Source organism: Lactuca serriola, chromosome 9, assembly GCF_051521515.1.
Source record: "Lactuca serriola cultivar US96UC23 chromosome 9, Lser_US96UC23_V15, whole genome shotgun sequence".
NCBI lineage: Eukaryota > Viridiplantae > Streptophyta > Magnoliopsida > Asterales > Asteraceae > Lactuca > Lactuca serriola.
This window is the reverse complement of record NC_136416.1, coordinates 64,065,736-64,137,824: the sequence shown is the minus strand read 5'-3', so window position 1 is coordinate 64,137,824 and position 72,089 is coordinate 64,065,736. Positions and strand designations below refer to the sequence as shown.

The following is a 72,089-nucleotide window of genomic DNA, read 5'->3' as shown; positions in this document are numbered from 1 at the left end:
TTGAGAAACTTGAGGTTCAGAGGTTTCTTGTGGTGCTGGACTTTCAGGCGTTGAAGCGCCTTCGGTTGGAGAAGCACCTTCGGTTGCAGTTGTAGAACTTGGCTCCCCCTCGACATGTGAACTTGGCTCCCCCTCAACATGTGAGCTTGGCTCCCCCTCAACTGAAGCATCTTTGGATGGAGGTTCATTAGAAGTCGATCTTCCTTCATTCATTCTCCTTGCAGCTTCTTCGACAATCTGCTTCATGTGGTCAACCTTGTTGTCTGCTGCACCTGCTTCTGAGAGAGAAGCTTTCTCTGGTTCATCAAAGAGCTCCAGAAATTTCTCGTATAGATTAGCGATCGAGACTGTGACTTGGCCAGTTTGAGGAAAGATTTCCCCAACGGTGTCTTCTGTGGCCTGTAGCTTTTTGACATAGCTATCGTCAAAGGTCACATAGTATGTCTCTTCAATTTTTCTCGAACGCTTGTTTAGGACCCTGTACGCCTTGGATGTGAGAGAGTAGCCCAGAAAGATTCCCTCGTCGGCTTTGACATCGAACTTGTTGCGGTGTTCTTTAGAGTTAAAGATGAAACACCGTGAGCCGAACACATGGAAAAATTTCACATTGGGCTTTCTGTTGTTTAGTATCTCATAAGGTGTGAACGTGAATCGCTTGTTGAGATAAGACCTGTTCTGTGTAAAACAAGCAGCAGAAATAGCATCAGCCCAAAAATAAAGAGGTAAGGAAGCGAAACTTAGCATAGTTCTGGCAGCTTCACACAAAGATCGGTTTCGTCTTTCGACTATTCCGTTCTGTTGAGGTGTGTAGGGAGCTGAGAAGTTGTGTCTTATTCCCTTTTCTGCTAGAAACTCTTCAAATTCCCTGTTTTTGAATTCCAAACCATTGTCGCTCCTAATGTTGCGAACGACCTTCTTGAGCTGTACTTCAATCTGCTTGATGAACATTTTCAGCTTATGAGTCGCTTCAGATTTGAGCTTTAAAAAGAACACCCATGTAAATCGTGAAAAGTCATCAACAATAACAAGAATATACTTGCTACCACCGATGCTTTCGATAGATGAAGGACCACACAAATCGATATGAAGTAATTCGAGTGGTTCAACAACTTTTGTGTTAATTACAGATGGATGACGTTGACGACTCTGCTTCTCCATTTCGCATGCAGCACACAAATGATCTCTGTCGAACTTGAGCAATGGAAGACCTCTAACATGACCTCTAGTGACAAGTCGGTTGATATCTTTAAAATTGAGATGAGAGAGTCTTCGGTGCCACAACCAGCTTTCTTCAGATTGAGCTTTTGATAACAGGCATATAGCTGGGTTTCCTTTGATGGGTTTAAGGTTTAAAGGAAACATTTCACCCTTTCGCTCCGACTTGAGAATTACCTTCTTTGACTTTTTCTCAATAATTTCAGAACCTTCATCATCGAATGAGACTTTGAGACCTGTACCTCCAACAAGCTGAGATACACTGATGAGGTTGTGTTGGAGTCCTTCCACATAAGCCACCTTCCTTATAGTAAAGTCACCATTTGTTATCATCCCGTATCCCTTTATGGTGCCGAAAGAATTATTTCCAAACTTGACATTGCCACCATTTGCAAGTGATATGTATTCCCTGAGCTCCTCTTTCCTCCCTGTCATGTGACGTGAGCAGCCACTATCGATGTACCATTCTTCGTCGAACTGCTCGTCACTTATAACCTGCAAAAATTAAGCAGATTTAGGAACCCAAAGTTTCTTGGGTCCACGTGAGCTTTTCATGGGAACAGGAACAGTAAAAGAGATGTCAACTAGATATGTTCGTTTTATAAGTGTTGTTTCATCCTTCTTTTTAATGGTAAAAACTTTTATCTTATTAGGATTGGGTGTGTTCGGTTTGGACTCTGGTTTGGATTCATTGACCTTCTGTTTGCCCTTTTGTTCAGCTGACGAATGAGGTTTTTGAGAACAAACAGAATTAGCTTTAGAGCAAGTTGGAGATGAATTGGTGGAAGTAGAAGAATTAGAAGAACTGGAAGAAGTAGGTTTAGATTGAGGTGACTTCTTGGCTGGAGACTCTAGGTGACCCTTTTGCTTTTGATCATTGGAGGGACTTACCTTAGAGTTTTGATATCTTTTGACTTCAGAACCGAACCTTTGCTTTCGGTTGGAATCGTCTTGTGAACCGAACCTTGGCTTTCGGTTGAAGTCTTTCTCCGAACCAAACCTTTGCTTTCGGTTGGTATTTTCTTGTGAACCGAACCTTGGCTTTCGGTTATTGTGACTCTCAGGTTTTCCGACAGGATTGTTTTCATACTTCAGATTCTTGTCTTGATGTGAGAAGTATGCATTCTGGGATTGCCAGAATTGTCTCCTTTCAGAGAGATTCTTCCTATATCTTTGGTTCCTTTCTCTCTTCTTATTCCTCATCTGCTTTGGTTGATGATGAACATTAGCTTTCGTTTTCGGTTTCTCCTTGGCTGGTTCCTTTTGAACTGAAGGAGTTTCACTTTGAGCTGAGGGAGTAGAGGGAATGTCTTCTTTTGCCGAACTTTCATTCTCCTGAGGAATGTCTTTCGTACCACTGGTGCTTGGCTCATCGAAATTATCTGGCTTATTCAAGGGTTCAGGAATATATCTTCCTTTACTCATCCAGGAGGTCCTTTCAGATAAGCCAACCGTTTCATTTGCATTATCTATTGGGGCTGACCAGAAGTACTCATCACAGCCATCAGCATTGTCTTCGTTTACAATAGCTGTGAGTTCAGCCGTCTGATGTTCGGTTACTCCAGTGACCTTGTATACTTGATTCGGAGTGGTCCTGACCTTTTGATACACAACTGCTTTCTCTGCTAAGATCGGGGACTTTTGTTGGGACAATCGAGCGAACTCCATTGAATTTTCAGAAATTAGATTCTTGTGGTTTTCAGGTTCGCTTTTAACAAATTCTGAGCAGTCAACCGTGTCCTCTACAGATATTTCACTCAAGTTGTCGTCCTCGTTAAGCTCAGATGCATTTTCAACATCAATTTTGTTTTCTGAGCTTACGTTGGCGTTTAAAGAGTCAAATTTTTGTATGGTTTCGGTTCTCAGTTTAAGTCTATCATTTTCATCCAAAAGATTTTTTAGCATGTTCTTGTGGTCCTTGGATTTAATGAAGGACTCAATTTTGCCCAGTCCATACATGTAGGTCGGATTGACATCATCAGACGATATCACACTCTCACAATTATAGGCTTCGGCATCGATTTCATCCTCCTTAAACTCAAGGAAGGGCAAAATCATGCGATGGATCTTTTGGCCTATTTCACAGTCCAAGTGAAGCTGAGTAATATTAGAATATAGACGTTTTGCAATTAAACAAAAAACATTCCGCTGTTTTAACAATTTTAAATTATCTCTTTGCAAATAAATGTTTTCGTCTTTAATTTTAACTAATTCAGACTCCTTCAACTCGATCCACATGCACCGCTCCTCACTCTTCGACACCACCCTGCTTAATTGATCAGTTAGGTTAGAATTGGTGACTCGAGTTTAAGTTAAGCTACTATCTAGATGAGAAATTCTTGTATTAACATTTTTTAGTTCTTTCTCATATGAGGATTGTGGTACTTTAAATGAAATGAAAACTAATTATTATCAGTTCATCAAGTTCATTGAACTGCTGGCTGAGTGGTTTGGCCCTAAAGCACATGTCCTCCTGCCCCTTCGGTTCATCGCTTCCACCATCAGTGTTGTATCCCCTCATCTGAGATACATCAGACACCATGAAGCATCTTCCTCCACTGCTCTCCTCCTTTGCCACATAATCCTTTCCATGTGTAGGCTTCCTCACTTCATCGTCTTCTGAGTCGGTAGACCAAACTTCCGTGCTACCGAACTCGTCATCAGCAACCGAACCCTGTACAATAAGAGCATTCATAGAAGGGTTAGCGGTAGACTTCTTCTTTCTCAACTCATCCAGCCTTTTCTGCAACACAGCTTCCTCATCCTTTTCATCACCCTTTTCAGCCATCTTCTTAAGGACACAATCTTTAGCATAGTGGTTTTTCCCACCACAGTAGTAACAGCTTACTCCAGAATCGCCATCCACCTTCGGTTCCTTCGTGGGCTCTTCAACCTTCGGTTCATTGTTAACTTTTTCTGAATTGTAACTCCCCTGCCAGTTTCGGTTTTTATTGCTGGGGAATCTCTTCTTTATGAACCTCTTGGGGTTAAACACCATCATAGCATAATCCTCAGACGTGAGGTCATACTCCTCCAAGTTAAGGTCTTCATCCTCCATCACAGCTTTACTTTTTGACAGGAGGGCCAACGAACCAAGGCTTGAAACAACGTTCTTCTCCTGCAGTACAATCTTCTCCTGGGACTTGAGAATACCCACCAGTTTTGCCAAAGAATATGATTTAAACTGCTCATGGGCTTTGACTGTAGACACCACTGCTCTCCATTCAGACCTCAGACCATTTAAGAAAGTAACCTTCTGCTCGATAAGCTTCCTTTCAATGTCATGTTTGATCATCTTGCTGAGAAGATGATTGAAGCGATCGAACGTCTGGGTCACCGTTTCTTCGGCTCCTTGCCTGAATTCTCCAAACTCAGATAAGAGCAAGGTTTGGATAGAATGTTCAAGATCCTCATCTGTAGAGTACAGTTCGCGAAGTCTATCCCAAACTTCCTTTGCCGTCGAGCATGAGCTGACCAACCTAAAGGTGTCGGACTAAAGGGCGAATCTGATTAACCTTAACGCCTTGATATTGCACTGGAATTTGTCCTTTTCATCTTGTGCAATATCTTTAACATCCTTCAGTAGATCATTGTACTCCTTTTGAGTTTTAATAATCCTGGACGTTGCAGAATGAGAAAAAGGTCCATTAATGATAGCTTCCCATATGAGGTATCCATTATCCTCAGATCCTATCATGTAATCTTCGAAGTGATGCGCCCAGACTTCATAGTCATGGGTATATAGGATTGGAATCTTTGTCGTCGAACCGGTGTTGTTGGAAATATTAATAGGATTTGATTGTGACTCGTCCATTATGATCGAAAAAACCTGTTAAAAGATCAGACTAGTAATAACTCAGATTAGGGCAAAACAATAAATATCAAGATACGTCAATGATGAGATGACGGCTCAATAAATATCAGTAATTGCGGAAAAACCCTAATTTAAACCTTTTCACAGAAAAGATGTGTATCGATTACACAGTCTCCTGCTCTGATACCAATTGATGAGATTAAAACTTTAATCTATGAAGATCGATTAGATCTTAAACAGGTAAGTAAATATAAAACTGTAAGAACACGAAAATAAGAACGAGACAAGAATGAATCAAACGTGTCGAATGATTAAACAAAATCCTCAGAAGAGCTCGATTAAGAACATCAGCTGTAGAGGATTGGTAGGTTACAAGAACGATTAAACAAATCTGTAAAACTATCGTTATGCTCTGATCTATCGTTAAAATCGTTTTCAATCGTTAACCTAATATGCATGCAAGCATATACTTATATATTAAACATAATGGGCTCTCGGTTGGACAGGCCCAAACCGGAATACAAATAAAATAAATAAACATTCGAGCCCAACGACGCAACACTTGAGCAATTCTTCAACTCAACACATGTAATCCTAAGTAAGTGTACTCATGTATCATGTAAGGTATTGGTATAGACTCATGAATGAACTGACTCTCGTGTGATTCTTTGTAATAGGAATAAATGTTTGTTTCTTCTAACTATCCCTATGATAACTAACTAGAAAGTAATTGGTTGTTCAAGTAGATTTATGCACCCTTGCTACCCAAGAGTATTGGAAACTAAATGAAGGGTGAAAACTATAATCTCTAACATATAAATGAACATATGCGCATAAGTATAGTTTGATTCAAGAAGGTAAAATAATGGTTTTGCAAGATATCTAGGAGTTTTGAACAATAATTAAGAGTGACTTGATGTCATTTTAATAAACATTTCAAAACTAATACTTTTTTTTATAAAGGTATTTTAAGATAGAAAACCATTTCATGTGACACCTTTTGAAAAATGTGAAATCTACTGGGTGAAAACACAGTTATAAAATACATAAGATTGATTTAATAACATACTGTTTTCTACTTGTATCCCCCCCCCATTAAAGCATTTAAAATCATTTAAAACATTGATTAAGGGGTATGAACTCACCTATTGTGGGTGATACGGATGAACTGAAGAGGTAGGACTGCTAGGTGTCAAGTGAAGTCTTGAACACACTTACGATCCTAGTTAACATATAATTTCACATATATGTAACAAATTAGTCTATAAACAACTAATAAACAAGTCACGACACCCTAGGACATGCTAAACACCTTTATCAAGTGTTATTAGTCTCTAGGATTGCATCTAAGTGTTTGTAGGGGAAGCTATTGTGTGTAGGGCTCAAGGAAAACTCCACCATGAAGTTCACGGCCCTAAAACACTACCAAATGAGTTTACAGTCGTAAAATCATGAGTTTACGGCCGTGAACTCACACCTATGTGTTTTTTTGAAGTTTGATGCTCTATAAGGCCCTAATAAGCATTTCTACTTAATGGCTTAGTCTATGGAAGAGTTTAGGGCATAATATAACTCCATTTAGGAGTTTACGGCCCTGGGACCATATTTCCTTGGAGTTTACAGCCGTAAACTCCCTTGGAATGATGTTTTTGATGCTTTCAAGTCCCATACTCACATAGGATATGTTCTAGGCAATTGTTCAAGGATTTAGGAGGAATTATGGCACCATTTGGCACCATTTATTGGAGTTCATGGCCCTAGAACCTTTTGGGCCGTGAACTCTCTTTCTCCCTTGAATATTAATTGATTTGGTGGTCTAAACATGTAATGTAGGCTTCTAGTTTTAGATCCGAGGCTTTGAGGGACTTTGGGACACCTTTAGCCCTTAAAATGGAGTTTACTCCCCAAGTGTTCTTGGGCGGTAAACTCCCGAATCTTTGGGTTTTGTTTGTTTTCTAGTCTCAAACACACTTATATACAAGCCTAAGGTAGTTACCTAACATGGGGAAAAGACTAGGTAGCATTTAAGCCACATATAGGAGTTTACCCTCCAAGAACGTTCTTGGGCAGTAAACTTCCGAATCTCACAGATTTGATATGTAATCTAAGTTATTAAGCACATAATAAGCATTATAAGACAACTAGAGAAGTGTACTCACGATTTGGGATAAAAACCCGAAGATCCGTGAGAGAGAAAATGGCTTTTCTCTAGTTGGAAATGCGAATAATGACATAATTTGGTTTAGAATTCTATTTATAGTCCTGAGATATTTTTTGCAGAAAATATTTTTATTCCCGAAATGATTTCTAATATAACCGAGTGTTGGAATAACAGTGTTGCACAAAACCCTAGTGCAACCACTCTCCTGATATCTCCTTAAGTGTAAATCCTGAAAAACTGCCAAACTTATACCCAAAGTTTGGAATTTTGCTGAAACTATTTTAACTTCTATTGGCTTGATATGGTTTGTTCAGAATGGAAATTTCGGGTTGTCACATTGCCCCCTAACCCCAAACATCACTAGGCCCAATGACTAATTGAGACCCCAAAGCTCAAAGGCCCAAAACAAATCCAAGTCCATCTGTTGTGTGTACGCTTAGCATACCACCGTGGTACGCACAGCGTACTGAGTCCCTGGGTCGTACGTGCTGCGTACGATAGGTTATGCCCAGCGTACTAACAGATTAAGCACTTTCTCCATTAAGTGATTAATACTCGCTTTTCTCATGTCCAATAGTAAGATCTAAGCTTATTAAGATGACCTAAGGCATAAAGTTGGCAACTTTATGGCTTTGCATGTCTCATATGTTCCTAACAATCCCATTAAGACCTTTTCAAGGGTCTTAATCCATGTATGAGGTCAAAACACCCATCAAGACTTCATTTTTATGTTATGAATGGAACAAAGGACCTCAGATCTAACATTTCCAGCCTCTGGAGATGCTCAAATCACAAGAGGAGATCCAAAACCAACAAAAGGGACAAAACTAGAAAACCCTAGCTATATCTAATGAATAAGATGGAATGATCAAAGCTTTATACCTCCAGAAACTCTTCAAGGTGAACTAGATGCACATTCTTGAAGCCTAATGCCACTCCAAGCTTGCTTGACAACTTCTTCTTCTTGAATGGCCACTAAAATGGCCACAAATGCACCCATTAACCTCAAAACACAATCTCAAATGGTATTATGGTTTTTAGGGATGTTTGAAGGTGAAAAGCTTGATTAGGGTGAGGCTCAAATGAGATAAGGATGCTTATAAAGGCCTCATGTCCGGAAATTAGGGTTTGGACATCCGTCACGTACGCCCAGTGTACTTTTGGTACGCCCAGCGTACGTGTTGTCCCTCTTCGATCAATCATAGATAGTATGCTAAGCGTACCCATGAGTACGCCCATCGTACTTAAGGGACTTATTATGCAATTTTTAAAATCTTCAAGGGCTTTAAGGAAATACCTGATTTGGAGTGTTACATAAACTAACAAATTTACTAATGTTCGGTTCGAGTTAAATTATACTTATAATGGATTGATCAATTTTGTTCATTAAATCAATTCAATATATGATTGGTCTTCATATATTAGCTCCTACAATTACTTACCCACTTTTCTATTTAACCCTAGGTTTTGGTCAAAACACTAGTCCTACAATTTTGCAATTAACAAAGATCATAAGATTCAAGTTCAATCAAGAGTGATAGTCATGAAAACTTAATTAAACTCATAAATAAACATAAAAGTAGTTCTCATAAGCATAGAGAGGTTCTTTAATAAGCTAAAGTAACAAATAACTAACTATTCATAATCCAAATCATAAATCAAACCATAAAAAGTCAAACATCTAATCTAAACGAAGGTAATAGGTTTTTAGCCTATGATTTCAACAGGTAAACACATAAAAACGAAGTTCAACTTAACATTCATGATTAAACACAAGAAGGAAAACGTAATGGGAAGTTGCTTTGCCTCAATTATATCAAATCCAAGCTATAATTGATCTTATGCAACTCCAAGCTTCAAAGTGTGTTCTTGGACTTTAAAAGAAGATAATAGCTCCAACAAAATTTGGGTTTTCTTAGGATTAGGTCGTCTATTTACAGTTTTCTCGAAGTCGGTCCACCACGACATGGTCTTCAGGTTTATCACGTAATTCACAAGTCTTCGAGATTCGACGGGAAACTTCAAAACACCACGTCATGGGAATGGGTCTTCTCTTTATTTTAGCCTTGATCCAAGTTCCTAGCTTCCGGAGTCCATCTTCCTGCTTCCATTTTACTATGAGCATGTCTTTTACACTACAACACAACATACAATAGATTAAGTATCTTTTTATCTATATTGGTCATAAAAATGGCTAAAAATATTAAGAAATTATGTAAAATATATGTATAGATATGCACATATCAAAATACCCCACACTTAATCTTTGTTTTCCCCCAAGCAAACTAACTTTATCTTACCAATATTTCATAAAACAATCCATTTAGAACCCAACCATTATGCCAAGACCTTAATGCATGTTATTTTGTCTATGATTCCTAAAAACTTTCCATTCCTAAATACTCACAATGCTTATAAACCTTCACCCCTTAGCTTATACGACATTCATTTTTGCAACCCTACGAATCCATCCCCAAAAATCTTTCTTAACCTCAAGGTATTTTTGGTTAAACTACGAAGCATACATAAATTCTAGAAATAATTACAACTTTGATACCACAATAGAGCTCTTTGGAATTCATCTCTTCTTTGATATTTTCTTTTCAATTTCTTTGAATTCACCACCTTCTTGTTTGATTTTTTGTATCTTCAACTTAGGGATGTCAACGGGGGAAAACGGGACGGGGAGTGCATCCCCCACCCCCGCCCCCGAAATTTCCTTGTTCCCTCGTCCCCGCCCCCGCCCCCGAAATGTTCAGCCTTCCTACCCCCGCCCCCGCCCCCGATTGATTTTGGGTTGTATTTTTTTTTTTTTGGCTAAAAGAGGTTGTTATTTACGCTAAAAAAAACTATTTTTTAGGTAACAAATAATTATGTATAGTAGAATTTTACATGTTAAAAATAAAAAAAGTTATGGCATCTTAAAAACATTATACTAACAATTTAAAAACATGTTTTTTGATGAATTTTGAAAGCTCAAAATCATGTTATAGTTTATTATATTTATATATTTAATATATGTAAATACATGTGTAATTTATTAACGGGGTCCCCATGGGGGTTTCGGGACGGGATTGTCTATCCCCGCCCCCGTCCCTGCCCCCGAAATTAACGGGGGTTAACCTTGCCCCCGCCACCGTCCCCGCCCCCGATTTTTTAAAAAAATTTCCCCCAAACGGGACGGGGCCCCCACGGGAACGGGGTCCCACGAGACTTTTTGACATCCATACTTCAACTTTTGATTCTTCAGAATTTTTGATCTTTTCATTTTCATACTTTGATAGTTCCAAAATTCTTTCAATTTGTTTTGTAATTTCTCTTTTTTTTATCTCACTTTATTTTTTTGACTCAAATCCTACATGCTTAAGCAAGGAGCTTAACTTTAACCTTTATTGGTTAGAGGTATTAGTCTAAGTGCAATGACTACATAAGCTCTCCAGGATGGATTTCAGGTACACACTGCAAAACTTATCACATCATATAAATTATCAGATTATCTTTCATATCTCATGACTTTTCACTAATAATGGGAAGCCAAAAAAATACACAATAACATGTGTTGGCTTAGGTAAACATTTGGGTTCTCATCGGATCATCCCACACAATACTAGATTTTTTTTAATTAGCTATATTTTCCTAAATTAAACTTTTATTTCAAGTTCATATGAATGCATATTGTAAAAACTAGCAATTTTATGATAATGCAAATTTTTTCAAAAATCAAATGCTTTTTTTCTAATGCAATAAACCCCATACCCACACTTATTAATTTGATGCAATGCCCTCATTGCATGCTATGCAAAGCATAAAAGTAAAGAGGGAGAAAAAAGTACAAACTCTCCTGTGATAGAAATCACAAGGCAATCGTGTTGCGTGTGTGTAGGATCGCATGCCAATATGTGGAAATATGGAAGTGGTTGACTGCAATGGAACTCATCCTGAAGACTTAGACATTTTGTACTCATAAGGTGTAACATCCCGATGATGAGGTACTTTTAAATTTGACCCTATGATTTATTTATATATCAATATGGACCTTAAGTATAGGAAAGAGCGCAATAAGTTCCCTTGTCTCATTTTCGTAATTTTTGGTTCTGAAGGAGTACGCCATGCGTACGTGTGTACGTTGAGCGTATGTAACGCCCTTAGATCCGGGCTAGTGAATTTAGAGACGATAAGCATCAAAAGTGACTTTTTAATAGAAGATTATTTAGAATAAATAATCTTAACTAAGTTTTAGTATATGTCACAAGGTTTTCGTACATATAAGGAACGCTGAAATCCGAGTTATAACGAAGAAAGTTATGACCTATCGAAGTTTTGCGACAGAACCGGCACGACACAGCGCGACGTAAATAGTGAATTTATGATAGAGCAATATGTAGCCTTAGCAATCTAAACGAAAGTTATAGAATATGTTAAACCGAGAGCATGCATAAAATGAACGTCTAACTCTGACTTCGTATGAGGAAGTTATGATTTTTCGAAGTTTCGACTTAGCGGTATGCAGCCCAAAGTTCGAATATAAGATCGAGTGGTTTCTAGCCGAAACAATCTAAATGATAATCAAATATCTCGTTGATAGTAGTGCAACGGTGAAAAGACAGTCGAAAACGGACGTCAGATAAAGGAGTTATGAATTTCTAACAGAGTTTTCCTGTCCCGACCTACTAAAAATAATATATTAATAATATATTAAAAATAAAGTCAAAATTAGCCGACAAAGTCTAAACGATAGTTGTAGAGCATAATCTCAACTACACATGGATATAAAGAACGTCGAAAACGGAGTTCGTATGCGAAAGTTATGAATTTCTGAAGTTCGGGGCGCGAAACCCCAAAACTGTCAAAGACCACAATGTGAAAACAGTGTTCATGATGTGAACTCAGTGAACGACGCGTTTCGAGCCTAGAAGACACACGGAAAGCCTAGGGGATGATCAGGATCAAAAGTCACGACATGAACAAGCCTGTTTCACGACGTGAATGTCGAATTTGCACCCTATAAATAGATGTCGTGGGCTGCCGAGTTTTAGTGCTCAAATTCTTCTCTCTCACTCGTTATTGCCTCGTTTTGCGTGCAACTTATACCCCGAAACCCCGGTATCAAATATGACACCAGAAGCAAGTCCTGAAGCCCCGAAGATCCTGAGAAGTAAAGTTTCCGAGCCGAAACTCTGCCCGCGAGAGGCCCGATTTTCAAGGAAGCATCCCGGTTTCACCGAAGAATTATACATTTAGAGCCGTAGTATTGTCCAATCATCGTCTTATCAAGTGAGTGTGTAGTTACTTTCTTCTAACACATAAATATGAAGTATTTGCTATGAAATATGTGTTATATGTTTATATATTGTTGTTTATTTGAGATGAGTGTGGAATGGATGTTTTATATAGTTTTTAAATGAATTAAATTGTATATGTATTTTATATCTACAAATATGTTGGGTAGAACATGGGTAGATGGAATAGTTGGCGTGTGATGAGAGATGGTATGAGTAAACTCTGGTGACTATGGAGTTAGCGCTTGTTAAGTGAACCTTGGTGACTATGGAGTTAGCGCCTGTTAAGTGAACCTTGGTGACTATGGAGTTAGCACCTGATAGCTATGGATTTAGTACATGATAGATAAACTTTAGCAGCAATGGACTTCGTGCCAATTCCTTAGGTAAATCCTTAGGAATGAATGAATGAAGGATAGTTGATTCTTAGGGTAAAACCTTAAGAGTAAAGAAGATAATGGGGATGGGTAATTGGGTTGTTTATTTGATGATTAAATATAATAAATATAATATTGTGGGATGAAAACCCTATATGCTCACCAGGCTCCCAAGCCTGACCCACTCAGTTTTCATTATATCACAGGTATCAATACGAACACATATTTCACTGAGGGATTATTGGAGATGTAAATCATTAGTGTAAATAAATGTAAGTTCTGTTTATGCTTGTGTCTGTATCAAAACATGACATCCCGAGATTTTGTTATATAATCAAAATGCATTTCTTTAAGAAATGCATTGATAAATTCTTATCATATTTTGTTTTAGGAACAAATTCCGCAACATTTTTCTTTAAACGATTACTCTGATTTTAAAAACAAAGCATAAACAAATCGGTCTTTTTCTGGTCGTGAAATTGGGGATGTCACAGTTGGTATCAGAGCATTAGTTTAAGCGAACTAGGAATTTGTAGGATATCTAGACTTAAACTTAGGGGTGAGCAAACCCGAACCAAGAAACCGAAAAACCGAAAAAAACCGACGAAACCGAAACCGAAAAAACCGAAACCGAATCAAAACCGACGGTTAGGGTTTTAAATTTTTAAAAACCGACTTTTCGGGTTCGGTTTCGGTTTTTACCCAGAAACCGACCCAATAAACCCGAGAAACCGACCCTCTTTAAAAACCGAGAAACCGACCCATAAACCCGCAAAACCGATGGTTTTTACTGCCCATTTTATTTTATATATATATATATATATATATATATATATATATATATTATATTATATTAAAAAAATAAAGATCGAATAAAATCAGCCCTTCGTCATTTCCGACTTTCCTCATTTACATTTTGCCCTACCTCGCTACTCGGCCACTCGCAATCGGCGCTCAATCGATCCCCCCATTCGGCCATTCCCGCAAACGGCGCATCTCCGAGAGACCAAGACTCCATTGAAGTGAAGAAGCTCGTCACTCCTCAGGCGCTCAATCGATCGCACACTACCCTCGAACGATCGGCAGTCGCACACAGACGAGACCTGTAACGGAGCCCCAAACCTCCGGCGCCATCAACGAGACCTGCAACTCCTCTGTATCGTCAAATACGGTAAATGCTTTTTCTAAATTCATGTTCAATTGGCAATTGCTGCTTGCTACCATCGGCAACAACCCAAACCCCAAAAACCTTACGACCCAAAATACATAGCAGATTAGCAGTAGCAGTAGGCAGTAGCACCAAAGAGTTTCTTTTTCTTTTTTTAATTTTATAATTGTTTAAGTTCTTCCTAATTTTTCTGATTTTATATAGAATCTTCAATCTTGTGTTTAACTGTTTATGTTGTGAATTTCAATTGTGTGTTGTTGTCCGGTTCATATTTTGCCTGATATGTGTTTGGATTTTATATAGAATCTTCAATCTTGTGTTTAATTTTTCTGATTTTATCAGTTTTCCTGATTTGAGTGATTTCTGATATGTGTTGCTGTGAAATGTTCATATGAGTTTCCTTTTGTTATTATTATTATTATTATTATTATTATTATTATTATTATTATTATTATTATTATTATTATTATTATTATTATTATTCAGTTTATTGCTGTGAAATGTTGATATCAAAATAATCAATTTGATGCATTGTATTCTGAAAGATATGAACCTTATTGTTTGCATATAGAGTGTTGAATTGAAGCTTTTTATTTCCTGAAATTTTTTGGTTTACATATGGATTGGTGATTGTTTCCTTTTACACAAGTTTATTGCTCAATAATCATTAATCAATACTAATGTTTTTTGGTTTGTAGATGAATGAGGAAGTCGTGAAGAGATTTACATGGATATGGATTGAAGATTCGTGTTTGCGTGTTTTGGACTTTTGGTTGTAATCGACTATTTAACTATTTCGGACTTTGTGTTTTAGTGATTGTGTGTTAATGTGTTTGGTTGTAATCGTCTAATTGACAATTTCGGACTTTTGTGCTTTAGTTTGATTGTATGTTTGGTTGTAATAGACAATTTGGTTGTAAAACTCATGTTTTTTGAAGTATTCAACTTCAATTAAGTGTTTTTTGAATTATTTAACTTATTGCTCCATTTCTGGAAAATGGGTTTAAACCCAAAACCCATGGGTTTAAACCCAGAAACCGTAAGTGTATGGGTTGAACCCAAGAAACCGAGAAACCGCCCAAACCGATAATAGAACCCGAGAAACCGAACCGACCAGAAACCGATGCCATTGGGTTCTGAAAACCAGAAACCGATCATTTACGGGTTGGGTTGGGTTGGGGTCCAAAACCGACCCAAACCGACTCATGCACAGCCCTACTTAAACTTACATGCTAAGTAATGATCGCGAGGAGTGTGTCTAAAATATGTTAGGTAGTACACCTAAATTGATACAAGCACTATTATATTTTAGGAATGATGCCTAAAATGCTTTTATGTGCTAAATGTTATATGTTTGCCATATATATGATGCTATTTGTTCGAATCTATGGTCTGTTGCCGACCAGATCTGGAAACCGTATGTGTTTAGGATTCTAAGCGTATGACTACGAAGTTAGAACTAGCATGTGAACGTTTCGGAGTGATAAGGAGATTTATATGTCTATCGTAAATGAAGCTTTCTTATCTTAAATTCTCGCCGGTACACCGAACGTCTGCTTGGATGTACAAAAGGTCATGGTGAAGACTCGTAGAGAATTGAGTAAATGAAGGAAATGAAAAAGGCTTATGACAGTGATTGACACTTATCGGAAGATATCGTAAGAGTGGTATCTTGCCTTTAGAATATGTTTTATAAAATAACTGTACGTTTAGAGGAGTATGGTACGTCTGAAGTACACCTTCGATTGGCAGTGTGATGGAACGATTGGTGTAATTCTTGAAGTTGTCCCATCATCTGGTATCCATCACCAATCGAGTTGAAGTAGAATTGATGATTGAAGATACACAACGAAGAAGTCCTAGTAGAGTATAGGGAAATTTTTATGATTATTTGGACACATTCGTATATGTTAAATTGGTTTGTGATTTTAGGACTTGGGGATTGCAAGACAATACTTGGAACGATTATGAGTAGGTGTGAAAGGTAGTAGATACATATACTACCGAAAGCACAGAACTCACACTTGGACCGGGGAAAGTCACAAGGTTACCAAGAAACTAGTAATTGATTTCGTTTTATTCAAGTATGTCATTACCCTTGTTTCGGTAATGACTAGTAAGATGGTTGTTATACCGACCCTAGTGGTCATATCAAATTGAGTCCGACTACGATGAGTTTGTTACATGGTTCAGAGGACCAAGTTCGATGTAGCATTTAACTGAAGTTAGAAGATTGAAATCAATGCAGTCATTGGTAACGCGCTCATTATTAAGAAGTTAGTAGCTAGAAATGCTACATGCTAAAAGGTGATTATATCATATTAGAATATGAAGGAAGGTTTATTCCATTCTGGAATTTAACTCTAAAAGACCTGAGTCTAAGCGTTGAGTCATATGATGAGAGGTCATTAGAGCAAAACCCATCGGTCTGTTGCAATAGATAAAGGAAAGTATTTATCCTAAGAAGAAGGAGTCCTCAATAAGGATTTATTTTGTAACTCATAGGTTACGATTGAAAGTCCAACATAGTACGAAGAGCAGGTGCAAGATTGAGCATCGCCTGCGGTCAAGAAGTCCAATAGTTAGATACTCATTCGAAGAAAAATAGAAGTTACGATGAAAAGATATAACGTATGGAATCGTTATACAAGTCATATTTTCGTTGATGATTTCGGGACGTAATCATTCTAAGTGGGAGATAATTGTAACCCCCGTAGATCCGGGCTAGTCAATTTAGAGACGATAAACGTCAAAAATGACTTTTTATAGAAGATTATTTAGAATAAATAATCTTAACTAAGTTGTAGTATATGTCACAAGGTTTCCGTACATATAAAGAACGCTGAAATCCGAGTTATAACGAAGAAGTTATGACCTATCGAAGTTTCGCGACAGAACCGGCACGACACAGTGCGACGTAAATAGTGAATTTACGATAGAGCGATATGTAACCTTAGCAATCTAAACGAAATTCATAGAATACGTTAAACCAAGAGCATGCATCAAAAGAACGTCTAAATCTGACTTCGTATGAGGAAGTTATGATTTTTCGAAGTTTTGACTTAGCGGTATGCAACCCAAAGTTCGAATATAAGATCGAGTGGTTTCTAGCCGAAACAATCTAAACAAGAATCGAATATCTCGTTGATAGTAGTGAAACAGTGAAAAGATAGTCGAAAATGGACATCAGATGAAGGAGTTATGAATTTCTAACAGAGTTTTCCTGTCCCAACCTACTAAAAATAATATATTAATAATATATTAAAAATAAAGTCAAAATGAGCCGACGAAGTCTAAACGATAGTTGTATAGCATAATCTCGACTACGCGTGGATATAAAGAATGTCGAAAATGGAGTTCGTATACGAAAGTTATGATTTTCTGAAGTTCGGGGCGCGAAACCCTAAAACTGTCAGAGACCACAACGTGAAAACAGTGTTTATGACGTGAACTCAGTGAACGACGCGTTTCGAGCCTAGAAGACACACGGCAAGCCTAGGGGATGATCAGGATAAAAATTCACGACGTGAACAAGCCTGTTTCACGACGTGAATGTCGAATTTGCACCCTATAAATAGATGTCGTGGGCTGCCGAGTTTTAGTGCTCAAATTCTTCTCTTTCACTCGTTATTGCCTCTTTTTCATGCAACTTATACCCCGAAGCCCCGGTATCAAATCCGACACCCGAAGCAAGTCCCGAAGCCCCGAAGATCCTGAGAAGTAAAGTTTCCGAGCTGAAACTCTGCCCGTGAGAGGCCCGGTTTCAAGGAAGCATCCCGGTTTCTCTGAAGAATTATACATTTAGAGCCGTTGTGTTGTCCGATCATCGTCTTATCAAGTGAGTGTGTAGTTACTTTCTTCTAACACATAAATATGAAGTATTTGCTATGAAATACGTGCTATGTGTTTATATATTGTTGTTTATTTGAGATGAGTGTGGAATGGATGTTTTATATAGCTTTTAAATGAGTTAAACTGTATATGTATTTTATATCTACAAATTGTTGGGTAGAACATGGGTAGATGGAATAGTTGGTGTGTGATGAGAGATGGTATGAGTAAACTCTGGTGACTATGGAGTTAGCGCATGTTAAGTGAACCTTGGTGACTATGGAGTTAGCGCATGTTAAGTGAACCTTGGTGACTTGGAGTTAGCGCTTGTTAAGTGAACCTTGGTGACTATGGAGTTAGCACCTGATAGCTATGGATTTAGTACCTGATAGATAAACTTTAGCAACAATGGACTTCATGCCAATTCCTTAGGTAAATCCTTAGGAATGAATGAATGAAGGATAGTTGATTCTTAGGGTAAAACCTTAAAAGTAAAGAAGATAATGGGGATGGATAATTGGGTTGTTTATTTGATGATTAAATATAATAAATATAATATTGTGGGATGAAAACCCTATATGCTCACCAGGCTCTCAAGTCTGACCCACTCAGTTTTCTTTGTATCACAGGTATCAATACGAAGACATATTTCACTAAGAGATTATAGGGGATGTAAATCATTAGTGTAAATAAATATAAGTTCTATTTATGCTTATGTATCTGTATCGGAACATGACATCCCGAGATTTTGTAATATAATGAAAATACATTTCTTTAAGAAATGCTTTGATAAATTCTTATCATATTTTGTTTTTGGAATGAATTCCGCAACATTTTTCTTTAAACGATTACTCTGATTTTAAAAACAAAGCATAAACAAATCGGTCTTTTCTGGTCGTGAAATTGGGGATGTTACAGCGTAGTAGGGCACGCCCTAGTACGTTGGATGTACATTTGTACGCAGGGCATACATGCCAGTTATGTAAACCCTAATTTTTAGGGTTTGACTCATATTTAAACCCCATTATAGCCTCATTTCCCCTCACCTCATCAGCCTCCATCCTCTTGGAACGTTCTTGCAACCCTAATCCATCTTGTGAAGCATTTCTAAGCTTGAGTGTGGGTTTTTTGCACCTTTAAATAAGAAGGAAAGGAGTGGAGACCATCTTGGAGGAGTGGAGCTCTTTAGATCCAGAATCTCACCATCTTTTGGCATCATTCAGAGGTATAAAGTCATAAACTTAGAGAAGTTTCATTTAGATCTTGTGTTGGGTTGATTTTTGGTCTTTTGTGTTCCAAATATGGAGATTCATGAACATATCATGTTAATGACCCATTAAGCTGTCCTTTCAGACCTTAGGAAGGATCTTAAGGCATAAAAATGGACTCTTAATGGTTAGTTTTGTTGCATGCATGTTTTTGGAGGACTTAATGCATTAAGATGTGGAGTTTTGGTGTTTTATGCACTTATTGAGCATGCAAGGTCATAAAGTTGGAAACTTTATGACTCATAGTGATATTTTGGCCATGGATCTACAATTGGAAGCTTTAAGTCGAAGTATTAAGAAGTTAATGGGAAAAGAGGAAAATATGGGAGTACGTCGTGCGTACCTATGTGTACACCCATCGTACTCGGTCAACCTCCCCAATCCAGTCAACAAAGGAGTACGCCCTGCGTACGTGCACTCTATCAACTTGGATTGGTTGACTCAGTTGACTTATGGATTTTTGACCAGTTTAACCTTGGAATTTGACTTTTGTGGATTCCGTTGACTTTTTGACTAGTAAAACTTGAGGGTTTGGATTGGTGATTAAGATTTATATGGTTCGGATGTTAGTCGATCCGCGGGAGCAAGTCGTGTAGCAGGGAACGGATCGCGGTATTCTCGGGTTTCTTCATTTCAGGTGAGTTTCGCCACATTATACCGTGGGTCGAAGGCAACAATTTCGGCCCACTAGTTTCCAATTATCTGTTAGTATAGGGATGCCTTAAGGACTATATATAGTCACATAGGATAGAATGATGACTCTTGATCTATGCTCTTTTACCTGTTCCTTGTTTGGTTGTGGTTCTAGGGTAGGATCATCTGTCCGGGTGTCTATCTCACCTCTAATTATATACGGTCATGCATTTCTTGGGTTATTGTCACTTTGTATGTCATTGTGCTATAGTGATTGGTTGGATCTATATTTTGGTATCGAGTATGCTGATAAGTTGTGGTGATCTGTTAGATCTGCATTTGGGTGTCGAGTATGTTGTTATGTTGTAGTGATCTGCTAGATCTATATTATGGTATTGAGTATATTACTATGTTGTAGTGATCTATTAGATCGGTATCCTGGTATGTAGAATGTTGTTATGATATAGTGCACTGTCGTATATGTATGTTATATGTACTTATTGGTTATCACTTGGTGGAGTGCCCTAGGGACTGTCTGTGGTTATGTAGGATAGTTTGAGAACTCTTTCTCTAAGATATCTTGCTTGTTCCTTGTTTGGTTTGGGCTCTAGAGCAGGATCATTTGTTCGGGTGGCTATCTCACCTCTGGCTACTTATGGTTACACATTTTATGGAGGTTAGCTGGTAGTGAGAATGTGTGTTGTGAGAGGACTAGTAGGTGGGAGTGAACTGTATGATTTTCGTTTTCCTGTTTTATATACCTGCTTGATCCTTTTTGTTATATATAGACATATAGTGATGGTGGGTTGAGGTGGTCCTGCTTTGTGTTGTAGTCCAAGATACCCTGTGTGGGTCGGCTGTAAGCCGAAGGCACGGAGGCTCGGGAGGAGCGGTTAGGTTGAGCCGGAAAACCAACAAACCCCGATATTCTGGAGAACAGCACAAATAGACTGAAGGCCCGGTTAGGCGGTCCACACATGTTAGGGGTTTTGGGAGCGGTCCAGATAGTGTCTAGGCCAGCACGATGTTCCAGTCAGGATGAAGGCTTTGTATGCATTTTTTTTTGTTATGTGTAGGTGGTGGTATTTTAGGGGAAACTCACTAAGCTTTATGCTTACCCAGTTGTTCATGGTTTTAGGTATCATCGATGATTGTAAGAAGGCGAAGGCGGGATTGTACACACTCATCAGCAACATTGAAGATTTCGTGTTTTTTATGATACTCTGATTTTTAATTTATGTAATTTGGAATTAATGGTTTTCTTAAATAATGGATTTATAAATTGGAAGTTTTACCTTAATAAAAATGAAAAATGTTGGTTGTGAAAATGGGACGTTACCTAAGGTGTAGGAAAAAGACTCGAGATAGTCACCACGTCGTGGTAGGAAAACCACGTCGTGTTAAGCTGGTGACAAATAATGTGCGTATTCTGTAACGACACCATGTCATGGCAATTGTGACCACGTCGTGGTGGGTGTAAAAATGTGAAAATATGTGCATTTCACAATAGATTTATTCAATAAGTTGGTCACTAATGATGATATGAACTTTTAGAAATGTGACTCATCAGCTTAGGTAATCAAATTAACGCTCTATATGCTCAAGTTCTTCTATCCCGCTGCATTCCTAAACCCCCCCCCCCCCCACACACACACACACACTAAAATTCATCAAAGTCTCTCACGAAAATTACTCATCCCATCAAACTCGAACTTCTGGGAAATCTAGAGACAACAAACAGTAATAATAAGGAAACACATAAAATAAAGCACTTCAATCCTAAAATTACCACCATCCTAGAAAATAGAAAATAAAACAAACCAAGCACATACATCTGTTTTTTGAGTCTTATTCTTTTGGGTTATTATTTTAAAGTCTTAGAAGATTTGGGTGTTTTCGTTGACCGTGACATGGTGAGGAAGAATCACTACGGCGCAACCACGCCATTTAAGTGACCATGGCATGGTCTAAGCGTGTCACGATATGGTGACGGTTGGGGTTCAAAACCCTATTCCCCAAGTTTTAGAGTCGTATTTGAAGGCTCTAACTCCTAAGGTTGCCTCATTTGGCAGCCTCCATCCTCTGAGAACGTTACCCTCCCAAAACCTAGCCTCCATACTTGGTTTTTGAGCTTGTTCTCTTGATCTTGTGAAGTTTGAGGTAGAAGGAACTCCATTTTTGTGCAAGGGAGCAATGAGCTAGCTTAGATCCATCATCTACTTCATATTTCCGAGTCATTGGAGGTATAAATTAAAACCTTGACCTTTGCTTTTCTAGATATAAGTTTATGCACCTTTTTGGGTGGTTTTGGGTCCCTTTCCTAGATATTGTTGGATTTGAGCAACTCCTAGACCATTTAAGTGACCCAAGTAACTTCCGACCTTGAGTTTTGAAGGAAAGGTGTGTTTGCATGCTCCCTCTTGAGTTTAAGAATGTGTCTTGGTTCACTTTGAAGCTAGGTATAGAGCTTGAGTGCATTTGAGACCTGAGAATGGATAAAGTTGGAAACTTTATCCATTAAGACCATTAGAGTCATAAGATATAAAATTTTGAGCTCTGTAGATTAAGTGTTAAGTGCTTAATCCATTTAGTTATTTTGGACGCTCACCACAGCGTGGTGGGTGGTTGTCCACAATGTAGTGACGGGTTTCGATCGCAGATATCTTGTCATGTACCTGCCACGACACAGTAATTGGTTGGCCATGGTGCGGTGGTCTGACCGTTGACCATTAACCTTAGACCAATTTGACTGTTGGTCAAACTTGAGTAGAATTGGGTATTTGATGAAGGGCTGGTTTTGGTTTGGCATTAGGTAGTTTGTGTTAGTTGTTTTGTTGTTAAGGCTATTTTTGAACTTCTGCTTCTTAGCTTAGGTGAGTTTTCTAGTTATACTATGTGTTATAATGTATATCCTTGCATGATAGGATATATGGGAATAGTGGTATGCTTGTTAGAGTATCGATAGATTTGGTGATTGTCGTAGTGAATGTCGTATGGGTTATATGTATTCATGTAAGATAATGAGAACTCTTGATCTAGACTTTCTTGCTTGTTTAGGATCTTATGTTTGATTGTAAATCTTATCTATGATTACATACAACTATTCATTCATTTGGTGATCTTCCATTTGTAGCATAGAGTGCAGTATGAGCCCTCGATATGATGTGAACATGTTGTATTGAGTTGTTAGACAGGTAGACCAGTTAGACAGTTGCATGTTTTGTGGAATTTTTTGTTTTTCTATTTGTTATATATGTAGACATATCTTGTGGTGAGTTGAGGGCGGTATTGCTTTGTGCGGTAGGCCAAGATACTTGGGCATTCAAGCTCTATGTTGAAGGTCAGGTGCGGACCAACTTTATGCTGCAGTCGAGAGAGGCGGACCAGTTAAGGACTCAAGACTAATGTTTGTATGTTTGTATATATAGTGTGATGCAATGGCAGACCTAGAAAGAAAAATCAGGGGAAACACAAATTTTTTAGGGGTTGCACTACTAGAAAAAAATTTATAATTGTAGGCAATTTCCATCACTAAATCGACGAATTTACACTAAATTCATTTTAATCAGACTTTGTGATCGATTGCCAATGGATTCTTGATAGATTTCTAATGGAATTCCAATAGATTTTTGACGAATGTTTAATGAATTTTCACTAAATTTAAATTTGACAACAAAATTTGAGGGGTGGCACGTACTAAATTCGCCCCTGTTGTAAGATGTGCTATTTTGTGGGAAATCAACAAGCTTTGTCTTACAGTTGTGGATTAAATGTTTCAAGCACTTCAGATGATTGTGGGAAGGAGAAGTCGTGACTATACATACATCAGAAACATCATATTTTTTTTATTCCGCATTTATGATCATATTCTGATTTTGGAATGTAATCTTTTGGAACAAATGGTTTTTATGATGTTGCTTTAACAAATGGGTTCTTTTATCTTAATTAAAAACTCAAAATTATGTCATGAAAATTGGGCCGTTACAAACCTATAAGTAGGGAATTGGTAAGTTATGAAGTTTGAGATCAAGAGGGCATGTGGACCAAATGTCATGATATCCAACTGATATGGGCATATTTAGTTATAAAATTCATGCATTATCTTAATACTTTATGTTGATTTTATCTCATTTAATGAGCAAAAGGTTCTTAATTAGTTTATAATTGCATTTTTCAGCAACAATTACATGCTCGGATGGAAAAGGAAGCGGAACTAGCGATTGGAAGCTTGGATCTTGGATTTTGAAGAAAGAAGGATGTTGTTGGACAGCTTGACCCCTCGTCAGTGTTTTGGCCATATCTCATGAACCGTAACTCCAATTGACGAGATTCAAAATGTTCTGAAAACTAGACACAATTTCGGACGACTTTAATGTTTTGAGAAAATGCTGATTCCAAACAGACTCGATGAGCAGGCCATCAACTCGACGAGTTAGTCAGAAGTTTCGCGATTCTTGACTTTGCCTTGCCGCACACGGGATTTTAAGTGATGGACTCAGCGAGTAGGTCACTGGACTTGCCGAGTATCCCCTGTTTTCATTATATATATATATATATATATATATATATATATATATATATATATATATATATATATATATATATATATATATAGAAACACTTCTCATTCGAACCCTAACGAATAGGGGAAGTTTAGGACGATTTTTGGAGGCCAGAAGGGTTCTTAGAAGCTGTGGTTTTCGAGATTTCAACCTAGATATCAACTTGGAAGAAGATCAAAGGCAATAACACACTAATTTTATCTTAATCTTTTGCATAAACCATGTTTCAATCATTAGATTATGTTTTTTGTTTGTTATTTGTTGTAGATATGAGCTAAAAACTCATAACTTCTGTTTAGGATAAATGATTTTGTGATTATGGTTTGATTTATGGTAGGATTGATTTAATATTGGTGATTTTGTTGATTTTAGCTTGTTAAAGAACCTTATGTGTGAATGATAACTATTTTTCTGTTAATAGGAAGATAATTAAGTTGCATGAACATCTCTTAGTTGTTAACCTCATATGTTTATGTGACCACTTTATCATATGTCTAGGATTAATGAACATGAAACTAGAATTAATAAGAAAAATAGGTAAATTCATGTGTAAGCTTGTGTGATGACCATCAACAAGAGGTTAACTAAAGGACCAAATTAGTTAACCATTACAAGTCTAAATTAACCTGAATAAATAACCTAGTGAATTAAATTAAATTAGACAACTGGCCACTGTTTAAGTTAGTTTGTTCTCTAAGGATTAGTGCAGCGAACGTGAATCTAATCACTTGAATCGGTAGTCAATAAAAGAATTAATCCATTGCACTACTACCAAAATATCAACCATAGGATCAATTGAGTTGAACTAAACAGAAGTTCCCTTCGTTATTGAATTTAGTTGAATCTTTGTTTATCTAGTTCTTAGTTTCTTAGTTTAAATTTTAGTTATATGTTTAAGTTTCTAGTCTTGCAAAACTAGAGAAAACCCATTTTCTATTACTTGTTTTATTTAGATAATATTAGCATTTATTTTAACTGTTTACCGTTCCCTGTGTTCGATACCCTACTTGCTTGAACTATATTACTAATTGATAGGTACACTGCCTTTCGTGTGTTTATTTTGTGTCTAAGTTAGTAGGATTAAAACTAGTTTGTTTCACACACATCACCAACCCACAAGTTAAATGATCCATAATAGAAAGCAGTCGAGGGATTGGCGTAAATGTCAAAGTGGCATGCACACAATGTGGCCTCCATGTCTCTTGAGCCCAATACTCATTTTTTCCAATGTGTGGTACCTCTCTTAATGATCCTATTGCTTACTAATAGTTGGTTTTGTAAGTTTATCTCACAATGACGCATCAAGTTCTTACATATGTAATTCTCATAGTTAGTAAGTTTGGGTTTACTTCTTAGTTTGGTCACTATGAAGTTGTCCACCATATTTTTTGGTTCCTCAAGAGTATTATGTTTCATGGACTTCGCTTTTTTTTCTAACTCATCTTTAATTATGAATGCTTCTTAGATGCAGACCGGGACAGTGACTTGATCGACGTAATGTTTACTAGTGGTTACTATTTCTTTCATAGCATACTATCATATCCTTAAGGTGTAAGAAACAATCTCTAACTGCTCAAGCAATACATAAGTTGAATATCACGATGTAACATATACAACTCATGTATTAGTTTGGCTACAGTGGTTCTTAGTCAACATGGTGGCACCTCAGGCCCTTCCTATGTCATTGTGGTATGATAACAATGTTGGATATTTTAGGACCACTAACAAATTTATATAATTAGTGTTATCTTTAATTTTATATTATTATAGAAATTATATAAAACTGTTGATGGACCGATTTTATTAATAAATGAAGATATACACTTACCATGTTTATCTTGTGGGTTGAGTTCCCGATTTGACTCAAGATCTCCTAAATCCCTAATATCTATCATATTAAGTTATATCTCCATCTATATAAATACGGGATGAGAAGCAAATTGACAATATACACAAAATACATTCATAAAATTCATTTTCTTGTTGCTATAAGATTTTAAAGAGAACCTTGAGATCAATTAGAAAACCAACCCTAATCTTCATATCCGGAAAGCATAATGTATTCAGGTAAGTAATTGTTCTTCTTGTTTAAGTTTTTTTAAATCAAATTCGAGATTAAAGACCCAAAATTATGCTTCCACGTTTTATGTTTCGGTTATGAAAATACCAACAATTGGTATATGAGCCGTACTCGAATCTGCTATTAGAAGTTTTTGGTTCGTTTATGATTACTAATACAAATGTATTTTGAAAGCTTTAAGATCTCTTATTTATTTATTTACTTATTTATTTATTTATTTTGGATTATAGATCTTTAAAAAAATGGTTGATTTATGATCTTAAAAAAATGGTTGGTTAAGATCTGGAAAATTATTTTGATTTGCTTATAATTGATTCTTTCTCTATGCGTCAATATTGTTCTTCCCTTGTTTTGTTTAGTATGTGGCTATTTGTGTTAATTGACAAGAAGTGAAAGAAAGGTTTCAACTGTGGGACAATTTAAGAATCTACCCTAATAAATGAAAATGACTTTGCCACATGTCCTCTTCTCATCCATTTGGACACATGGCATTTTCTAGAAATTTTAAAATTTTCTATTTTCCACTTGTCATTTTATTGTATTTTTGATTTTATTAAATTAAAATCCACATTTAATATATAAGGTAATATATATGTAAGGTATTTATTAGAAATGGTTTATATATGTAATGTATCTTATGCATTAAAGTCTCATTAATTTTAATAATTCAAAAAATTTCTTATTTTTCTTATAAATTTAAAGTTTTCAAATTGTTAAAATTTTATATTTAATTTTTTTTAAATAAACCCATGTAATACATGGGTCTCACACCTAATATGTATAATAAAGAAAATTTCGAAGTCGTGTGTTTTTTTTTAACCCCAATAAATTCTGATAATGTTTTCCTGTGATTTTTTGATATTCTATTTTTTTCAAAATAAACTAATAGATTTTTTTATTGGTTTATTTAAGGAATTGATCGAATAGTCTTTGTGGTTTTTATCTTGAATATTTCAAATTGTGGGGATTTAATATTTGTGAGTTTCACACATACATATACATTATTTATTTTTAAAGTATTTTAATTGCCACAATATATCATCAAAGTTGTTACTTTTGTGAAAATTAATTTACATAGAAATTAAATGTTATGGGTTATATATTTATTAATGTGATATCAAACGACCCAAAGTTGATATTTTGCGACAATTATTTTTAGGTTACATATCATTAATAAGTCAATCCAAAAAAAGATTTTTAATTGACATGATTTATTGTCAATGGTTATTACTAAGTTTTATGGTTTATGTGTTAATTAATGCAGATATTAATTGACCCAAATGTAACTTAATATTTGGTCAGATAAACACATTTTAATGATAAATATGTGATAATTTTTAGGTTACATGTGATTAATAATTCAATTCAAATAAGGGCTTATTAATTGACATGATTTATTGTCAATGTCTATTATTAAATTTTATAGTTTATGTGTTTGTTAATTAGCCGACCAAAGTATTAGTTGATACTTGGTTGGATAAACACATCTGTAGTTATAAACATGTGGCAATTACTTTGGTTTCATATGATTAATAAGTCAATCCAAAGAGGGACTTGTTAATTGACATGATTTATTGTCAATGTTTTATCACTGGAACAAAGATATCTTTTGCAAGTTAATATTTTTGTCCAAAGACTTGATATTAATGTTGTGCTGATATCTAATAAGTATGTCATAAATTGAATTTATTGATTAAAGTATATGGATTAATGAGCATTAACTAAGATTACCTATGTTCTCAAAATGAATCATTTGAATTCTGGCATAATATTTTCACATTCATGTGCTCAACAAAACTAAATTTAACGAATGAAATGAGGCAATATGTTAGTTCTCAGTTGCATGGATATTGACAATGCATTCTGGATATATCAACATTATCTGAGGATGTTGAGTTTGGGGGAGAACTAAGGTTAAAAACATTGTCCTTGAGGAGGTATCAATCTTGATTACTATTATTACTTTCGATAGTATGCAAATTATGAATCAGGGACCGACAATGTTATTAAATCACCTATTCAAAATGAACAAACTTAACAACCTCAACTTAGTAATATCCCATCTGTGGTACACAAGTTTCATCAATTCATTATCTCGTTTGGTTTTGAGGTAAATATAGTAGATGATTGTGTTTATCACAAATCTAATGGGAGTATATATGTCTTTCTGGTTTTATATATTGATGACACGTCACTTGCCATCAATAGATTAAATTATTCTTAAATCAAAGATCTTGGAGAAGCCTATTTTGTATTAGGAATCTGAATTCAACGAGGCAAATCTTGTGGAATTCTAGGATTATCACATAAGAGCTACATCGATAAGATCCTTGAAAGATTTTGCATGCAAACTACAAACCAGGTGACGCCCTTGTTGCTAAAAGAGACAGATTGAGTCTCAATCAGTGCCTTTGTAATGCCCTGATTATCAGGTATTGATATAAATAAGAATTTATTTGGTTTTGAGTCCTACTCAACGAGTTGGTTGCCCTACTCGTCAAGTAGCAGCGGGGTGGGATCGCGTGTTTAGTGACCTACTCACCGAGTCCATGAAGGGACTCGACGAGTAGGAGCTGGCAGATGAAACCCTAAATCTCGGGGTTTTGCACCCTATTTAAAGAGGCTTAAGCCTCCATTGGCCTCTTTGCAGTCCTTGAGATGATGCCTATTAGCCTAGGGTTTCTTGTATATGGAATTGACATCATTACTGTAGTTTTTAGTGTAGGCATCACGGTTGTGCATAATTAAGATCTTATAGCCTAAGAATGTTTGATTCAGTCTTCGGATAGGATTGGATATTTGAAGGTCTATTGGGTCCAGTGTTATGCGCGGCTAGCATGCACTAGCTCTGCAGGAGTTGATGAAAGTTTCATGAATGTGTGAGTTGTGGGAGCAGTGAAGTCAGTTGCGAGATAGGCAATGCTCCCTTAGCAGCGACGGTTGAGCGCATATTATGTTGATGATAGTGTTAGGGTGTTGTGGTGATACTTGAGACAAATATGGGTAGGTCTGGAAGGTAGTATGGGCCCGTACTACTGAAAACACAGGACCCATACACGTAGCAAGGAAGTCACAACCCATAGGGTTTGTGAGTTTTGGTCTCTCGATATTATGTTGTTTATCTGATGTCTTGAGTGTATCTTTCAGTATGGTGGTGACGAGACGTTTTGCTGCTGGTTTCGGATCACAATCAGGATCCGGATCAGAGTCAGGGTCGAGAGACGGAGGGTCAGAGGTGCCGGTAGCACCTGAGCCCGTGGTTCAGATAGGGACAGAGGAGTTGGATGCCAGGATCCGGGAGATTCTGCACGATGAGTTCGCTGCGGCTTTTCGAACGCAACTGACGGAGATGTTTGGGTCGATTAAGACCGTGATGGTTGAGTACTTTGATGAACGATATGCTGCTCTAGCAGAGACAGCAGCCGCTGCAGCCACATCGGCTGTAACCACGGTAGGGATTGGAGGAGGAATCAGGAGGGCTTTCAAGTACCGGGACTTCAATAACACGAAGCCCCCGACGTTTGATGATACACAGGATGCGATTAGGGCTATGAGGTGGTTATCTGACGTGGAGGGCTACTTCTTCACGTGCTCATGTCCGGCTGACCAGAAGGTCAGGTGTGCCCTGAACCTGCTGAGGCTCGGGGCAAAGGACTAGTGGAGATTGACGACAAGTTCGTACACTGATGACCAGTGAGCTACTGTTACATGGGATCAGTTCAAGGATATGTTCCGCACCCGCTACGTTCCACGAGTTGAGCGGGAGCGGCTGACACAGGAGTTTTTGACATTGAGGCAGGATGGGGAGTCTGTGATGGAGATTACCCACATGTTCACAGAGAGGGCTATGTTTTGCCCAGAGTTTGCTTCAGAGCAGTCTCAGATGACTCGTTATCTGAGTATGCTCAAGAAGGATATTCGACAGTTTGTGGCTACACAGCGTTGTGATACCCTCATGGATCTTCAGGAAGTCGCGAGGCGGCGTGAGTTAGAGATTGAGCTGCGGTTTAGGGAGCAGCGTCAAGTTCCAACACAGTCTCAGTCGGCACCTAAGCAGTCTAAGACTGTTGATACTCGAACCAGGGGTCAGTAGAGTCGCGCTTGTGGGAAGTGTCTTCGAGGTCATTCTGGGGTTTGTCGAGCGGGAGGTGGTTGCCAAAATTATGGTAAGGAGGGGAATTATGCCAGGGACTATCGTCAGTCCGCCCCTCTAGCAGATATGAGGATTTGTTTCCATTGTCAAAGAGTTAGTCATGTGAAGACCAACTGTCCGCAGCTCGCCGCCAAGCCGGCACAGGGTTCCGCATCGACTACTTTGAGGATTGGGGATGGGAGGCCAGTCAAGGTGGAGCCTTCGAAGGCTCAGGGGCGCGCCTTCCAGCTTACGGCTGAGGAGGCCAAGGCAACACAGGATGTGGTTGCTGGTATGTTTCTATTTCTCTATTTCAGTTATTATATATGTGTTATGCTTATTGGTTGTACCTGTGTTTAGGTACGTTTTTAGTAAATTCTTTGCCTGCTTTGGTATTATTCGACTCGGGGGCGATTCGATCGTTTGTATCTTAGGCTTTCAGTAGAAGGTTCAGTGTGCCGGTGGATGAGCTTGAGTGTCCGTTGCGAGTGTCGATCGCCAATGAGCACAGGGTTTCTACTTCTTCAGTCTATCGGGGATGCGAGTTGGAGATTTTTGGGGTATCCTTCCTGATAGACTTGATCCCTATTCTCATGAGGGAAGTATGCGTGATAGTAGCGATGGATTGGCTCAGTCGATTTGGCCCCATGATCGACTGTGAGGGACAGCGAGTGACGGTTCGAACCCCAAGTGGGAGAGAACTGGTGGTATATGGCGAGGGCACAAGGATCGGATCAGGGTTTTGTTCCGCAGCCAGGGCTCGACAATATATTCAGCACGGGTGTGCTGGTTATTTAGCGTATGTGGTGGATATGCGGCATAGGGGGCATCCCTCAATCTCAGAGGTCCCACTGGTTAGGGAGTTTGTTTTCGTGTTTCCGGAGGAGTTGCCCGGAGTGCCTCCGGAGAGGCAGGTTGAGTTCAGGATTGATCTAGTGCCGGGTGCGGCCCCTATCGCCAAGGCATCATACCGTCTGGCACCACCTGAGATGCAGGAGCTGTCATCTCAGCTGTAGGAGCTGTTGGGTAAGCAGTTTATTCATCCGAGTAGCTCACCCTGGGGAGCACCGATCCTCTTCGTCAGGAAGAAGGATGGTTCGCACAGGATGTGCATTGACTATAGGGAGTTGAACAAGTTAACGGTGAAGAACCGTTATCCACTCCCGAGGATAGATGATCTTTTCAATCTGCTGCAGGATGCATCTTGGTTCTCCAAGATCGATTTGAGATTCGTATATCACCAGGTCAGGGTGAGGGAGGAAGATGTGGAGAAGACCGCATTCCGGACTCATTATGGTCATTACGAGTTCGTGGTGATGCCGTTTGGGCTCACCAACGCGCCGACTATATTTATGGATTTGGTGAACCGAGTCTGCAGACCGATGCTCGATCTCTCGGTCATTATGTTCATAGATGATATCTTGGTGTATTCCAAGACCCGAGAGCAACACGAAGAGCATCTCAGAGAGTTGTTGGAGGTTCTGCGGCAAGAACGGTTGTATGCCAAGTTCTTGAAGTGTGAGTTTTGGTTACGAGAGGTCCAATTCCTCAGACATCTCGTTAACTAGGAGGGGATTTTGGTCGATCCGGCCAAGGTAGAGGCAGTTATGTAGTGGGAGATTCCGAAATCTCCCTCAGAAATCAGGAGTTTCTTGGGTTTAGCAGCGTACTACCGGAGATTCATTCGAGATTTCTCCAAGATTGTAGTACTCCTCACTCGTTTAACAAGGAAGGGGGTGGATTTACGGTGGGGCCCTGAGCAGCAGAGGGCATTTGAGACCCTCCGACGGTGTTTATGCAAGGTGCCGGTGCTGACACTCCCCGAGGGAGTCGAGGATTTTGTAGTATTATGTGATGCATCCATCTTGAGCTTGGGGGCAGTCCTCATGTAGAGGGGATGAGTGGTAGCTTATGCATCGTGGCAGTTGAAGCCGCATGAGACAAGATACCCTACACACGATCTTGAGTTAGGAGCGGTGGTTTTCGCTCTCAAGATTTGGAGGCTTTATCTGTACGGGTTCCGTTACACTATATATGGATCACAAGAGTTTGAGACACATCATGGATCAGTCGAACCTGAACATGAGGCAGCGCAGGTGGCTGGGCATGGTCAAGGACTATGATTGTGAGATCCTTTACCATCCAGGTAAAGCGAATGTGGTTGCAGATGCTTTGATCCGCAAGTCAGTTGGGTCTTCTAGCCCAGCAAGGTGTATGAGGATTGCGGTGGATTCCCCGCTTGTGAGCTTGATTAGGGATACTCAGATCAAGGGTATGAGATCGGAAAACTGGAAGTTAGAGAGGATTAAGGGCGAGAGCACCTGGTTTGTTCAGGATAGCCGCAGGTTATTGACTCGATACGGTCGGATTTGGGTTCCGATGTCCGGAGGGGTCCGCCAGACCGTGATGGAAGATGCCCATAAGTCTCACTTTTCCATTCACCCAGAGGCCACCAAGATGTACCGTGATTTGAGTATGAATTATTGGTGGCCCAGTATGAAGCGAGAAATCGCTTTGTATGTGGAGAGGTGCTTGACCTGTAGGATGGTCAAGGCCGAGCATCAGAGGCCGCATGGTAAGCTACAGCATCTGGAGATTCCCATGTGGAAATGGGAGCAAATCACGATGGACTTCATTACGAAGTTGCCGAGGACAGCGAAGGGGTTCAATGCTATATGGGTCATCGTGGATCGATTGAGCAAGAGTGCCCATTTATTGGCCATACGAGATAGTTCGTCGGCTGAGAAATTCGCCGACATGTACGTCCGCGAGATTGTCTCTCGCCATGGGGTCCCAATCTCCATTTTCTCCGATCGGGATGTCATTTTTACTTCCCATTTCTGGCAAAAGTTTCATGAGGAAATGGGTACGCGGCTGCATTTTAGTACGGCATTCCATCCGCAGACCGATGGGCAGAGTGAGCGGACCATTCAGACCCTTGAGGATATGTTGAGGACGTACATCATTGACTTCGGTGGGAGTTAGGATTCCCACCTACCGCTTGCAGAGTTTGCCTACAACAACAACTATCATTCCAGTATTGGCTCCCCGCCTTTTGAGCTGTTGTATGGGCAGAAGTGTCGAACCCTAGTCTGCTGGGGTGAGATTGGGCACAGGTTAATAGTTCGGGCGGAGGTAGTTCTGCAAACTACCGAAAAGATACAACAGGTTAGACAGCGATTGCAGACCGCTCAGAGTCGGCAGAAAAGTTATGCCGACCGATGTCGATCTGAGTTGGAATTTCAGGTGGGTGACATGGTACTTCTGAAGGTCTTGCCCTGGAAGGGTGTGATCCGCTTCAGGAAGAGGGGAAAATTGGGCCCCATTATATTGGTTCGTTCGAAATCATTTCTAGGGTTGGCAAAGTGGCTTATAGTTTAGAGCTTCCGGAGGAGCTTAGTCGGATCCACAACATGTTCCATGTTTCGCAGTTACGAAAGTGTATCATGGACCAGGAGGCAGTAGTGTCGCTGGATGACATTCAGGTCGATGAGCGCTTGAATTACGTGGAGAAGCCTGTGGTCATCTTGTAGAGGAAAAAGAAGATTTTACGGAACAAGGAACTACCTTTGGTAAAGGTGCAATGGGAACATCCGAGTGGACGTGGGAGTCGGAGGCGGAGATGCGCGAGCACTACCTAGCGTTGTTTATTCTAGAGGACTTCGAGGGCGAAGTCTAGTTGATGTGCACAAAAGTACCCACTAATTTTATAATTTATAACCTAACTAACTTAACTAACTAAAATGCACCTAGGCAGTGTACCTAGTCGAATTATAGAATAGTTGGGTAAGTCGGGTTTCGATCACAGGGAACGGTGTTGACTAATTAATTTATCTACTACTAAATTAATCTAATTACTAACAAAGGAAGTGTTTTTTTTATCTAATTTTGCAAGTTTATATGAACTTAATTCTTTAACACAAACTCAATCAGTAAACAAAACACTTATGTTAGTTCGAATCCACTTTCACTCAATGGTTATACATTAGGTATGACTATTACTGTCACACCCCCAAACCTGAACGGCGGAAACGTTCGGGGGCGGATGACTTCATGTGGTAACGTAACAAATGAATACATAGTAAAGAAAGCAATACAACCATCATATATATAATTGAAAGTTTACATTTGTCAAAAGTTACATGTTCAAAACCAATTACAATATGATGTCAAAATATGAGATTAAACTGGCGTCGCAGCATCCCTTCTTCAAAAGCATATTGATACCTGAAATTACTGAATCCCTGGGACATACAAGTAATTTTGAAAGAGTAGATCAGCATTTAAGCTGGTGAGTTTCATAAGTATTAAATGACAATGTTTGTATGAAATGAAATGTTTTGTCCTTGTTTGTTTGTTTCTAGAAAATCCTATATTTTCTACAAGTATAAAAGTAGCCTTCTCTCAAGACCAATGTTTGTTTCTAAAAATGTATGTAAGTGTAAAATAACCAACGTGTTTGAAAACCTTGTAAATCAATGTATTTTTAATACCCCATGTGAGTTTTATAACCATACTATTGACTCGGAATGCCTATACACAACGTTCTCCAGGCGTTTGAATGTTATGACGTTTGTCACCCCAAATGGTGGACTGTAGCTAACAGTCAAGGCGCGGGTTGTCAAGCCCGTATAGATCTATACACAAACACCATGCTCCCCCTCCAAGGGATTCTGGTATATAATACAGGACTTGAAATGTGTACTCGAACGTACGTGAAGTTAATGTCTCACAAACCGTGGTATAAAAACAGATTTACGTGTTAAAATGTTTCGTTTGTTCTTGTATATGAAAGTGACTTCTTGAAAATCGTGTTTCTAGTATGTAAAAGTTAGCAATATCCTCATAAAACTATACCTATTATAGTTTTCTAAAAGTGTGTCTCGTTTGTTTAGAAATACCTAGAAAAGGAATCACTTGTTATGAAAGTATAGATTTTTGTAGAGCCTAAGATAGACAAATATACATATAATCTAAGAAAATGCTTAGTTTATACATGCATTACAACAATTTGTATTTCAAAAGATAGAATGCTATTGTAATATATTTTATATATGAGAGTTCCCTATAAAGTTTTATAAATCACATATGATTTAGTTAAATAAAAGCATATAATAATTCTTTATATAACACACGATGATACTCGTGTGTTTTACTTGTATTCCCCCCCCCCCCCCCCCCCCTTGAAAGCATATAAAAGCATTTATAGAACATTTAAAAGGTTAATTAAGGGGTATGAACTCACTTGAAAGTTTGAAGAAAGCGAGATGGAAACCGGGCAGAATTTCGTCTTGGGAAACGGATTTTCTCGGGAATCTCAGGAGTAAAAACGACCTTCGGGACTTGAGCAAAATGATCGGGGCTTCGGGTTAGAACGGGCACGGAAAACAAGGCAAGAACGCAAAAGAAAGGAGAGAAATGGATCCCTTTCTTCGGAACCCTCGCATCCCTTTTATAGGGGCTGGAACCGCCTCGGTATGCGGGGCGTACGAGGGTACGCGGGGTGTACGCGTACGTCATGCATGACCGAGTCCTCGACTGCCTCGGATTTCGGATGGGACAAGCTAGCTTCGCATAGACCGGGACGTGGACGATCCGAGGCCTAGGCCTTGAGTACGCGGGGCGTACGAGGGTACGCAGGGCGTACTTCGGCCCTATCTGCTGACTCCCTTCGGATAATACCAAACAATTATAATTAAATTTATATTTAATTTAATTAATAAACTTTTAAAATTCATATCTTCTTCATACGAATTCCGTTTTTGATGGTCTTTATATCCACGCGTAGGTGAGACTATGCTCTACAACTTTCGTTTAGACTCCGTCGGCAAATTTCGAAAATATTTTTATTATTTATTTAAAGTGTCGTGTTTAAGAAATTTCTCTAAAAATTCATAACTTCTTTATTTGACGTCGGTTTTTGACAAACTTTTTACCGCTAAATTACCATTGTCGATACCTTCGATTCTCGTTTAGGTCATTTCGGCCAAAAGTTGCTCGATCTCCGATTCGAGTTTTTAGCTGTCTGTTGCTATGCCGAACTTGGAAAATCATAACTTCAATATACGAGGTCGGATTTGGGCGTTCTTTTTACGTACGATCACGGTTTAATGACATTAAACATAGTAGGAATTTAAATAGAAACTTTTTGGACATTTTATTATCAAAGTTAATTTCATTAACTCAAAAGTGGTTACAATACTTGACTTTTTAGGTCATTACAAAGAGTTGAAATATCGGGTTGTCACAATTACTGTTGGTTACCAATTAATGAAGTATTAGCAATTTAGTTTTGAATCTAGTAATTATTAATCAATTCATGTAATTATATGTATGGTCACACAATAGTTAACACAGAATCAATTATTAAATGAAATTGGAGCCATGTAAGATTGATTTGATAAACACACATTATGGTCATAATCATGAATTCTCTAGCACAACTTAATTTTAATAATTTAGTTGCTTAATTAAGATTGGGTTGATCTTAGCTCTAATAAACTAGTGTTCACTGAATTATTAGGTATTTAAATTCATGCATATTTGTATTCACTAACTACACATAATCAAGAATTTTAAGCAATTAATTATCAAAACAAACATACTGGGTAAAATCAATCCAACACAAGCATATTACCAACAAGTAAAGTCAAATCTAATGCATTAAAACCATGAGTTCCAGCTTCATCTAGCTAAAAGAAGCAACTAGATTTAGCTGGACATACTGACAACTAAAAAAACAAAAACTGTAATCAAAGACATATTTAAGTGTACCAATCTATAAACCAATTTATGAACTTCTTCCTTGGTGTTAAAACCAACTTCCAGGTCTTCTCTTCCTCTGAAATTCGTCTCTAGGAACCCTTCTAATCCAGCCAAAAGTCTCTCAAATCGTAATGGAGAATGGTTTATATATTTTCTGGAAAGTCGCATTCCACGTCGTGGCAGGAAGCTCCACGTCGTGATTAAGGAGTTATCCGTATCGGGCAAGGCCTCCTTCTTCACCTAAACTTATCTTCTAGAATATTCGTGCCACGTCGTGGTTTTCTTGGCCACGTTGTGGGTTCGGTTGAATCCGTGAATTTCTTCATCTTTTGTACTCCAGGTCTCCAATGTTCCATATATTGTCACTTCTGGTCCCTCTCTTCAAAAATGTTTTATTTTGGCTGCAAATAACATTTTATCCTTATAAGTACCATAATTCTATGCAAATAACCAAAATATTAATAAAAATGTGGATCAATATTGCCTACAAATATGTATAAATATAGCAATATCACTAGTTCAAGTGGGGGGGGGAATTGTAACTCCCCGATTCTCATGTATTGATATAAATAAAAATTTCTTTGGTTTTGAGTCCTACTCGTCGAGTAGCAGCGGGGTGGGATCGCGTGTTTAGTGACCTACTCGCTGAGTCCATGAAGGGACTCGACGAGTAGGAGCTGGCAGATGAAACCCTAAATCTCGGGGTTTTGCACCCTATTTAAAGAGGCTTAAGCCTCCCTTGGCCTCTTTGCAGTCCTTGAGAGCTCATAGAAACCCTAATTCATGTGGTGCTTCATTCTTGTGTGTTTTGAGCTTTAGAAAGAAGGTTTTTGGGAAGGAAGAGCTTGGGGGCAAGTGACTAGGAGCAAGGAAGGTGTGGGAATCAGAACTCTACCTCAGTTAGCATCATTGGGAGGTATCAAGTCGTCACCTTTACCTCATTTTTCCTTCTAGACCTCATTTGGTTGCGATCTAGGGTTTTTATGGTTTAATTGTGATGATATTGTGGGGTGTGAGCTAGATCTGAAGTTGTAACTTTAGATCTGGACCCTTCTTAGGCCTTAGAGTCATAAAGCTCCGAGTTTAACCATGTATGAAGCTTTCCTTGAGTATGAAACCTCATTGTGAGCTTGGATTTGACATTTAGAGACGTTTTAGCTATGCATGCACATAAAGTTTGCAACTTTACGTGAAAAGCATGCCTTAGGAACTTGGATTTGTAATTTGGAGCCATAAGATGGCTTAAAAGAGTCTATATGGCTTAAGGACTGAAGGAACTTGGCGAGTCATATGAAGATAGGCCTGGACCCGACAAGTTGGATGAACAACTCGGCGAGTCCGATGAAGATTGCCATAGAACTCGACGAGTTGTATGAACAACTCGGCGAGTCGGAAGAAGTTTCCCCAACTTATGTATGTGTGTGTAACCGTCGAGTTGCAAGAAGGAAACTCGAAGAGTGGTCTTAGAGTTCGATCGTAAACAAAAGGAACTCGACGAGTCACTCCAGTGACTCAGCGAGTGATCAATTACTTCAAGGAACTCGACGGGTAGCCAAGGGTACTCGGCGAGTAAGGGTCAACATGGACTGTTGACCTTGACTGATAACTTTGACTTTGACCAGGGTTGATTGGTTGGTTTATGGGGCACCTTGAAAGGTTGGGAACTGATGGGTATGATTATATTATGGTAATAGGTGGTGGAGTTTTTGGCAGTGATCCGAGAGTTGGAGTTCATCTACCGAGTTGACGTCTGCAAGGTGAGTTATCCTCACTGTATCAAAAAGGGTCTAAGGCACCAAGGTCGGCCCTTTAGTTGTTATGGTTATGATATGATATGCATGAGATTATGATCTGATAGATAAAAATCAGGATAGACAGTATGTTATGTTTTTTTTATGATCCTTAGGGATTGGTATGTTAGTGGCCTGTTGGGCCGGTACTGTAGTTATGAGGGTTTGCTATGATTGATGATCAGTAAGATAGATATATGTGATGTTTATATATGCCAGTATATGTTAGTTATGCGCACATGATTATTTGCTCGTTGGTTGGGTTGAGGCGGTCCTGATTTGTGCTGAAGGCCAACATACCCTATGAGCGGTCTGGGGAGACTGTAGGCCCATGTGGCGGTCCAGTCATGCCAAAGGCTCGGTATATTTTTAGTTAGACTGTATGCCCTGTAGGGCGGTCCAGTTAGGCCGATGACCCAGTATGCATGTTGATTGATTGATTAATACGGATATGATATTATCAGTATGGTATTGGTATCTTGGGGGTAGCTTACTAAGCCATCGGGCTTACAGTTTACAGTTATTGTTTCAGGTACTTCAGGAGATCATGGCAAGGCGAAGGCGTTTGGGACGCTCTGATTGAATAATGATTTGAAAACATTTTTGTAAACAATACTATTGGGTTTTATTTATGATTGAAAAAGTTTAAATTTGGCGTAAAATTTATGGATGTTACAGCCTTCAATTTGACCTTGAAGTTAGAGAGATGTAGAAGATTCCTTACATTTTTCTTTGTTTAGAATTTGATGTATGCTAAAATATGTATAAGTGCTATATTATAGGAATGTTGGGCAAATATTTAAGCAACCCAATTACGGATCATTGAAATGCATCCAAATGGGCTTTGAGATATCTATAAAGAACAAAAGGCTATATGATCAAATATAGAAAATCAAATATTATGGAGATCATTTGTATTTGGAATCTGATTTATTGGATACGAAAATGGTTATCGGTCCACTTCAGAATACATTTACATGCTAGCATGATGAGCCATTTCATGGAGTAGACTTTGATAACTTCTTCCATAATGGCAACATAATTTGTAGCATGTTATGATGTATCACATCATGGAATATGGTTATGGAATGTTGTCACGAGGTAGCATATTATTGGTATTGAAAAATCACTAAAGTTGTGAAAATTAGATAGCAATATTATATTCCAACAACAATAAAAGTTCTACTAAGTCAAATCATATTGATATTAAGTTTCTGGTTGTTAACAAAATAGTGCAAATGGATAACTATTTATAAAGCAGATATAGACAAACTTCATATAGCGGATCCACTCACGAAGGGATTGCCTCCCAAGGTCTTTCATAAGCATACTGCATACGTTCGTGTGATATTTTGTTTTAGTGAGAGTTTGTTGGTGTTTTCTGTTTTGTTTAAGAACAATGAAGTTTTTCTTAACATAAATAAGAGTTCGGTTAATTCTATTATTAGTTGCACTTATTTAAAGTTTGATCTCACTTAAGCTAAAGAGGAACTCGTTGGAAATCTATTTTGATTTTAAAACCACACGTCATGTTTAATCTCTGTCGTTAGTTATATATCTATGTGTGACCATTGATGGGTTTAGTTACGTAAATTGCAACGAAGACTGCTTTGATCCTATACAATTATGATTAATGGATGAGATTGTTAAATGGTACCAATACTATGATAACATTTATTAAAATGCTTATACGGTTATATATACATTTATATATTAGTGGTCTAGTGGAAGGTTGTTGAATATTTTGGGACAACTAATAAATGTATATAAATAATGTTATTATGAATTTTATATTATTATGGAAATTATGTAAAATTGTTGATGGACCAATTCTATTAATAAATGAAGATATACACTTGTCGTGTTTATCTTGTGGGTTGAGTTCCCGGTTTGACTCAAGATCTCCTAATCCCTAATATCTATCACATTCGATTATATCTCCATCTATATAAATACTTGATGAATACACAAAATACATTCATAAAATTAGTTTTCTTATTGCTATAGGATTTTAAAGAGAACCTTGAGATCAACTGGAAAACAAACTCTAATCTCTAGATCCGAAAAACATAATGGATTTAGGTATGTAATTGTTCTTCTTGTTTAAGTTTTGTTTTAACCAGATTCGAGATTAAATATCTAAAATTATGTTTCCGCGTTTTATGTTTTGGTTATGAAAATACCAACAAACAATAGTTTTATTAATACTGACAAAAATGTTGTCTTCCACAAGCATACAAAACATATTGAGATCGACTGTCACTTTGTTCACCATCATGTTCTTGGAACAACAGTTCGACTCCTACCAATCTCTACTTATCACGATACATATATATTCAACCAGGAACACTTGCCTAGTTGTTTTCAATTCTTTGTCTCCAAAATTAAGTTGGATCACACAATGCCCACTTTAGTTTGGGAGGATGTGTGTGTTTTAGAATGTATTTGGTCAGTTTTTATTCGGGGTTACTTTTGTATATACTCGTATTTAGTGATAGTTTATGTATTATCCATCAAGTAACTAGGTTTTATTATTTTATTCCAAACCGTTGTAAAGCTAAGTTCTTTTTTCTACATAATAAAAAATATCGACGTCGTTCTTAATTCTTAATTGATTTGGATTCCACTCATAAAATCTAACAAGTGACAAAAGATGTAGTTTTTCCATTCCAAAATGCTTAAATTCGCACCAATTTTATCGATTAGATTAAGTTGGCTGCATCACAACACTGAGTTTGGAATTAAAAAAAATAAGATAGTAGTAATGCACAAGGTCATAAGACAACCGATGTTTTGTATATAGAAAACGAAATCGAAAATAAACTCATTTGGAGTTTGACTCTAATACAATATAGTCAACGAAGCCGACAAAAAAGAAAGGCTCATAGACTTCGTCTTCAGTATTCTAACACAACATTAAACCTAGTAAAAGCACTTATTGAGCACACATGTTACACATGTTCTAGAACCATATAGCTCGTGCTTCAATGAGCTTTTGTTTCAAAGACCCGTCAACATGAAGAGAAATAACATCTCTTGCTGAACCCATATATTTACCGCCTACAAACACTGCAGGGATTGACGGATTACAACCAAGCCTCCGTAGGGCCCACTCCATATCTGCATCGTGATCAACTTCATGAATCGCAGGACTTGCACCAAGATCATAAAACAACGCTTTGATACTATGACACATACAACACGAGCTTTTCGTGAAAATAACTACAGCATTCTTGGACGCCAAGTCTTTCACCCTATCCATTTATGATCGCTAAAAACTATCAATCAAGGTAAGATCGCTAACTTGTTTAAATTTGAAGTTTATTTGCATCTTATATAGGCTACACTAAGGGGAAAAGGAGAATCTAAACACATTGAAAACTTGTAAAAAAAAAAAGATAAGTTTTTTTTGGATATTTTAATTTGGAAAAGCATGGTTTGATGATTTGCTTGAAAACAATGATTTGTATATAAACAAGTCGACACATGAGGAGCATATATTCTTCAGTTTAGTGGAGAAATACTATGTCAATTGTCAAAGGGGAAAATTTTGGAAACGTGCTCCGCTTGCTGACATGTAATGATGTAAATTATAGTTATTCAATTGTTATCAAGTAGAATCTATGGATGAGTAGATGACGAATAATGTTCAACAATCGTAGTAAATTTATGATGCCTCGTTTATAAGGATACATTAGCCAATTGTTATGAGCCAATGAGTCTTCTGGATAAGTAACAATCAAGATGAATTTATAATGTTTTGGAAGAAACTCGGACCTGATAAAGAAATTTGGCATTTGAAGGATTTTTAACAAACCTATGCATGTACGATATAATTATAAAATCGTTACCTAACTTTCTCTCAAACTCAGGAAGATGAAAAGTAAATATAAAATATAAACAAAAGAACATAATTATAAAGGAAGTCAACAGAAACTTAACAAAATCATCACTTTTTTATATCCAAGTTATACATATATGTTCTTTATCTACGTCATCTTCTTTGGCCCAATCTACAATGGATGTAAAGATATTTAAAATACTTTTTAATCCTCTCCTATTTTAATTAGTATGAAGTTTGGAAGATATCCTCGATTAGTTGCAAACATATGGATGTTTATCAGATAAACTAATCAAAATATACTTCTAATCTTATCCGAACTCATTACCACCCATCTACCCATCTGATGCTTTAAACAACAGGAATCAATTTATGCATATATAATTTAGCTATGATGTTGAAATAAGCATCTACATATTCCAAACTTCCACTTTCTTTTATTTTGGGTTTCCTAAACTAAAACGTTAGGAATCTTGATATGGGGAACATAAAAGGCTACATGATCTCCACCTTTCAAGATGCCAAAAAGGGATTCATCACTAACCTAAACATTTACATGTCTCATGTATCAATAAATTTTCATTTATGTACATGTATGAAGAAAAAGAAAAAGAAAAATTAGGCACATCATTAATGATCATGAAGTGACTAGAAATAGGGAATATATGAAAATACTCAAAGACCATCAGGTATGGCCATCACGCCAAGGGCATGGTGCTGATGTGGCAACACAACCTCTCTCTCTCTCTCTCTCTCTCTCTCTCTCTCTCTCTCTCTCTCTCTCTCTCTCTCTCTCTCTCTCTCTCTCTCTCTCTCTCTCATTGTGGAAGACAAAAACACCCCTCCTAAGTGGTGATGGAGTGGAGTTATTGATGTGGCATCTCTCCAAGCCCTTGGCATTGTCTCCCTACCAAATAGCCTTAAAAGATAAGGTTGTGAAACTAATTATCTTTGTGTGGCTGCTTCTTTTTTAATTAATGGTTTTAATGGGTTAAATAGTTAAAGTGGATAATTGTGTATGGTTAGTTTTTTTTATTGAAGCTAGACTAAATAACTTATGTTTGACGTTCTAGTTGAAAAGCTAGCTAGTAGTTTATAAGCCAACTAGTAAAAAAATAACGTTTGATAAAATTAGCTCATAAGTTGGCTCCAATATATAAAATGACATAAAAGACATTTAAAAAATATTTTTTGTAATTAATTAAAAGTATATTTAAGAAATTCCAAAAAAGTTCTGGAAAAACTAGTTTAAGTTGTAAACAAAAAAAATAAAAATAAAAATAACTAGTTTATAAACTACTTTTTAACTGGACATGAAACTTAAAAATAAAAAATAAAAATAAAAATAAATAAAAAATATAAACTAGTTTATCATATAGTTATAACACTTCAAACACAAGCTATGTTTGGTCATAAACTAGCATCCTTTTTTAGTTTATTGTAATTTAATGTTCGGACCATAGAAATAACTTATAAACTAGAAGCTAGCTTTTCAACTAACTCATCAAATAAAACGATAGCATGTTAAGCCAAATAAAAAACATTTGCCTTAGTTTATCAAGACACTAACACTTTAAATATTTCTCATTTTTCCTCTCTACTCATGTTAAAATTTATTAATATTGTTGATATTGATGAATAATATTAATGAATGTTGTAGAATTTTTTCATGGATTGGAATGTATAGTAAATGATGATTTAGTTTCATTAGATGGTTTATTCTGTCCATATGTAGACAACATTTTATCCACAAAGATATCGGTACTTACTCATTCATTAAATTTACCCATACATGACTATATGGAGAAAAAGAAGCAGCCCCTCATTCTCTCGTGTGCCAATATACAATCCTCCACATTTTCACAACTTTACAAAAAGAAAAGCACCATTAACTAACGTGCCCACACTACCAAGCATCACATCTTGACAAAGCCAAGAATAATCATTAACCAACCGAACCATATTCTTTCTATCATGTTCATCAAATTCGATGTAAAAACATTTAAAAAAAATCTTTATATAAAGTTGTGACTTGTCATTAAGGCTTGTGTCAAGTGTTTTCTTGAAGATAATGGCCATGGTTACAAGGGTGGTTGCTGAAAAGCCAGTGGTTATATTCAGTAAAACTTCTTGTTGTATGTGTCACACCATTAAGACTTTGATTAATAGCTTCGGGTCAAATCCTGTGGTTTATGAGCTAGATGAACATCCTAATGGGCAACAACTGGAGGATGAGCTGAAAGCATTAGGATGTAAGCCAAGTGTACCAGTTGTGTTTATAGGGCAACAACTGTTAGGTGGTTCCAATGAGATCATGTCACTCCATCTCAAGGGAGAACTATCCCAACTACTGAAAAGGTAAAGGTAATTGCTATATGAAGTAACAGTGTCTTGTTTACAATGTTTTGGCAGATGTTAGCCTATAAAACCTCCCTACTGTTTTCCTAATTGCTATATGTATCAAGAACATTCAGAAATGTATCCATGTCAATTTCATTTCAGGCCTTACATAATCTTTCAATCAATCAATATAAACAATGAACAACAGTGATTAGAAAGCATAATAATCTGATCATTGGTAGCAAGAATCATCTACAGGCAGAATGAAGGATGATGAGAGCTTACTATTGTCATTAGAAAATATGAACAAATGATATGTCTTTAATTGATAAAATCTTTCAAAAGAGGCCTATTTCTTTCTATGATTGCATTCCTCTTCCAATTCTCTACTGCTTTCTTAACAGTAGAATTGGCTTTTGCAATCTCCTCAGCAGAAAACTTGTGCTCTGTAATTCCTAAAGGTCCAGGTTGGAGTACTTTGACCACAGTCTCCATCTCATGCTCAACCTGCCTATAATAATAGAGTTCAAAACCACATCACACATCAGCAATCATATTTAATCATACATAACTTTTCGTATCTGTTTCATTAAAACTGCATCCGATTATAGTACAATAGAATTCAAAGGACTCCCCTTTAGCTTTTGCAAATTGAAATGAAAACAAATCCTAATAAACTACTTTGAAAAACATAATATGAAGATTCATCCCCCAAGCAGTAGATCGACCGATAACCTCCAAATTAACATATGCAAAGTTATTAACACCTCGCCAATCTACAGCAATAAAGAAACGGTAATTCAAGAAAACAGAAAATTGATCGACACAGAGTAAAACATACACGTTGGAGAGACGGAGTACCTAAAGAATCTGGAAAACGGAAGCGAGCTTCCCAGTCTGCTTAAAGAGATCGGCATATCGCGAATTTAAAAGTGCAGTCCGAATTATAAACGATAGCAAATGAGAAATTTAATGAAGAATTGATAACTGAGAAGTGAGAACCACCACCTTAGATCTTGTGGATCAAATGCTGAAATTGAGAAGGGGAAAATGAGTTTTGTGGGTACTAATTTTTATTATTACGTACTACCTTCTCAAATAACCAAATTGACGATTAATGTGAGAATATTTTGAATTCTAGTCTAGAATTCTTACGATCAGCACACGCAACTCGCGATTCCCCGGCTTTGCGAATTAGCCGCCATACAATAAACGTTTTCCGATGTAGAAAGAGAGTAGAGATTAGGATAGATTGTAGATGCAAATACGGGTGCAAACGAGCCGGCTCGGTCTCGAGCTCGAGCTCTGAGCTCTCGGTTCAAGCTTCGTCTCGGGCTCGTCTCATTTGTTGACGTGCCAAAATAAGCTTAAGCTCGACTCATACTTGTTATGAAGCTCATTTACTAATACCCGAAATCCATAATTTCTCAAATATGTTTTTATTTTAATATAAGAAAATAATAATAAATTATATTATATAAAGGCTCGTTTAGGCTCGCGAGCCTAATCGAGCTTAGTGATATAGGCTCGAGCTTAATATTAAGCTTGAGCTCGGCTCGGGCTCGTTTAAAACCAGTTTCGAGTCGAGCTTTTAACGAGCCGATCCCGAGTAGCTCGCGGGTATCTTGGCTCGTTTGCATCCCTAGATGCAAAATAATAGATAAATTTACATAATTTGTCCCTATGGTTTGAAAAATATTGTATTTTTAGGACTTCTATGAAAAATGTCATGCCTTCGATCCCTATGGCTTCCAAAATTGCATTAACGATTATTTTGATGTTAACTTTAACGATTGAGTAGTTAATTTTTTTCTAGACGACAAAAATGCCCTTGAACCAAATCTAAAAATTGTATATACAAGCTCAATTATGAAAATTAGAAATTATATATATATATATATATATATATATATATATATATATATATATATATATATATATATATATATATATATATATATATATAATTCTAATAAAATAATAGGTTGATTATCCTTTTGTCATGTGTCAACTTATTAAAATTCCTAGTTAATGTGATGCTACATGTCAACCTATTATTAAAATTCATAGTTAATGTGATGTCATATGTCAACCTATTGATTCTCCATTTCAAATTTAAATTTTAAATTCTTCACTTTAATTATATTAAATTAAATAACATTAAAATAAAAAAAAATAAAAAAATTAATACAGATTATAAAGTCACGGATTTATTTAAATCAACGATTATAATTTTATATATAACTAAAAAGAAATATCTCTTAATTAATAATTTATTTAACATAATTGATTAATAATTTTGAGCTTTTACTATTAAAGTTTAATTAATTTTATAACCGTGGTTTCCATAGGTTATAAATTAGTATGTATGTATGTATATATATATATATATATATATATATATATATATATATATATATATATATATATATATATATATATATATATATATATATATAACGACCAAAAAATCAGGAGTAAAAATTTCATTATAGTCAAACACAAGTGCTACTTCATCCAATCATTCCAAAACATTGCTTAATTAAAACATTTATGAGAGTTACGTCCCAAAATCACATAATGTGGAAAACATGGGTGTGTGCACTGCGATCAAGCCAGGCTCTTCCTTTTCAAACCAGCGATACCTGAAACCATAAACAAAACTGTAAGCACGAAGTTTAGTGAGTTCCCCAGAGCATACCCCACACAACCACATAACCATATCAATCGCATAAGCCATGCATATAAACATATAAGGATGTCATGGAAACCTTCCAAAGTCTTACACCGGCTGCCATGGAAACCCTCACACGGTCTTAGCCTACTGTCATATAAATCATACATACATAATCACATAAACCATATCAACCATACAAGCCATGCATATAAACATATATGGATATCGTGGGCTCCCACCAGGGTCTTACACCTATGTATCATGGGCACCCCCATGGTCTTACTTGGAATGTCATGGGTACCCCCCGCATGGTCTTATAACCAAGTGTCATGGGCACCCCCACATGGTCTGACAACCAAGTACCATGGGCACCCTCATGGTCTTTACCTGGACTGCCATGGGCACCCCCACATGGTCTGGCAGCCAAGTGTCACGGGCTCTGTGACAACCCCAAATCTATTCCCGTTACAAATCCCATTTTCACTAACGGAATGCGTCACTATACGTTATTTTATGTAATATTTGGAATCGTCAATATCCGAATATCTAATTATATGCATGTCTTAATATCATCATAAGAAATATAACTCGTATGTGTTAACCCCGTTTAACCTAATAGAGTTGTATTACTTTTTCAACCACTTCACCCGAGTAAAAAGTTTTAACCCAGTTAACTTTAAACATCGGGTAGCCGTGTATCGGGTGCGATACCCGAGACATATGAAATGAGTGTGCACAACATTTGAATACTCTTTTACCACACACCCACTCTCTCTCTACTTTCTCTCTCTAGACTCGAAATCGACCCCGATTCCGCTAATTTCCGACTTCTAAACGTAAGTACTCATCCTCTATCTTAATCTAGACATACTTCATTGAATTTAGGGGCCAAAATCATAGAAATCAAGGACCAAAAAGGAGTTTACGGCCTAAGAAGCTCCTTAGGCCGTAAACCCCCAAAATCATGCCAAAGACCAAGTTTTTCCTTCTTTTAAGCTAGCATACTAATTAAGGCATATATCTAGAAGAGTTTGGACACTAAAACACAAGGATTTGATGCTTAAAAAGGAGTTTACGGCCCAAGCTTGTGCTTAGGCCGTAAACACCTCAAACACCCCCATAAATCTATGTTTAAAACCCCAAAAACTCTTCTAGGATGTTTGGTAAATTGGACTTGACACCAAGGAAGGCTTAAATGCATCAAACAACTTCATTTGAACACAAAAAGAGGAGTTTACGGCCAAGGCTAAGCTTGGGCCGTAAACACCCATGTTTTTGTGTCAAACAAGTCCCTAAACTACTCAAGTGCATGTAAGGAATTTAGCTAAGGCCTTTGGAGGTGTGTTGTACCATTAAACTTCACATTTGGAGGCAAAATGAAGAGTTTACGGCCAAGGATGTTCTTGGGCCGTAAACTCCCCAAATGTTCATGCCAAATTGTCCCAAAACTCATTATAGGGCCTTCTAGGATTTATCTAAGGTGTATGAGACCATGTTGTACCATTAAAACATACATCTTGAAGGACTTAATGGAGTTTACGGCCCAAGAACAAGTCTTGGCCGTAAACTCCCCAAAAAAATGTCACATATTAAGAGTTTAATCCCTCCCTCTTAGTCCAAAACACATACCATTAAATTAAGGAAGTGAAATAAGGCCCTAAACATACATTTTGGAGTGTCACATGAGTTTACGGCCAAGCCTAGGGGGCTTACGGCCGTAAACTCCCAAAGGGTGGCCTTTTAGGCCATAAACTCTAAGGGAGTGAGCTCATGGACCCTCCCGTAAATCATTCATGGCCTAGTACCACTCCCGGGAACCCTTTCTAGGCCATAAAACCCCGAAAACGATGCTAGAATGCCCAAATACTTTAATGAAAAGCATAAGATGATTAACTTCTTGTAAAATACATATTTCATATGACATTAGGGTCCTAAAAGGTGCTCAAGTGGTTATTTGGTACCAAACGCTCAGTCGACACTTTTACCCGATTTACCCGATTCACCTGATTTTCGCGATTTCAGGTGAGTTCATACCCCTTTAATGAACCTTTCAAATGTTTTAAATGTTTTAGGGGGGAGATACAAGTTGCTTATAAATGTTTATGTAAAGTTTTACAGAACGGTTTCCGCGTTATAAGGATTAATCACATGTGATTCACTACCTTTAGTTCAAATCACATGTGATTTGTCCCTATGCCTTATAAACGGGTTTTACATTTTCAACCTATTTTTAAACAGTAAGCCAGATTTTAAATGTCCTTTTGGAAAAATACTTTTATGAAATCAATTTACTTATAAAATTAACCACTCTGATATATTTATGTAAGTAAGACTTGGAGGACTTAGGACCGATATCTCGCCTTATTTCCTGTTCTTGTTTGATTGTGGGCTTAGGGTAGTAGTTATCTGTCCGACTGTCGTTGATTTCTTAGTTATATAACATGTATATCAGTATGGGATACGAATATTACTTCTCTCACTTAATACTAAAGTCACCACATATCAAGAATCGTCCACACTAAGTTAACTATAATAGGTATAGTTAATGTTGATACTACTACTACTCGCTAAAGTCACTACTCTCTACACTATAATACTCACTATTACTAGACGATACACTAGTAAGAGAATACTCTATTATCAATACTAAAATATTACTACACTATAACAATAGAGAAAACACTAAACAAACAATAATACACTAACCCACTACGAGATACTCTATTCGCTACCCACTACGCCCGGAGTTTTCCGATAGGAAGACGACACTACATGTATAGATCTATACGGGGCAGACGCTATTACATCCCGACTGTTAATTTCAGTCCGCGCCGTGCAGGCCCAGGGATGCCACTACTTCACTATACGGTGTATGAGTGGGAAGGTCATGGGATCCATTGTTATCCTCACTAATAGTTTATACAAGAAATACTCTATAACTACACTAAAATACTACACCAAATGCTAAATTACATCCCGAAGTAAGTAAGTATCTATCACTAAAGGAAGCTTGCACCTCTATCACTGATTTCAGGCTTAACCTATTCTATCACAATTATTATTTGGAGATTTCCCAATATACGTTTACAATAAACTGTTTCAAAGAAATGAAGAATGCATACTTTTCACAGATTGTCACTTACAATGTATTTTCTGGAAAATATGGGATTTTTCTAAGTTTCTACTACTTAAGAATATAAATGACACATTTTTCGTACTAATGCTTTGTATACAAAAACTCACACTAAACTCTTATGAACTCACCAGCTTTATGCTGATATTCGTTTTCAAAATAACTTGTATCTTCAGGTCAAAGATAGACAGGTACAGACGCAGCATTTTTGGAGAAGGTGGAGCACACAAGACCCATCTCTTATTTTTGATTTACTATTGGGTGATTGTTAAACATTACAAAACACACTTGTAATTAAATTCACTATGTAAATGCAATGGTTGTATGTTTCTTGTTTTTACTATTATGCAATTGTGATGATACCGTACACTACGTCATCCACCCCGAAACGTATTCCGCCGTTATCGGTTTTGGGGTGTGACAGGCTCCCCTGGGGTCTTCCATGCAAGTAACACGGTGTCAACTAGCATACCACATATCACAGAAATAACTAACATACCACTTAACACATAATATTTAGCATACCACATAACATATAATGGCTAACATACCACATAACACATAATGGGCCGACCTTGGTGCCTTCGACCCATTGGTATGGTGAGGAGACTCACCTCACACTGTTGAAGTCCCGCGGATAAAACTCCAGCTGCTGGTTGACAGATTCATGGACTATCAACATCAAAACAACACCCAATTAATAATTGGGTTCCAATACATAACCATAAGTCCATGCTTGGGGTAAAAAGACTTCTTTACCCTAACCTAGCTTGATCCAAACCCAATGCCCAAACACACACTCTGAAGGCCCAAAAACCAATCAATGAACCAAGGCCCAACATATGGCCTAATTTTCCAAAATTAGGGTTTCATGAAATTAGGGTTTTCTAAACCCTAATTAGGGTTTCCAACCCAAATACTAGCCAATTAGGTCCAAAGATTAAGATTTAGGCTGATTAGGGTTTCACCAAGTCGGGCACCACCCACAGCCACCCCGGCCGGTGGTGGTCGACGGCGGCTCACGGTGGCAGCCACCACCTCGTGGTGGTGGTGGTGGCGATTTCCTTGATTACTCCGGCCAAAAATACGATTATACAACATAATATCCCAAAATAAACACACACACAATATAACACACCCTCGGCCACCCTTGTGGCGGCAGGCGGTGGTCGTCTGATACCAATGTGATGTGATGTGCAAGATGATGGCTCGCCATGGCGGTGAGGTGTCGACTGATACTGATGGTCGATGGAACAGTGACACTCGTAATCCACCACTCCACAACGATCTTGATCTATCCCGACGTGGGGGAAGAATGAAGGTCGACGACGGCTCCCTTAGTGGCCTTGGCTGATCAGAAAGATGAGAAAGGGAAGTGGCGGCTGAAAGGTCACATATAGAAGGTGGTGGCTGGAGGATACTACTAGGGTTAGGGTTTACACGATGCTATATATGGAGGCTAAATGAGGGTGACGGGTTTGTCCCGTGTTCACCTTCAAACATATGCACATTTTACACGTTTGGTTCCTCCCCATAAGAATCTTTTCACTTTAAGCCTACAATTTACAGAACAACCCCCAACATCCAAAATTCATAACAGTTCAAGTCCAATATTTACCAAACACCCCCTGACTTCTAAAAATCTTTACAAAATAAATCATGGAGTTACACTTTAATTCCCGAAAATCCAAATCATATCATTTGGCTCCTCGAAACCAATACCCTGCTAAATATTATTGATTTTGGCTACAATAATATAAAATAATAAAAAAAAATTACATCTCGGGGTTTTATAGTTTATTATTTATTTAATTTCAAACGGAATGTTACATATATATATATATATATATATATATATATATGTGTGTGTGTGTGTGTGTGTGTGTGTGTGTGTGGTTAGGTTATAATGTAGATGACATATATTGTGTGGATGTAGGAATGAATATAGACCAATGGTTTTTTTGGTTATTTTAAGAAATTGATTTACCAATATTATTAATTTAAAGAAAACAGAATATACATCATTTATTAAAAAAAATGGTAATATTGTACATTTGCATTATTTTCAAATTAGGAAACATAGTTTGATTAATGAAATTTTTGGAATTTAAGGGATATTTGATTCTTTTTATTTTGAATTATGATTTTTTTAATTAATTCAATTTTAATTCAAACGTTATTTTTAATTTTACCTGATTTTTTTATTCTTCCATAATGATATTCTATGAGAATGCTAGAATACAAACTTTGCAGAATAACATTGCATTTGAATAACATAGTATTTGAAAGGTAAAAGTGTTAACGTAAAAGATATATGCTTGAGAATTTGTTTACACTTTTATACGAATTAAATTAAAAATACAATTATAAAGTGAAATACATCAAATGAATTAAAAATATTTAAAAAACATTCTTGAAATTCTTGAAGAATCCCCATCTACTCTTGGTTTGTTTCTAGTATTTATGTAATGTAACACATAAAAAAGATTCATTTTTTAAATAACACTCTGTCATTGACCTGCAAACAGAATTACATAAAACACGTGTTCTTGATACCATATTCTTTTAGAATGTAAAAGAAATTCTAGGTGAAATCCAAAAGATGTTAAGTGTTTAAAGAATAAATACTATAAAATGAAATTTGATCCAATGTAATAACACCATTGACCACTTTTTGATTTGTTTTTATTATTTAAGAATAAATCACTTAACTTGTTGCTAATATAGTATGGTTATGCTTGATTCAGCTGCTTCCATCCTAAAATTATCAATCTGAATTGAATGAGATTCTAAGTTCCATTAACTAAAGACTAATAGATAATTTGGTGAAAGACCATCAAACATAAGGTCATGAACCTAAGGAAATAGGAGATATTGATGCAGATTACAACCATGATAGTTCATCATTACATGACTAAAGAATATTAAGTGTAACATCACTGAAACAGGAAAAATGAAACTTACAGCCCATTATGTCTTGTAAGTTGTTAAATAAGAGCACCTTTCTTTTCTTCAGAACTGTCATTGGTAAAGGTAATAGCAATAACTCAATAAGGCTTTTACAATTACAAATATTTACAATAGTATCATCTAAACTTATAGGGAAATGCCAAATAGTGTTGTCAAAGTTCTTGGGCAAAAGTGGGAACATAATTCTATAAGAGATAAAGAGAAGTGAAGGTTTAATGTGTTTGACAAACAATGAAATTGGTAAGAGAACATTAATGACTGCTTCTTCAATGACCTGATGAATGTAGTAAAGAACTCCACTCATGCCAGAGAAGTAAACAAGAAATTGACAAAATAGTTTGGATTTAATTATAAAACCCTAATTACAAGGTGAAAACTAGGGATAAAAGATTGATTTTGTTACCTGTCGAAGTATTTGAAGACCGACTCCAATAAACAATGTATTCTTGACTCTTGATTAAAAAATATCATACCAGTTTGCACCTTTGGTTGCAGCTTCAGTCGGGTGAAGCCTCAAGCATGGTTGATCTGACTAGGTTTTGGTCCATGAGGTATGTAGAGTAAAGTGCAGTCAGACTCACCAAGGCGGTGGCCTGAAAGGACGCACTGGCTGTCAGCGTATCAACACCTATAAGTGACGTTACATCATAATCTCGTAATTTCTTTGAAAACTCGGAGACCAAACCCACAAGAGCAAACATTCAAATTCGAAAGATAGGAGAAAAGAATCGAGCCCTAGAATCACATCACGATCTTGCAAAACGACAAGGGAAGAGTGGACAAATGGAGATGGTGGAGAAGATCGAAGGAGATTGCATAATGGAGGCAGTGGTGTAGACGTCACTCTTCAGACAACACCATAGTTGAATAGATTGTGATTTTTGTTGTCGACATAGGAAGAAAAAGGGGAAGAATTCAAGAACATAAAAAACCCTAGTATTCTATGAGGATTAGGTATGAATCATGTAATTTAAAGTCTCAATTTAAATCTGATTTTTGAAAAATAATTAATATAATATATAGTGATTCCAAAGTGGTCGGGCAAAATGCATGACGACACTAATCACGAACACTTTCATGTTCCGTCAAGTGGGACCCATGGGTGAGATTACACTCGGGGAGATAAACACTAGGAGCACCCAACAATGAAGGACTAGCGCCAGAGAAAACGTCACACTTGATGGGTGACAAACCATAATCTAAAGTCGCACCCCTCGCCCCTCTTTCTGACTGACAAGGCAGTTCAATTGTCCCTGCTTCACTCCCTCCAATGGTTGAGGAATATCATCATCAGCGATATCAATCACCAAGGGGGGTTCCACAAGCAAAGAATCGATGTTGTGTCTCTTGCGCATGCGTTTACCAATTGTATTGGCACCCACACCGTCTGCAAGCGCATAATCCACCGATGCCATTCGCCACTTGCGGGTTTCCCGCCCACTATCAACAAATGACCCCTTGGTCGCAGGGCACCCAGAAAAGCAAGATAGTAAACCAGAGCTAATAGGAGTGGAAGACCCCTCCCCCTGTCGCACCGGATGAGACGGTAGATACGGTCACCCGAGCACCGCCGACAGGAGGCGGAAGAGTTTCCACCAAGGGGTCTTCGCGATACTGAAGGTCACCCTTAAAATTCCCACACATCACCCCCTCAAGGGACAGAACCCTCTCAATACCTACAATTGAAACAACAAAAATCAAACAACTATCTTACCTCCCCCTCCCCCTCCCCCCCAAAAAAAGGGGGGGATACTCTTAAAAGAGGGAGGGAGGAGCAAGCAAGTGACACCTACTGTCCTTTTCCATATAAAACCGAGGCATCATTCCTCATGCCCGCAAAGCAACACTCATCCCCGCTGCTGCTATAATGCAATCATGTCAATCTTCCGTGTTGAAGCGGACCCCCTCAACGTTTGAGCCATGGAAAAACTGATGCCCAACAATTGAGGAGCCCGATCTGAAGCAATAGGCACATGGGGATAGCCAAGGCCAATCAAGTCGTTGTTGACCCACAACCACCGATCCTGCCAGATCTTCTGATGTGCCTTCTGGACAACAATAAACGTGTGAGTATTACGACGCCGAGAGAAAGTATGAACGCTAGATTGGGTGTATGAACTGAAAAAATACTGGAAGGCCCGAAATTGGGGAAGCACGCCTAGGGCTCGGCAAGCCAATACGAATCTAACGATCTTGTTAACACCATTTGGTGTAAGGTCGTGAACAGAAAAATTGTACTCTTGCATGACTTCATCAAAGAAATATGATATCGGAAGAAGAAACCCTGCCTCAAAGATCGACACAGGGACCCCGACCTTCCATGTCGACGGTTGATAATTTATAGCCCCCTCCTGCAAAAACTGCACTTCGTGTTCAGGCATAAACCCAAATCAGAACTGGAGAGACTCAAACTCTTCCGGTGTTGGGTCACTCCCAAATCAGACGAAGGTCATTTCAAACTAAGAACAAAGAACGATAGGGGAAGATAAGCGAAGAAGTAAAATGAGGCAGTCAAAGTATAGGAAACACGAAGAATACAACTCTCCCTAAATAAGGGGAGTTCAAAATGCAAAGCGGTAAAATCGAACGGTTTCCATAGTAAAAACTGCCTGCATAAAACGGCTTTGTCATGTCAACAGATGTCAAAACCATCTCTACCAAACGTATGTCCAGATCAAGGCTAAAATAACTAGGCTATGTCACCCCAACGCAAATGTTTACTAGCCTAGGGGACTTGTTAACGTATCCCACTAGGAATACGTAAAAGATAACGAGATCATGACCTAAGAGCGACCTAGTCAACGGTCATTGCTCGAAAAAGGTTAAGCCCAGGTCCTTGCCTCCGCGACCTCGCATTTATGCATCAGCGCGCTATTGCCAATCCTAGACCCAGAACGAGGAGATCTGGTCTACAAAAAGACAAAATAGTACCAGACGCCTTCTTGAGCGATAGGTGTAGTGCTCAACACGTTTCCCTCTGGTATTCTGCACCAATAGCAAGCAACCGCTAATGGAGTATGATCCGCCAATAGGATGCCTCCACATCCTTCCGGCTCAGAAAGGACAAAAAAGTATTTTCAGGGGTCTCTCCCCACAATAACAGGTATCAAAAGAACCATTCCCCTCCTAAAGAAGGGATCACCTCTTTCTCCATCTAAAACTAAACCTTAATTCTCTCATCCAGATACTGACTAGACCGTCGGAGTTTCGTTCCAGGATCCCCTCCCGGACGAAAGCTAATGCCTATTCTTTCTTTGTTGTGATTCTCATGCTTAACCCAAGCAAGACATCCAACAACGGCGTTAAGTCCCGACGACATATCACAACATCTACGTACTAGCATGTATTTCTAACATTTCATATATCAGTATACATAACAAATATGGACATTTAGGGAATCGCTTTCCTTTCTAAGCTTTGGTAGAATGTACGCATCACATTCTTTTCTTTTAAATATAGATCTTTTTCTTAAAAATATTTGTTAAGATATTCAGATCCGCGATTTGAGTCTGGAATCACACAAGTGTTCATCCAATTCGCTTAAACCGGGCTCTGATACCAACTTGTAACGTCCCGATTTTCAACCCAAATTTTTCATTTTTATTTATTCAAAATATTCATTTACATCATAGTAGTTATTACATTATGCGGAAACATGATTGCGAATACGCGTATGTACAATCGAACCTTGCCCTTCTTATGAACCAATGAAGTTCCTGAAAAACATTTATAAACAACTAGATAAGCGTTAGACTTAGTGAGTTTCCCCAATATATCATATACCACAATATTTATACATGCATACAAATAATTATGGGTTCATAATGACGACTATGACTATAATTAAAATTACACGGATGTAAAGTAAGTGTAGCTCACTTACAGATTACTATTGATGAGAACCGGGATCTAAGCAGCCATAATATTGACTCGGGATCTCCTACTCAAAGACTACTACTCATATGAGTACTCAGAGGTGTCGTATGATTTCGTAGTAGGCCAAAAACGAAGGAAAAATAGGCTAGTATCGAGAGTTTATCTAGAGAGAGCGATTTAGAGAGGCGTGAGGGAGAGAATGAGGGTTGTTGCCCTTTTATAGGTCATTTTTGGGGTGCACGTCATGCATTTTAAGGCTACGTCACCCCCACCCACTTTGTGCCACATGTCGGCCTCTCCGTGGTCCGTTTTTTCACCTTCTAGAAGTGCACGTCGCGCGCCTGGTGCATTGCGTGGGATGCAAATCGCAGATTTTATAAATTCCATAACCTCTTCTTATGGACTCCATTTTCAAGGTTTTTCTTCCATGTGTAGCTCTCAACGAGTAATACAACTTTCCTTTAGGCTCCATCGACTAATTCTAACTTTATTTTTAGCCATTATTTTTATGCTTTAATGATTTTGCTAAAATCATAACTGTCTCGTACGGACTCGGTTTTTGGCATTCTTTTTACCAAAATTCTTATCTTAAAGAGCACTGCGATTTTAATTTTGGTGACTTTACCCAAAAGTCAACCATTCTCTCCGTATCTTTTGAAGTTAATAATTTTAAATTACGTGGTTGCTTTATATATATATATATATATATATATATATATATATATATATATATATATATATATGTGTGTGTGTGTGTGTGTGTGTGTGTGTGTTTTGACGCACTCATTTTTACGATTTACGGACAATTTGGTTTATTTTTCCTATTTTTCTTGAGCTAAAGAGTAATATATTTCTACTTCAAATAATATAAATATTTTTTTATATTGAATCATATGGAATGGTAAATGGGATGTTACATCAACTCAATGCAACGCAGACGGTGTTATAACACACCTATCGAATCAAAGATGGTCCAATCTTAGTCTATACTCTAGAACTAGCAATTAGCCAAAAGTCAACCCAATTTAACAAGTCAACGGTCAAGGTCAACTGTCCAGATTAACCTTAGAGAATCGCCACGTTGTGGCCTTCTACTGGACACATCATGGTATAATAAGACAAAATAGTCAACATGTCCCCCAGTCGCCACGTCGTGATGATTAGATGCCACATCTGATGGGTTTTGAGCACTCTAACAACCTTATGGTGCACATGCAACCCTAGATGCTTTGGATCTATGTTTTCTCTAATTATACATGCAATTTGATTTTCCAAAGCATTCATCCTAACTAGCATACAATTGAACAAAATAACTAGTTAAATAACTTACCTCTTAGTAGGACTTGTAGTTCTTGGCCTTCAAAAGCTTTAGCACCTCAAATGTGATGCCTTTAATGTGTCACAAACACCAAGTGCAAAAGGAGGCTTGAGAGAATAAGTTTCTTAGCGCAAAATCGATTCACACTCTCCAAGAATATATGTAGCAACCGATTTTAGCTCTAGGGAGTTCCTTCTATAGTGTGACAAGTACTAGGGTTACATCCATGCAAACCCTAATGGACCATGACTCTTCATATTACTTAGGCTCCATGGGTTAAACCTTCATGATCTATCCATGTTGGTTTAGCCCATCCTAAATAACCATGGATCATTGGTGAAGGCAACCCAAAAGGACCATGCTACTATCGGGTCAAGTACATACCAATTATAGTTATGGGCTTAGACACCTAATCCAACATCATGGGAATCACGTCTTAACAGCTTAATGGATTAAGTTGTTTTCCATCCATTCCATGAGCTCCAAAGCTCATATCTGATTCATCCCAAGGTCTTGATGGATAGAGTTTCCAACTTTATACATTAAGACATCCCAATAAGCCTCGTCCTTAATGGCACTTAAAGCTTGATGTCACCCATGAATCACTTCTAGGAGGGTTTTAGGGACCCTAATGATCCTTAAAAATGCAAACTTTATGGACATGCATGCTCCATGCATGTTCTTTCCCAAATCTAGGTCAAAAGATGAAATATGACCTAAAATTCCTAAAACCACCACAAATTCCTAGATCTAAAAGATAAGATGCTCAAGGGGCCAGAGAAACCATAAAGTTGCAAACTTTATCTCTTCAAACGATACAAACCATATCAAAGGGACCAAAATATGAATCAACATACTCATACACTCTTCTTCTTCAAGCTACCAAAAGCACCAAAATGAGCCAAGGGGAATTAGGGTTAGGGTTTCTAAGGTTTGAGAGTGATGGAGACCGAGGAGGATACCCTTAAATACGAGAGAAACCCTAAAATGACATGAGATGCTTATTATATTTGGCTCCATTACCGTCACGTGTCTCGGTGACTCGACTTGTGTCACACCGTGGGAATCAAATACTTTTAAATTGGATATTTGTTGTTTAGCAAAATGGAGTTGAGAAAGTTTTTATACTAAAAATATCTATTTTTAAAAGATCGTTAATCTAGAGCCCACATTAAAAATAGAAAGTAGGCTTTGCTTGCTACAACATTAAAAATAGAAAGCAACTAGACTCAAAAATTAAAAATAGAATTGAAAAGTAAATTTGCTATGGCAACATTACTTATTATGCAAGGGTTGATTGTGAACCTGTTTTCTCCTTTACCACTCAACTTGAAGTTGTTGCACAAAATTGTCATGGAAATGGAAGAAACAAGCTACAGTTTCTTTGTTGGTTAGATTGCTACATGAATTACAAGTTTGCTAAATTAAAATCTGAAAATGTTTTCTTGTACAAGTATAGAATGATAATTTCATCACACATGGTGAGAAACAAGTTATCAATCAAAATCCTTGAATGAGTTTCATATCTTCTTCAAAAGCTCGCAAGTCAAAGTCCTTGAATGAGTTTAATATCTTCTCCAAAAGCTCTAAAGTCAAAATCCTCCTTGCTGCATCATTTTATTGATGGCTGGAAATATATATCCAGAAAATCAACTTGGCCTTTATCTTTACCAAACTAATGCCACATCTCATCATCATCATGTAACCTGGCCATTTTGATTCCGGCTGTTTGTTCTTCATTCGATCCAAGCCTGATCCATATCTTTAAAAGTCCTTCAACGAGATGCATCCATTCTGATCAGGCTGTTCTTCATTCAATCCATTGCCATTACATGATTAAATATGTATCATAATGTATGTACTTATCAACGAATGCGGTTCAAGTGAGCAAACGGCTCAGGGGCAGCCTTGGGGGCAGCTTTTGCAGCCACTTCCGGGCTCCCAAAAACATTCCAAAATCTCAACGTCTCATCTCCTGCAGCAGATGCAACTGTACATCCATCCGGGCTCTGCAAAATTAACATGCCATCATCTTGTTACAAAACAAACTACTTAACTTCTTCTCTTTTTTTTTGACAACAAAATGTATGTATGTATGTATACCTGTGCCATGAAAAGAACTCTAGACGTATGTCCTGTAAGCTCCGCCATCTTAACCATCGACGGGTACTTCCAAAGAGTCAACTGGTTCTGTGTAAACCCATGAGAGCTCAACAGCTCACGTTCATTTTTGTTCCACAAAAGAGCACACACCTGCGACCCTGTGTCCACCGAGTTCAAGCAAGCGCCAGTGTGCGTGTTCCAAAACTTTATACACTTGTCACCACCTCCGCCTCCTGAAGCAAGAAGGTTACCCTGGAATGGGCACCATGCAAGAGCTTTCACTGCAGCTGTGTGATCCTCCAGTCTATGAAGCCATTGAGTTGGAGAATTACTGGAAGCCGTTGATCTGTCCCATATGTGAAGAAGGTTGTCGTTTCCACCACTGGCTAACTGCTGCCCTGAAGCAGACCATTTCAGCCCGCAGACTTCTTGGTGGTGGCCGCTGTAAGTATCGACTATATGCGATCTGATTCTAACATCGTTGTTCACAATCTGCCCATCCATTCCTCCTGTTGTCAAGATATGGTTGTTCCAATCCAGAGCTCCAACTCGAGATTGGTGGCACCCTTTCAGTGTTCTCAGCTGTACATTTTATTTAAACACAAACATTTAGAAAAACATTCCATGTTAAATCATAAACTACTTGAGAGTATTTTATTTTACCAGTCTGTTTGATGTAGAATCCCAGAGCTGGACATCGGAATTGTTTAAGCCCACAGAGATGTGGCGTCCATCGGGTGCCCATTTGACACTTGTGACAGGTCCAGCCTCATCTTCTACAGTAACGAGCTCTGAGGTATTACCATCAGTAGCATCCCATAGATACACTGTGCTCCCTAGAGCTATCGCCAAGACATTGCTGCTTCCCCAATCCAATAAATTCAAGTAGTAATCATCCACAAGATCAGGAGCATCCAATGTCCTTTCGGAAGTCTACACACCAAAAAGAAACCCATAAGATTCAATTCTTGAAGCAGAGAGATCAGACTTCTAAAACAAAAATGGATCTTGCAGAGGAAGGAAAACTGACCTGGGGAATGTATCTACGGGCTTTTGCAGGTTTTGAGTGTTGAACGGAAGTAGAGCAGTCAGAAGGAATTGCGTCCATTGGGGTTGGAGGCTTGTTCTTGAAGGCTAGAATTCTTGTTCTGTTCATGTTAAAGCTCTCCGCCAAATGCTTCCTGTACGCTTCCTTAGAAGGTGAGCTGGCCATTGGATTTTCCTTACCTTTTTTTGCTTCGGTTAGCATGTAATGAGCATAATCAAAATCCATCGCTGATCTATTTGGTATGAATCTATCCAACTACACACAATCAAACAAAAGAAAAAACCTAATTCAAAAAACTTTATTCAAGTAACAAGATTCATCAAAGATGTGAATGAGCTATATGAATATAATCAACAGAAGTCATCAAAGAATAGGGAAGCAATTACATTTTCACGAGAATTTTTTCTTTGAAGGAATTGCTCCTGAAGGGGGCATCGTGATTGTGACTTGGTAGCTGAAGAACTTACAGATCCTGCATCCATAACTTTAGTAACAACAAAGATATATATAAACAAAGATAGAGAAATTAGAAAATCCTGCAAAAAAGAGGTTAGGTAAAGAAAGCAATCAACAGAAATAGCAATTAAAGAATCAAACAACGATTGAGAAAAATTAGAGAGCGCTGTCAGATCGTGCACAGATGACGAAGGCGATTGCAAGAAAGAGACGAGGGGGGAGAGAGATCGATTAATGCTTGTGTGATTAAGCTAAGAGAGAATTTAGGGGTTTATATATAAACGAAAAACTAGGGTTGGTGATGGCGTTTTTCGGTAGTTTGCTGCGGCGATGCTTAACGGCTACTAAGTTTCCAATGTATCCGTTGCAATTTGTTGTTACCAATATACCCTTGGCACTTGGCGCCCAATTCCAAACGAGAGACACGCGGAACGGGCCATAAAATCACAACTATTATTCATTTGGGTTTTCTATCCGGCGATCTCCATTTAATTTTTGGGCTAATTTCATAAAACTCTCACTATTTTAAATTTTCTCCTATCAAAATTATAGTTTATTTTTCGTTTTGGTTTATCCCAAAATAATACTAGTTCACTTCTAAAAATAAGTAACACTTTTATCAAAATACATTATCATTATTACTTAACCAACTAAGCATTTTAATTGAACACTAAATACAAAGTAAAGACAAAACTGCCATTTTATTGTATAAAGTTAGTGATAATTAATGTTTCCTTAATCCATGTGTTTTTTGTTTGTAGAAAATAATTTTGGGACGGAGGGAGTATCTTGTTTCTAATTTACTCCGATGCCTTTTTGGGACTTATTTGACAATAAAACTTTACTAACACTTCATTAAATGCTCTTTATAAGGTTAAAAACAAGTAAAACCTTGTCGCCAGTTATAAAGACACTTGTGTTTCTTTATCTTCCTGGCGATCAAACGAGCACATACTTAGAACATCTTTTGCAAAACGTCACGCCAAGAATACAGGTGGCGGACATAATAAGAGGTGAATCTAAGGGCTTTAGAGCATTTCTCTATAAAACTCTCATCTCAAATGCAAGAAGATTATCATCATGGTCGTTGAAAGTTCAAGTGTTGGCAATAGCATCAACATCATGAAGAAAAAGGAGAAAGAACCTAAGAAAACCTACATAGCAAACAAGGAATTGGATAATGATGTGATCAATTTTCTCATTTTTGGATTTCGAACCCTAAACCTCCAAACATGCATGTATATGTTTGATGATTCATTTATAAACATGTTATGTGATGATAACATATTCAGGGGCATTGAATGATACACAAAAGATGATGGTGAAGCTGATATTAACGAACCTGAAGATCAAGGTCACTTTGAAGATGAAGATAGACTTAAAGTTAGTGTAGAATACATGGTACATGATCCTACTGTAAAAGGGAACAAGATTGAACCATACATAGGAAGGCTATAAGAGTCCCATGCACAGTTGAGGTTTACGCTTACTAACTATGATGTCGCAAAAGGATACTAGTTAAGGTTTTTGAAAGCTAATAGAGTTAGAATCATGCAAGGTGTGTGGGGAAATGAAAAAAAAATCCTTTTAGAGTGCATAAAGCCTAGATGTACAATGAAATATCCTTTCAAATAAAATCCATGGTGGAAAAAATGATAAAAGTTACAAATTTAGGTGTCTAGTTAGTTGTAGTTGGTTAGCTAAACACTATCTCAAAGATATCGTTAGGAAGCCTAAAATGACTGTAACGCATGGTTCCTAGTACGCATTTATTTATAATTTATTCACTTTTGTAGAGCTACTCAACGAGTTGGGAGCCCCAGACTCGTCGAGTAGAAATGAGATTGGTCGCGGGATCTTAAGTCGCCCACTCGACGAGTTAAGAAGACTCGACTCGACGAGTAGGGCTGCCAGAATGAAACCCTAATTTCAGGGTTTTGCACCCTATTTAAGCATCCTAATCCCCACTCGTTGGCCTCATTTCCAGCCTCCAAGTCCCAAACCCTAATCCACGAAACCCTAGAGCCTTGTATGATCTTGTGAGCCATTTTGAGTGAACTTTGTGTGATTTGAATCTTGTAGAAGAGGAAGCTAGAGGATTCCAGGAGAAGATTGTAGATCCAAAAGCAACATCTCATCCTCTTCATTTTCTGGTAAGCAAGCCTCAACCTTGCTTAATAGCTTGTTAGATCTCCTTCTTATCATTTCATGGGGGTTTTGGTTCAAGAAGCTTAGTCCTTGGGATATGGACGTCCCAAGAGATCTACCTTTCAGATCTAGGGTCTAGAAGGGGTTTCATGGCATAAAGGTGCAAACTTTATGACCATGGAAGCCCCATGCAAGCCTTAAGGTGTTATTATGGCCTTTTAAGCCCCAAAAGGCCATGCATTGAGGAAAAAGCAAGAATTTTACATGTTCATGGGGTGCTTAGAGTCTAGATCTCAGTGAATAGGACTTAGTTTGGAGTATGGATGGCTTGTGGACCAATATATAGGTCCTAAAGGTTGAGTGTGACATCCCCATTTTCACGACCAGAAAAGACCGATTTTGTTTATGCTTTGTTTGAAAATCAGAGTAACATTTTAAATAAAAGTGTTACGGAATTTGTCCCAAAACAAAATATGATAAAGATTTATCAAAAGCATTTCCATAGAAATGTATTTCATTAAAAGACTTGGGATGTCATGTTCGATACAGATCAAAAGCATAAATAGTACAATATAAGCCTTACTACATTATTTCATATCTACAGGCCTATATTCGTAATCCCTCATCCAAAACATCACATTTATGCTCGAGCGCTACTACCTGTAATACATGAAACTGAGTGGGTCAGGCTTGGGAGCCTGGTGAGCACATTGGGTTTTCAACCCAAAATAAATAAGTTTATTAATTTCATCAATCAACAATAACCCGATTACTCGTTCCCGTTATCCTCACTTTACGTCCGTGAACACCTATCATAAGGGACCTAGCCTAAGGATCATCATTGGGATGAACACTACTGCTAAGGGGATTCCTCAGCAATAAATGTCCTAAAGGCAACCATGTGGGGGATGGAGTACACCGGTGAACACATCGTTCACAAACACCTACAGATTGCGAGCCTGCTAGTGTTCCACTAGACTGTCTAGAAGAGTCCATGGTCGTCATCCATACTCCGCTAGATGAAAAAATCAACAACATCAACCTCGAGGCCTCTCATCATTTTATCACACATCACCTATTACATCTACCCATGTTTTACCCCAGCATTTTTATAGATATAAAATACATATACAATTTTAATCATTGAAAACATGTATAAAAATGTTCATCCAGCATAGATAGCAAGTAGTCAGATGATATGCACACATAGCACGTTATTTATATAAAATACTTCATATCTATGTGTAACCTGAAAGTAACTATGACCTCACCTGAAAGGTGGTGACTCAGCACTCGGACAGCGCTTCGATACTCTTAAAACAATTTTCCTTTGATAAAAACCTAGTATCAATACCACTAGGGTTTAGTCTAACGTCAACCGCGACTAATTAATAGTCTGGCTATTATTATTATTATATAAGTGTCAAATAACACTCAATATAACTCATAATAATAGCCCAAATAACTATTTTAAGGACCTAATAACATTACTATAATTATTTGAAAGCTATATTAAAAATTGCATAAACATAGCTCACTTACAGCGGATTTTAAAGAAAACCGGGCTTTGCTCGGAGCAGCCTTTCCAAAACCGAAAGACCCTTTTTCTCGGGACTCCAGGAGCCTCAGGGCTTCCTTCAGGTGCTAGGGCTTCACCTAGACTTTAGGGGACTCAAAATGGGCTAGAGAGAGAGTTCTTAGAGAGAGTGTGGGATTTGGTGCAAGAAAATCGTCTGCCCTCGCTGCCTTTTTATAGCCTGCGAGGCCTCGGAATACGTTGGGCGTAGTCCTTGGCTACGCGGGGTGTAAGGTTCGGATAAGAACAACAGGTGGCGCTCCTCGGATGGGTCATCGTGGCATGCTTCGGAGCCGTTCCACCGAAGACCGTTGGGCGTAACCTTCTTCCGACGCGGGGCGTTCCTCTCGTACGCAAGGCATAGCAAGGCCAGGTGTCTGAATCCGAAGACCACACTGTGACCAGCAAGCTACGGCCCTGATCGAGCCACATCATCACCCTCGCATCAACTTCGCAAATTCGAGTTACAACTTCAAAATTTTGTATCTTCTTCATACAAGCTCCGTTTTCAACGTTCTTTATATCCACGCGAAGGTGGAAACGTAATCTACAACTTTCGTTTAGACTCCGTCGGCTAATTTTGACTTTATTTTAAACGTTATATTATTAACAGGCCGGGACAACATTGGTCCGTTAAATTCTCATAACTTCTTCATCCAACGTCCGTTTTCGCCCATCTTTTTCTCGTTACGCTACTCTTAACGAGATCTTTGATTCTCGTTCAGGTCGTGTCGGCTAAAAACCGCTCGATCTAATATTCGAATTTCGAGTTGTACACTGCTAAGCCGAAACTTCGAAAAATCATAACTTCTTCATACGAAGTCAGATTTTGGCGTTCTTTTTATGGACACTCTCGGTTTAGTGCATTCTACGACTTTCGTTTAGATCACTAAGGCTAAATCTCGCTCTATCGTAAATTCACTATTTACGTTTCCCGATATTGTGTCGGTTCTGTCGTGAAACTTCAACGGGTCATAACTTCTTCGTTATAACTCGGATTCCGACGTTCTTTATATCCCCGGAATCCTTGTTTCGACCACTACAACTTTATATAAAGATATCGGGCTTATGTCACACTTTAATTTTGACGCTTATTTTTATTCTTTATTAATTATACATTTATAATTAAATAATAAGTACATAAATACACATAATTCACATAATACTCAAATATTTCATCTTTATTACTTCAAAAAGAGTTACAATAGTTGACCTATACTATTACATTGTCAAAAATGCTTAGCCCTAAAACCCGGGCGTTACATTGAGGGTTTGAGCTAAACCCATGAAATAAAAGTATTAACGGGTAAAGTTGGAAACCCTTAAAAGGATGTTTTCAGTATGCATGAGAGATAAGAAGCTTGGATCCGAAGAGTAGGGGATTAATCCCTTCAGATGGCCTAAACAGAATGAGGAACTCGGCGAGTCCAGAGAAGGACTCGACAAGTTGAGTCATTATGTCCTGATTCAGTTTAAGGTAGAACTTGACAAGTTTGTGAACGGACTCGACGAGTTGACTCGCTTTATCGCGACTATGAGTAGTCAGGGAACTCGGCAAGTCAGGGGATGACTCGACGAGTTGGATCGAGAGTTCAGGACTTTTGATTCATAGAACTCGGCAAGTTGATGGGTTAACTCAGCGAGTTGAGTCAACCCAGAATGTTGACTTTGACCGAGGGTAATGTAGTCATTCTACCCTAAGAAAGATTTTGGATATTGATTAAGTGTTATTGTGATGATGTTAGCTGAGGAGTCGCGGAAGCAACCAATTGAGACCCCTTACCGAGAGATTCAGCAGCCAACTTTGTGAGGTGAGTTTTCCTCTAGTAGGAACAGGTCGAAGGCACCAATGCCAGCCCATTTACGTATGTTAGCGTATGCCATACTTAGGTCCGATTTCAGGGTTAGCCCGATGTAGATTATATGTTTCCGGACTACGGTCCGATGTCGGGACAAGCCCGAGGAATGTTTGTATGCTTGATGTCTTCGTGATTTTTGCATGTGTTTGTTTATATGTTCCAGACTTCGGTCCGATGTCGGGGCAAGCCCAAGGAATGTTTAGCTTATATGTTATGTGTTATGTGTTCCGGACTTCGGTCCGATACCGGGGCAAACCCGAGGAATGTTTATATGTTTATGTTATATGTTTTTTAATATGTTATATGCATACCGGACTTCGGTCTGATGTCGGACCTCGGTCCGATGCTGGGTGGGGCCCTATGTAGTTGGCAAGGCCCAATGTATGTTATTATGTGTTTATGTGTATGGTATGTGGTAGTTTGGGGAGACTCACTAAGCTTCGTGCTTACAGTTTTCAGTTTTGGTTTCAGGTACTTTCGGTAGCAAGGGAAAGAGCTCGAGATGATTGCAGTGCACACACCAATTGTTCAGCCTGATATGTTTAGACTTTGATATTTAGACATGTGATTTTGATACAATATTTTGATATGATGTTTTGAGATACATAACTTATGATTTTTATATGATGTCTGATGACTTATGGTTTTTCTTAAATGATTTTAAGACAAAAATTTTGGACCGTATTTTTGGGATGCTTCAATGACATTGACCCAAATTAAAGAAGATGTCCTGAAAAAGTTTAGAGTAGTTGTTTCAAAGGTTTAATGCATAAGGAAATGATGAGGATTAGAGAAATTATTGGCGGTAGACTTAAAGAGCATTATGCAAAGATCTGTGATTATGCAAGTAAAACATTGAGGACAAATCCAAGAAACACATGTAAAGTTGTAGTTGTAAATCTAGATGTGAGAAACTACTTTAATAGATTATGTGTGTGTTTCTAGGGTCTAAAAGATGGTCGAAATGCTTGATGTAGGTGTTGGAACTTAAATTTTGAAAGCTTTGACTCCAATAACTCAGCTTTATCCAAAAAGTATGCCACATCATCTTGTGTAACCGGGAGAACCTATGAAACCGGATACCTACTATTAAATAAAAAGGTAGTGAAGTTTTATTGTCAAATGAGTCACAAAAATATTGGGGTAAAACAGAAACAAGGTGTAAAACAATTGGATTATAAGGCATTAGCCCTTTACTTTTAGTATAAATACAAAATCGCATTGGATTTTGTATTATAACTCCTAAAACCGGAACATTCAGATTAGAGGTGGGGAAACCAAATTTTTGTCTAGTCAGGTCCTGATTACAAATCGGTCGACTAAACGGCATCATCGCAACTATAATTACAAGAGTTTAGTGATTAATAAGCACAGTCCGCATAATAATAGAAAACAAACTCAATCTCATCAATGTAACAAAATAATAAATTATAAAATCACATTAACACACATATAAAAGGTAGTAACGAGGCTCGTCCTCCTTTATTCACAAATCTCTATATTGTTATTATTTTAATTTAATGAGTTAAATCTCCTCATTTTTCCCTTTATGGTTCGAAGAGCCCCTCTTGTGACCTTGAAACCTCATGTGTCGTTTATAGGTTTAAAGACATCACTTGCGTCTTTAGATGCCTCGTGTATCATTAAAGAATAAATATGTGCATATGTCATTAGATATCTCTTGTGTCTTTCTCGGATATAGACACCTATTGTGTCCCTTCGGAAGGTCCTTGAGCCGAGGTACCTCCCTCTTCGATCTTGAGCTTTCTCTTTAGTGGATTTGGTTGAGGTTCTTGGGTGGCTGGGTATGCAGGTGTTGGTTGTTGTTGTCCATTGCTAGGATCAGTACTCCCGATAGGGCCCTTGCTAACATTGGCGTTGTTAGCATTCAGGTGAGCCATGACAGCTGCTACGGCTACCGAGACTGCAGCTTGGAACGTAGCTTCATCGAATAGGAGAGTAGGTTTCTTGCTTGCGGATTGGTTACGCTTCCTTGGAGGCATGGTTTTTCCTACATGAAGAGGAACACAAGCTAATGAGAGACGATGGTTAACCCTGGACGTATCAATCCTTACTATATTAGGCATAAATTTTTCCCGTGCATCGGATATTGGTTGTCTGAGTGTCGACCTACATCCCTATGACGTAGTCCTGGTATTCAAGATAGAAGTATGAGTATCGGAAAATCTGTAAGATGCGAGTCGTTCCTACTAAGTTACCTTTATACTGGGAAAGGTTTCACTCTCCGGCTTGGAAAAATTTGAGAACAGTTCTGAACGAAGACCGCGGGAAGAAAGGCTTATGAAGACTTATGGCTAAATACTCTCAATAGAGGTGCGGGGATCCGCTCTAATCGTGTTACTGGCAACGGGAAATGGCAATTTACCTAACACATAGCATGAGTGGTGTAACCACAAACTCACTAAATTGTATTATTTTATGGGTGTATTAGCGTGGCGGATACGAGGAAAAGAGACTTCCCGGGTTCCATGTACTGGCTCCCACTGTCTACCTCATATCCTTGATTGGGATCGACGTTGGTTTCCTTCGGGTAGTTACCTAGGGTTCTCTTCTCTTATAGACATATTGGATTTTCTACTTCGCCATACTTCCGAATCCGACTCTAGGTGTCATCACTTCATGATGGATGACTGGAAATCTCGGAAGTTTAGGCGAATTTCTCACCGATGTCCCTAAAAAGATATAGGCACTTGGTGATTTCAATAGTCTCGACCTAGTTCATCTATTTCCGAACGGGAAATCTTCTCAATGAACCTCTTCTGGGTCTGAATCAACTCTTCTGCTGAGTACTGAAGCGGATGGGTTTTCTACAGGGTTCGTGCGAGAATGGAAATGTCTAAAGAATCCTAAGAGATTATTAACATTTCACTGGGTCATCCATATCGAGTCCTACTACGATTACACAGGGTATACAAATCACATGTAGCTTAGATCCGATAGGCCTTCGAATATGTGATACTACTCTATATCCACATCCCAACGAGGAAAAGGAAGTAGAGCGAAACCACACATTCTTAGCCTATGGGATCCTTATTATATATAACCTTGGGAGTATACCCTCTGTAGTTGTAGGTATATCAATAAGGATCTTTTTAGTTCTTCACACAAAGTTATCTATGGATCCTAAAATACCCCTATGGTATTTTAATTTCTTGTTCGTTTCTTATCTTCTGAATATGAATTTGAGGTTAGTGTGAGTCTTTTAGTATTCCAAAATACTCCTATAGTATTTTAAATTTTATGTTTGGCTCTAGCATTCTTAGTTGGTAAGTTTCAGACCTGTTGCAACACCACTATCACTCCCAAGCACATGTTCATCACATCTCGAATAAATGTAATTGATCAGGTTACATTTATTCCAGCTTACGATTACATAACTGCCCAGGTTTGACGGTAATGCTCAACATCCGAAGACTTTTATTCTTGTTCTTCTTGTGATACTTGTGTTCGAGTGTTTAGATTCTGGATGTTCTTATACTTTGGTAAAATATGGTTATATTTTAAAGTATAATTCTTGGTCAGAGTGTTTTATCCCTATGTATTTATAGGCTGTATATCTTTTATGAATTGATATACTTAGCTCACTATAAACAATGCTCTGATACCAATCTGTCACACCCCAAAACCGGAACGGCGGAAACGTTATGG

The 72,089-nt window shown here is 37.8% G+C and overlaps 1 protein-coding gene, 1 long non-coding RNA gene and 2 pseudogenes across 2 annotated transcripts; 1 reads left to right on the top strand and 3 right to left on the bottom strand.

The window, feature by feature from the left end:
• Positions 1–41,852: 41,852 nt before the first annotated feature.
• LOC145073762 (glutaredoxin-C11 pseudogene) lies at positions 41,853–42,500 on the bottom strand (annotated as a pseudogene).
• Positions 42,501–44,946: 2,446 nt separating this feature from the next.
• LOC145074058 (monothiol glutaredoxin-S2 pseudogene) lies at positions 44,947–45,417 on the top strand (annotated as a pseudogene).
• Positions 45,418–45,800: 383 nt separating this feature from the next.
• LOC145074059 (uncharacterized) lies at positions 45,801–46,581 on the bottom strand. The gene is made up of 3 exons (XR_013691670.1): positions 46,412–46,581; positions 46,118–46,286; positions 45,801–46,032 (listed from the first exon to the last, which is right to left on the bottom strand). It is a non-coding gene; the product is annotated as an uncharacterized LOC145074059 (long non-coding RNA).
• Positions 46,582–60,523: 13,942 nt separating this feature from the next.
• On the bottom strand, positions 60,524–63,159 carry LOC145072818 (cell division cycle 20.2, cofactor of APC complex-like). The gene is made up of 5 exons (XM_079019291.1): positions 62,768–63,159; positions 62,364–62,636; positions 61,997–62,266; positions 61,334–61,915; positions 60,524–61,239 (listed from the first exon to the last, which is right to left on the bottom strand). Exons 1-5 carry the CDS (start codon positions 62,861–62,863, stop codon positions 61,096–61,098), a joined length of 1,365 nt encoding a protein of 454 aa, XP_078875417.1. The 5' UTR covers positions 62,864–63,159; the 3' UTR covers positions 60,524–61,095.
• Positions 63,160–72,089: the final 8,930 nt, after the last annotated feature.

Bases quoted from the DNA above. Each gene is read 5' to 3' on its own strand.
- LOC145072818 (XM_079019291.1), bottom strand. From the start codon at position 62,863: ATGGATGCAGGATCTGTAAGTTCTTCAGCTACCAAGTCACAATCACGA. The intron at 62,267-62,363 runs GTCAGTTTTCCT...TTTGGTGTGTAG, and splicing joins CCCGTAGATACATTCCCCAG to ACTTCCGAAAGGACATTGGA. The intron at 61,916-61,996 runs GTAAAATAAAAT...TAAAATGTACAG, and splicing joins ATTCTACATCAAACAGACTG to CTGAGAACACTGAAAGGGTG.